We start from the raw sequence: 72,089 nt of genomic DNA on the forward strand, positions 1-72,089 counted from the left end.
CTGCCAATCCACTGTGAACAGCCAGAGCTATGGGACCCTCCTGCATCCCAGGAAGCAGGTGAAACCTGGCAGCTCCAAGGGAGGCAGCCTCTGATAAAACCCTCTCCCACTTCAACAGCTGCTGCCAGTCATCTCATCACAGGCCTGTCAGGAATGGAGAGTATCAGCTCAGTTTGCCCCTTAGAGGTATAAATAAAGCGTTCGCAGAGTTCTCTGTACAAAAGTATTTTCACACTATGATTTTTCAGATGATGTTAAAAGTTTCTTTCAAATTAAATGGAGTGCAGGATTTAAAAAGAATGCTTGGTCAAGTTTATAAAAGAAATGAACAGAGAAGTGGTGTTTCTTTCATGAATTGACAGAAAGTTGATGGTGTTCCTCTAGTTCTTTGCTTTTATTTTCCTTCAAAATGGGTTGAGATGCAAAAATAACAAAAAATTATGTAAGATGAAAACCAGAGGAAATTCTTTTCACAAAGATCTAGTAATTTCCTATCATCTTCCCACTTGAGAACCTGAACCTTGTTTTGTATATAACTTTATGTCCCCAAATAACTTTTTCTCTTTATAAAAGTCAATCACTTCTCTAACATAAAATATGCTTAGGTACAGCAGATTGTTGCATAAAGTTACACTGAGTAAGCCAATATTTTAAAATGGTTATCTAGAATTTTCTGCTGAAATTTACAGAAAAAACAGTGTTGGTAATCTGCAAACCCTAAGATACATATTCTGAAATCCCATATTTTAGAACAATTCAGTTCTGGGACTTTAAATTTTCATCCCTCATTAAGCTTCCTGTGTATTGAAAGATGAGCTGTTCTCCACTGATCCTGGGAACAATTATGCACATGCTAAAGCTAATATGCTGTAAGTAATCATTGCAATGACCCTTAGTGCATATAAAATCAAGTAGGCACATATATCCCAGTAAGTTCTAGGCCACAATTTATTTTACCACACAATTTATATTTTAGTCACTTTGTTTAGATTGGTAATGAAGAATGGTAAGAGAGGCCTTTGTGAAACTTGGAGAAATCAGAGACAACAAATTGTGTGAGTCACCAGCACAGCCTGCCTCTTTCTACAATGTCTAGGCAAATACTGATTATTAATATTTCTTACATTTCTAAATAAATTCTCATCATGGCTAAAATGCTGCAGTGAGAAGTGTCTGGCAATTTCTTCATGAAAAGAATTCTCCAGGCTAACTCCTTAGTGCTTCATCAGGAACTCACCAAACTCAGTCAGTCTCTGCAAACACAGGAATCTCCTTGCATGAAACTCATTGCACACAGCCTGAGCAGGACCTTTGGAAGAAAAATGGTTCTGTCTTTCCTTGTAACTTCACCAGAAAAAGACCTGAAGGCTTGGCTTCAGGATCCTGAGATATATGGCAGCCAAGAGACCAGCTTGCAGCTTTCTGGGTTTGTGAGAATATTTGGAAGCTTGGATCCTGCCAGAAGGGAGATTCATCACAGGGAATTCTATGATGCTCTGCAGCACAAACACTTTTAGTGGAAGATCTTATGTGGCAGGAATGCAAATTAAAATACCTATTCTCTACAGCAGCTCTCAGGTAACAAAAAATAGTGTTATAAAGAAAAAATATGCGACAAAGAACAAGAGCAAGAAAAGTTTCCCAGAAACTTTTGTAAAGAAGAAATAAACAATGCCATTCCCCACTCACTGAATGATATAATGGTGATTGGAGAGACTGAGAGACAACAAGGAACAAAAAGGAAGAGAAAAGAAGCAATGCAAAGGAGTTACAAACTTAGTTTTCCAGTTTTGAAAAGCATTGAAGTGTGGCCCTTTTGGCTTATTTGCAAAGCATGTAGCAAACACAAGAGAACAGTGTGGAAGTTCAGCTGTGACTCACTGTGTATGTGGATTGCACAAGGACTTGATCTTCTTGAAACAGCAAGGTAAAAAGCAACATTTCTATGAAAACAGGTAGCTTTGTAGCTTTGCATCTGTATCATTTTACTTAAGTATCCATTCAAGCCTTCCATAAATTTGTGCAAACAGAATAGACACTGTAAATAATACCAGACATCAGAATTGAGTGTCAGTTTTTGAAATGAAGAAAATTCTTAAAATCAGGGTTCATGAAAATCAGGACTCTCAAAGGCTTCTTAAAGACTCAAGTATGTCTTACAGTTCAATCAGCAAAAAAAAAAATTCTTCTCCATTTTCTTCTCATTTACCCTTCAGAACTAAGAAAAACTGCCTCTGTTACACCAAAGTGAATTGTATGTATTTTTGCATGACCAAAGTATGGGGCTACAAATCCCCAGGCTCCATAAGAACCCTCAGTGACAGGGACATTCCACACCAACCCCTCACAGCTCCCTGCTGAGAGCCTCTCTCCAAAGTGACCTGTGCCTTGTTTTTAACAACTTATATTTCTGTGCCTAGCAAGTCTGGCCCCCCATCTTAGGATCCTCACCTTCCAGTCTTCCTCATTTCCCCCAAGGCAAGTCCCTTTTTGCAGGAAGAAAATAGTTAATGACACTTCCCTGTCTTCTCCTCACAGCCTCCTTTGTCATCCAAAGGCTTGGAAGCATCTCCTACATGTGGCAGCAGCTAAGTATGGTCTAATTTAATGTGTGAATTTCAGCTCATTCTTATTCAACAACAGCATCTGAGCATATGTGAGCATTTCAGCTTGTGGGTAGGTTCTACTGAAGTCAGCAGGGTTGCAAACACAATTTTTATGTCTGGCTGGATCATATTTACTTCAGAGTGATCTCCTCAGTGCCTGGCCATGGTGTGAGCAGCAGGAGTCAGTTCAGTTCTGAGCAGCCATTCCCCTGATGCACTGAGGGGGGATTACACAGATATGCATATATGCCTGTGTATATGCATGCACAGCTACAGATAAATGTATATTTGGGATGCACACACATCCCACACACATTGCTTCTGACAAGATCTGATCAGCGCAGCTCTTCTTCTAAATCCCAGCTAGTTTTATATTTTGATATCATCACACTGACTCCAATGGGGAAAAAAATGCCACCAAAGGCTTTCAAAGTCTGGCCAAACTCACCAGGTTTCCTGTCCTGGTGAACATTCACCTGTCCCATGTTTCAAAGACTTTGCCTCAGACATAAGGCCTTGATTTGGACACTGATAGACTTTCTGATAGACACCTGACATGGACACTGATAGACTTTCCCTACTTTACAGTCCAGTTCTTCCCAGGCAAGCTGTTGTGGTCCTTCGAGTATCTCTACCAGCTAGACTTTGTTCTCCTGTCAGGGCCAGGAGCCTGCTGTCTCCAGCCTTGGCTGGCAGCCTGGCTGCCTCCTGCTGCTGCCTGGGAGCCTTCAGGCAGCCCTTGCTCACCAGCTGCCCCTGCTGCCTGCCAAAGCCTGTGACCGTGCTCACAGGGGTCCAAGGAGGAGGGAAGAGATGAGGATCTGACTCCATGTTTCAGAAGGCTTGATTTGTTATTTTATGTATATATTATATTAAAACTATACTAAAAGAATAGAAGAAAGGATTTCATCAGAAGGCTAGCTAAGAATAGAAAAAGAAAGAAAGAATAACAAAGGCTTTGCGGCTCGGACAGAGTCCAAGCCAGCTGACTGTGATTGGCCATTAATTAGAAACAACTCCATGAGACCAATCACAGATGCACCTGTTGCACTCCACAGCAGCAGATAATCAATGTTTACATTTTGTTCCTCAGGCCTCTCAGCTTCTCAGGAGAAAAAATCCTCAGGAAAGGATTTTTCATAAAAGATGTCTGTGACAAAAGCCCATGAGGGAACACGTGCCACCGGGCACCCCGGCTGCCTGCCCCCCCCTGCCCAAGCTCAGCCACCCACCATGTGTCAGAGAGGTGCCATAAGGTCTGGTTTACTAGAGCTGCCTCTGCCAAAGGCTGCCCAAGCCCTGCCCTTCAGCCTGTCCCTGAGGCCTTGGACAGCCCTGTGCCAGCAGCCACTGCTGCTCTTATTCCAGTGGGTGCTGTGCAGTGACAGCCCTGGGCTCTTCCAAGCAGCTCTGGCACCTGCATTTCTCCTCCAGCAGCTGCTGAGCTACTCCTGCTCACCCCTCCCTCCCTCTGGGTCTCACCCTGAATGCTGGGTTTGAGTGAGAGACCCTCAGGCCTTACACACTTTGTCCATTCAGTGTCCCTGGTTCCTCTCTCAGGGATAAGGCAATGGCTGCTGCTGCTCACCTTGGCTGGGATGGATGAAAATCTCCACCTCCCACCACTGCTGCATTCCTCTTCTGCTTTCTTGCTCCCAGAAATGCCGTGTCTCCCAGGTGTTTAGTCCATTCCTTCACATGCTTTGGGCACTTAGAACATAAAGGAAGGGCCAATCTGTCCAAGGAAGGGCAGTCGCTGCTATTGCTCTGTGACATTTGTATATTCAACCCTTGCCATCTTGCCAGATGTTGCAGAAATACTCAAACAGCTTCTAAAACAGTTAGAAAGAAATATTGAAAAGTTTTAAATCTGTTCTACATGCTTACTCATGGCACCAGTGTTATTTATTCTAATAAACTCTACTTGTATTTAATGCCATGCAGAAATAGAGTCTGCATGTTGAAATGCTTAGGTGATCTCCTGTTTCCTAATCAGTACAGCAAAGTGCTACAGTAATAACAGTAACAATTCCTCCTTTCTTAAGAGAAGATGTTTCTAACCCTAAATGCTCTGGAATCCAGATTCCCCAAGTTTACGTATGCCCATGGCCCCTGGGAGATGAGCATTTCTCACTCTTCCCCTTCCCTGTGAAGGCTTCTGCAAACTTGTCCCTTGCACCTCATCCCTGAGACCCTGCACTGGAGATCTAGAAGGAAGGGCCTGCACTCAGCTGTTAGCACTGCTTCTCAAATTTTTAACCTGAAGCAAATGTTTAATGAAATATGAAAGAGATGCAAGAGCGAGCAGAGGTTAATGCAAAATTAATTTGCCAAAAGAGGATCAGAGATGCCAGGCTTAACTATGAGGTTAGCCATGAAAAAGGTAATTTCAAAGTAAAAAAAAAAACTAAGGCAGGAGAAAGAGGTGTGTAGGAGAAGGAGGAAATAAGCAAAGAAAAAAATAAAGGGAGAGACATATTTGTCCTGAGTAGTCTTTTATCTGTTTCTATGATTTCTCAAGCTCTTGAGTTCTAAGCCAAGATCAATTGGGATTAATCAGTTGTATAGAAAACACTGAGAACTCATTGCAGGCTTTTAGAGTTTAAATTTGTTTATTGAGCACAATTTGGTTAGCATCAGGTGCTGAAGTTACAGACACCAACACTAGCATAGAAATTACTTTATTTAGCTCCCAGTTGGAAGTTTCTATAGCAACTGGGTCCTATAACAGAAAGCTGAGTTTCTGCCACACGAATACTGCTGCTGCTAGAGATTGTTAATACTGTATTTTTGGAGCACTCAGCTGTTCCTTAATTCTTTCTAAGCCCCAACCCCCCTTTTTCTGAGGTCTTTCTTCAGCGTAAATCTGCCTGCTTAGTCATACTTCCAATTGTACCTTTTGCTCTTAACCTTTCTTCTTTGGCTGTATCAAAAACTTTTTATTTTAGTCCAGATTCAGCTCCCTTGGAAGGGAAGCAGAGTGCCCTGTCCTGCATTCTCCTGCTGGGCAGAGCTGGAGGGAGGGGATGCTGAAGTTGTCAGGAGTGTCCAGATTAAGATGCCTTTCCTGGACCTACTACTAATGAATTTATACTTAGGGCAAATTCTGTGGATGTGACTTATGTCCCAGATTCAGACAATCACACCTCAACCTGAAACCAGCTCATGCTTTTAGGTAGGGTCAGAGTAAAGCTGTGACACTCGGCTTGCAAAGATTGGAGACCTCATTGCAATTCCTCTATGTGTTGGAAACTCATGGCTGATATTGAATTCCAACTGTCAAAGTCCTCCATGCACTTTCTGACTTATCCCTACATTATTGAACTGTGCTTAAAAGCTGTGGGAATACTCCATAATGAGAACTGTATTATTGCAGAGTGAACAGATGTTTCTTTTACCTGTAAGACATCTTTATTTATACATCTTTCACAACTGTGAATCAATAGCCTTTCTTAGCTACTAGATTTATTTTGAGGGGACACAAACATTTGTAAGAGGTGTTGGATGGAGATGTAAAACATTGTTAGGAATAGAAGTAGGTGTTTGGTTGGCTCAGCAGTTAAGGGTAATTTTGAGATTCCTTTCTTGGTATGTGGGTTGTGGTTTTGGGGTTTGTTTTTGTTTTTTGATATTTTTTTAAATTGCTTTTCGTGTTGTCATTGATGGATAAAACAATGGCAGTTTGAATCATTAGATGTTTATACTCTCTAGTATGGTTTTTAACTTATCTGGTTTAATTCCCTCTACATCAAAGAGAAATATGTTTTCTGCTCAAAACCCTCTGGAGATGTCCCTTATGCTGTCCTGGAGACCTCTGTCCCCTGAGACAAAGTGCCAGCTATCTCAAAGCCTCAGAAAACAAAAGCTCATATCAACAAAATGCAAATTTAAATTTGGTGACTCAGGCACAGCACAGAACATATGTTTTGAATAACAATAGCTTCAAGTATCCCTAGGCAGGTGGCCACTGCACCCAGAATTAATTTGTGTGGCTCTTCACAGGTGGCAAAGCCTCCCTTCACAGCTCAGGCAGCAGCTCCAAGAGGACAGGGAAAGTGAGCACTGCAAGATGACCTGGCTGTGCACTTCAGGAGAGCTGTGAGAGCACTGTGGGCTGTGGGGGCTCTGGGGTTTTACTTTTGCAGAAGGAAGAAATGCAACAAACCTGCAGTTAACTATTATCAGGTCCAGCCCTGGTCTGTTTTGGGGAAGTCTAGGGGGCTGGGATATTGGCTTTTTACCTCTGTTCTCTTTCCAGTGCTGCTCACTCTGGCTGTCTCTTATCATTCCTAATAGGGGCTTTTGATTTTCCATCTGACCTTAATAAAATGGGATCATCCTTGCTAAGGTTTATAGGATTGCTATTTTAAGTGCTGGCAGTTTGAGAATACCTGTCTGAAGAAGTGCTTTCCTTTCCCAGAGCCCTGATTTTTACTACCCAGGCCTGGGATGGTTTCCCTGTCCTAGAATGTTGACTTGAGGCCATGTGAGGGATGCTGCAGCCTGTCAGGGGTGTCCCATCAATCCAGGCACATTTTATCTCTGGCAGCTGCAGTCATTTCATGCCTCTTGCAAATCTCTTCCAAGAAATTTACATCTTGTTCTCTAAATTCCTAACATCTCACTGCTGAGTTGCTGGGAGGGCCTGTTTTGGAAAAGGAAATCAGAATCCCAGAGAAACCTTTGTTTCCACACAATGCTGAAGGCAACAAGAGTCTCTGGGAGACTGGTGGGAAGATTAAAATGCTGGAATCTGTTGCCTTGGAATCATTCTTCTTGTCTCCAGTGAGTCATCCAGCATCACAAGCAATCTCAGCATGGCCTCCTGCTGCTCCTTGTGCCCAGAGAGCCACACAAATCCAGTGGAGGATGTGTTGCCACCATCTTTTGGCAAAACATCTCTCCCTGCAGCACTAAGGGTTTTCATTTTCTTCTGCTTTACCATCCCAGGTTTCTGGCTTCTCTCTTAACAACCTTTGAAGGGATTTTTTTTTTCAAAATGGCAGCTGCAAAGGTCACCTCTTTCTCTGTTTCTTGCTTGCCTGGAAACAGGAATTGTGCTTGAGAATAGAGATGCAAGGCAGCTTTCCAGAGCATGAAAATCCAGTAACTTAACACATTGTCTCCAGCCTGAAAAAAACCCCAAAACTGACCAAGAAAGAATTTAAAAAAATCCAAAAAACAAACTAAAATAATGGAACAGAAGAGACTGAAAAATGATGAGACTAGGTACAGAACTGACTGTTCTGTACACTGGGTTTTTTTCCTTCAACGTATATAGGCGTGTTAACTATATTTAAAGTTTTCCATGTTAGATATAGTTATTGCAATTATATTTTAAAAGACTAGAGAGGGTCTCTTTAGAAGAGAAGGAAAGAAATAGTGATTGAATAGCTTCAGCAGTTTTTTAGACTTACATAATTTTCCTTCATTTACCCACATTGATTTTTTTTTTGTCCATTTCAGGTCGTACTTATGCTATAAAACATGTGATTTACCGTATAATGTACATCACATAGAAAAAAAAGGTAATTTACTAGATGTGTTAATTCCTTCATTTAAGTCAACTGGGAAAACACTTCAGTATTAGATCACAGATCAAAAGTGCATATTTTATGATAGTTTTCAAGAAAAATCATCACTGAAACACTGTGAGGTAAAGAGTTTGCTTTATCTTAGGCTGTATCTTGGGATACTGTGTGGCTCTGTTTAAAGTAGATAACTTCCAACTTTGGTGTCATATTGTGCACACAAAAGCACAATGGTTCTGGTTATTATCAGTCTTCTTATATTAGGCAAAAGCAATAATTTTTAATGTTTCAAATAGCTATTTACCTAAAAAATTATTATAAAGATAAACATTGGAGTTAATTTCTTCTGAAAGATGTCACATTTTATTTATGAGAAGAGGCAGAATCTAGTTTTTATAGCTACAAATTTTATGCAAAAACTTAACTGTGAGCATGTCACTTGATGGGAATGTTATGCTACTCATCCAAAAAAAAAGCCTTCAAAACTACAAGAAGGATAAAAAAATTCATACAAATTCTCTAAAAGGAGAAGTTGAGGCCTAGAGAGATTATATTATGTATTTTTCAATGAACAACAAATTTTCTCCAAATTAATGTGCATCTAAAAAAATTAAAAGTTGCAACTGTCATAGTGTAACCTCACCAAAATGGAACTAAAACTAAACCAATCTTAATTTTAACATTAATATTTACACAGAGATCATCGTTGTAATGTGTATTACATTTTGGGACTCTGGGGTGGACTCAGCATGGCTCATTTTAAAAAAATCCTATTTTCTAGCTCCCTAATATTCTCTACTGTATTTATCTATTAAGAAAACCAAAAACCTCAGCTGATTCTGGATTATGAGCAGAGAATTTTTCAAGAACTAAATATGTGAAATAAAGATTCACAATGGCACTAAGGAAATATAAACCAGAAATAAAACCTGAATGTGGGAACAGCAATTCCGCATTGAGTTGGAAATTAGTGAAGGCAAGGGGGATATTGACAAAATTAGAGTAGAAGACAAAATTTTGTTGAAAGATCTAAAAGTACAAAATAATCAGAGTCTATTGACACTCCTTGTCCGGCTTTAAGCATTACCAAATGTTACTTGAAATTAAACTGACTACATGGGCATGCCACCTTCAGTGCACTTTCTGAGTATTTTCAGTATCGCAGAATAACTGACAGCTAAAATATTGTGGAATTGTCCAATTTAGGCAAATCCTGTGCTGAAGATGTTGACCTTTTGAAAATTGATTCCTTCTGCACACTGGGTTTTACTTCCCCTATCTTGTTTTTCCTTTAGCAATTATTCATCTTTTATGGCTTCCTACAGCTAAAAGCCTCAGCAACAGGAACATTTATTCAGAATCAGAATGGAAGATCTGGTACTTTTCTGTACATTAGAGGAAAAGAAAGTTCAATTTTCCTTCTGAAAAGCACAAGAAAGGCCATTACATAAGATGTAAAGACAGAGAGAAAAAGGGGCTGAATTCCCAAAATATTTGATGGCAGAAGTAATAATAGCAATGAATGAGGCCACATCAATGATTCATGAGACTCATTTTTTTCCTATTGTTACTAAAAAGAGACTCATTATTACTCAGGAAAAAAATGCTTTGTTGGTGATATAAAAAGAAATCAGTATTTGCTATCAATTACTTTCATTAACACCAGACCTTTGTACACAGTTTTAGAAATATATTTTATAACAATATAATTTTGTAATTTCATCCCTACTGTGCTTTGAGCCTTCTGAGGCCCACAAATCTCTTTAATACCTCCACTCTTGCTGATAATAAAAAGTCTTGTGGGTGTAGTAACAGCTAAAAATACAATAGTAAATGATTCATGTATTACCATTTCAGGGGTCAAAATGGGTAACAAAGAGACCACAAGCACATAAAATAAACATCCTACTCTAAAACAAAAGCAAGTTGTAGCTTCAGGATGATCACTTTGAAGACATGTGCCTCCTTTAAGAACATTTTCTTCTTTAGTTTGAAGGCTGTTAGAAATATCTGAACATATGTTCTGAGGCAATGAAATTTCAATGGGATATTATTTCCTTTTAAATCCCCATTCTTAAAACACTGACTTGCAACATGAGACAGCAACAAAAAAGAGTCAAGCTAAGAGTGCATATTTAGCAGAGAGATATAAGGAATAAATAGAGCTAAAATTGCTCTTTTTGATTTTGTAAACAATGTGTCATTAGAAACCAATGAAGACAATAAAGAATGGGATTACTATGCACCCATTTGAGAGATTTCAATCAATATTTAAATAGTTTTCAAGAATTTAATGTAAAACAGGGAGCTTTCTCAAATAAGCAATCAAACCAGCCCATTAAGGCTGTAATCACCATTATGCCTGGGTGCTGCTGTGCCTTAGAATAAACTTATTGAGGAAATACTATTGAAGTGGTACCTCTGGCATTTACCTTTCTGTTGTTTATGTGTTGGTTTTTGGTGTATTGTTTTTGTTTTATTTAATTGCTGTATATTATCTCGCTTGCTCCTCAACTTCTAAATATAACAAATCCCTCCTAAATCTAGTTAACAGTGGCTGAAGGAATAAAAAAAAAAAAGAAAAGAAAAAATACATAATCTTGATAAGTCTATAAATATGTAAAAATGACTATGAGGCAAATGAGGTCAGCCTTGCTGTTGAATACAGAGATTGTGCATCTGTGTGAATCATGTCTAATTACTAGTAGATTGTAGAGATTTGCTGTGAACAATCAGTCTTAATTTACCATAAAAACTTGTTATTGAACCTTCAGAAACAGGAGCTAGCATAGGACCCGTTTTCCATTTATGCCCTGCAGTTGAGACACTAAAAAAATGGGCATCTGAGTAATATGTGCTTTCAAATCATGCTGGGATAATAAACTTAACTGATGAGGTTCAATGTTTCTGTATAAACTGCAGAATGGCATTGCAGACATTTGATGAAAGGAAAGGAAAAGAAACGTGAGAAATCTTTGCTTCTTTCAGAGAAGCCAGAAAGTTTAAGCAACTTTATTTTGATTAATCAGATGAAAGAAAACACTTAGAGGCTGAGAGACTGATGTAGTTTATACCCTCACATGTTCCATGGAACATTTTGCACTGCTCTGTCATGAACAATTTTAGAGCTCAACAACAAGAGATCCAGCACTGGTTTCATAGATTATCTGTGTGGAGGAGAAATGCAAACCACAGTGAAAATAAAAGGATTCTACAGTATTCATATTTATTTTGATGGGGTTTTTTTTCTATGAGGGATGGGTTTTACCTGCCTTTTTTTTTTTAAGGCAGTGGATATACTGGGGGAGAGGGATGAAAAGAAATCAATAGATGGAAATCTTGCTTTGAAAGTAGCAAATAGGAACAAACCTACGTGCTGTTATAATGCTAAGGGAAATGTTAAGCAGGTCTCAAAGCAGGAGAGAAATGCAAATTTGACATCTTACATACCTTCCTACTTTGCACATTAATATTAAAACTGTATAACTGTGATGCAAACTACAACTACTGCTGGGAAGAGGCACTTCCTGTCAGGGATAAGTATGTTGCAAAAACCTCTAATTTTCTGTTCATAACTTCAACCTTCACACCATAAAATCTTCTAGTCACTGTACTATCCTGATGAATTCTTAGCTTGGATGAAAGTGGTTTTCCCTGAAAGTCTTCAGTTCAGAGAGACTGAAATATATTTATATTTGCCTAAATTGCTGGACCACTGAAATTGTGGGTCTGACAGCTGCTTTTTCCACTATATGTGCAGAAAATCTTCCCAATCAATAGATTGACCTACCTTGATGCCTTGACCCCTAAAATTTTGGGATAGCTCAAATATGCATTTGAAGTGAATATCAATTAAACACGGAGAAACAAATTCAAGATTAATGAGAAGTCACAGAAACTTTGACTACAACTGGAGATTGCAGAAGAGTTTCAAATTAAAAAAAATAGAAGGGATGATTATAGAATAGATAAAGCCAAGCACATTTCACAAATTTTAGCTGACAATTGACATGCAGCTTACCATTTTAAACACACTACATATTAGGTTTTGGACTTCCACAGAGCCAAGAAGTCAGGTAGATGTCAGGTTTAGTGCCTTGGAACCAGGTGCTCAGCTCTGTGTAACTGTAATCCAATGCACAACACAAAAAATGTGACAGTCAGCCTCTTAAAAGTTCACTATTGGCACTGAAATGTCACTGCTAGGAAAAGCTTGGAATCATAGAATACCTTGAGTTGGAAGGGACCCACTCAATTCACCTGGTCCTGCACAAGACAGCCCCAAGAATCAAGCCATGTGCCCAAGAGCATTGCTAGAGCATTGTCCTAAGCTTGCTAAGAGTGTGTTCCCCTGGAAAAGAATAAAAAAAATACTTCATGTATTTTGCAAGGTGTGCTAGCCAGAAAATGTGGTTTGTCTTTCCAGTCTCTCTCTGCTAGGACTGCCTGGTCCAGGAAATACAATAATGTTTCCATTTGTTAAAGGAAGATCTCTAATTACATTTCAAGTAATTGGAGGAACTAAAGTAATACTTCTAATGGAATCTTTTACTTTGGATAAACAAAGCCAAACAGCATAAGCTTGCAGGGGCGGGGGGGAGAGGAACAAATTTTTGTTTCTATAACCAGTCCTTCATTAGAAGCAGCTGTTTTTAATGAACTCAAATCTAATCCTTTGTCTTGAAAACAATGAAGCTCATAGTTCTAGATCCTGTGACCCAAATGTCCCAAGCAGTATTGATTCATAAGGCCATTAAGAACCTGAGCCCCTTAATGGAGTAAATGGCATCTTTAATGGGATATCTCCTGTGTGTCTTACCAGAAAACTCTTGTGTAATGGCCTAAGTTATGCTGGACATAAAGGGCTGGATAATTGAGTATTGTATTAGGACATAAATATGTAACACAATTCCAAGAAATGACAGGCATGTCCATCCACATCCCGCTCCCATTCCTCACCCCACAATTACTAGAAATTGCTCATGCTGCTGCAGCTATTGTTGAAAAGAAAAGAAGAAATACATTGACATGGCTGTTACTTTATACCATTCTTGAGCATAATTTGTAATGTTATGCATTAGTGTTCAATACCTACAGAACTGAACTTGGAAAACAGGAAGGTTTTGTGAAGAGATAGAAAGTGGACCAAAAAGAAGCAAAATAAGAAGAAAGTAGAAATTGAAGGGGATTATTCCATTTACAGCTTTAGGTGGCATACTGCACAGGTGTAAAAGGTAAGTGTCAGGCATTAGCTTTTATTGCTCATTTAAAAGAAGGAGGAATTTGGAAATGGAAAGAAATGGCGATTGTGAGTCATGTAGTCAGTGTCAGAGCCAGCTTGCAAACTCATGGTAGACAAAGCATGGTGTAACAAGACCAGTTTAAAGTTTATGACTGAAAAAAAAAAGCATGAATTTGCAGCAGAAAAAAAAAGACCAAAGACTGAATTAACTAATGCCAGGGAGGATTTTTTATACTATTATTTGAAATCATATTGATATATTTTCTGTTCAAGCTGGAATATAAATTTGGTAAGCCTAATTCAACAATACAAAATCAAAAGGATGTTCTACTTTAGCTATTGAACTTAATGCCTAGAAAATTATTTAAAACATCTAAAACCTCAGTTAAGAGATCCCACATCTGAAAGTCAATATCAAACAAAAACTGCTGCTTTAAACAAAAGCTACAAATTCAAGGTGTTTCCTCTGCTAGGAGAACTGCACTAGTTTACCAGGTTAGTTAATAGTTTACCAGTTAGAACTGACAATTCATTCTTTCAGAGAAGCAAGAGAGCTGGGCAAGAGAATCACTGAAATCTAGCCACAGTTTCCTATTCTGAAACAAACTGAGCACACATTGAGACAGAATTTAATGGTCAATTGTTTGTTCACACTCTGATAACCACCATTATCATAATAGGAAACATTAAAAAAGCAATTTATTTTGAATAGCTCTTAAGTCATGACCATAAGTGACAGCAGTAGGATTACCTATGAAATCAGTTAAAGAAAAACTCATGTTGTGTAAGATGATAACCCTTATGAAAATTTCAACTGATGCCAATGGAATTATTTGCAACATAAGCTATACATGACAGAATATAGCCTTTCATAGAAACATGAATAAAATTTAAAAATTTTGCCTTTTTCCCAGAAGAAAAGAAAAATCAAACCCAAGGTAACACAAGGAAAAAATGTTAGGTCGTTTTATTACTAGAGAACTTCAAATTATATTAACATAATTTATTTAACATATCAGAATAATACAACATAATGATAATCATGACTACTAAAAGAGCAAGGCAATAGGAACTTACTAAAAATTACTCAATGTTTATTTGAATTCTCCTCTGAGAAAAACAAATCCTATGGGTTCAAGGAAGAGTGAGGCAAGCCTGCTCTTTCAAGAAGAAAAATAACTAGCAATCTCTACAGAAAAACCACTAAACATGTGGCTGAACATTTAAATGATATCGTTATAGTCATGGATAATTGCCAGAAAAATGATGATTGCATGAAAATCAGCAGATATATTTTCAGGCAAAATTCAGGCCAACTTTGTCTCAAGACACTTTATGCCTCATTTCCTCCCCTGCTCCCCCTTATCTTTCAGAAGTGCCCTTTGTGCAGCAGCAAGTTGAGAGATGAAGAACATGAGTATGTTACACTTCTGAAAGTAATGGGAATCTCCTGGGAAAAAAATCTCTTCTCATGAGACATCTCCAAAGAGCAAGATACTTTGTCTAAACTTCAGTGGTTTAATTAGGTTAATTTAAGTTTTAAGACTTAAGTCAAAGGTTCATTCCCGGCTGTGAAATGTTTTTTACCAACCCCCACTGAAAACATTCAAGTTGCTGCTTCCTTAATAGCAACATTTGTTCCTATCCAAGCACTGCTGTGGCAGACTGTGAGAAATTACAGGATACAAGTGGGAATTAATAGTGCAATTAAAGGTTTTGAGTTTTGAGTAAAAGATTAAATAAACAGATTTAATCCACATTTTTCTTAATTGAAAACAATTAAAAAGCAGAAACAAAAATTAAGGCAAACACAATCTACAATATTAAGAACTGATGGTAGCAAGAATTTTTCTCTCAAAGGGGACCAAGTACAGGAAGAAAATTACTTTAAAAAGTGAATTGAAAAAAGAAATAGATAAATTAGTAAATTGAAGATGTAGGATAGACACAGAAAGAAACTGGGAACAAAAAATAACTCATATTTGCTTTAGATGCAGTAACTTAGATCATGGTTTCATTGCTTTTGGGTCTGGCAAGGAAGCATTGTGCTCACTTTAAGTAAGACAAATTGAGTGAATAAATGGACTGAGGAGCCTGGAATAAAGAGGCAACAATTTGTTGCCTGGTTTATGTTTTGCACCCCTGAGAGTAGCATGATCTTACCTTTGTACCAAAAATCACTTGTGTGGGGAGTATTGGAAAGCAAAATAGTCATGGGCAAAATTCTAGGCAGAAGAATAGGAACTGGTGAAGACCATTACTGAAAACTCAGAAGAAAATATAGTGTTCAATCAATCTGGCAGTCAAGCCCAACTGTGTAAGGCCAATGAAGGAATTGTATTGCAGGGAGACAAAAGCCTCTCTGACTCCTACCAGAGAAGTAAAGGGAATGAGAGTCTATTACCAACCAAACTGATTTCAAAACTGAAGTGTAGTAGAAATGTCATCACAAGTAGTTTCCATCTCCATATCTTCCACTTTTAGAATTGTCTTGCTGTGTCTGTTTTGTCATCCCACTCTTGAGGTTATTTGCTAACTGTAACAGGGAGTCTGAGCAACAGTAATGCCTGATGTGTTCACCCAGCTCATAACACCCTGAAAATGTTAACCAAAACAGCAGTGCAATAATCCCTTCAGGTGTCTGACTTGAGGGAGCCTGATTAAAAACTGACACATACATTGCATAAATTCCTTAGCAGTGCTGAGGTTCGTATTATGCCAGGTATGAGAAATAATGATCACAAATGCGCACAAACTTCAGCCTCAACCATGTAATATCTTCCCAGGTAGAAAGTTAGAGGTGAGACACACAACCAGGAATGCTGGCTCAGATGGGAGGCTGGGAGCAGGTTCAGAGCCCAGAACACAGGATTTGTTAAGTGTGGTATTTTCTGAGACCTTCATTGTTAGAAGGAATGATGAATTTGACTATATGTTTTTAGAAGGCTAATTTATTTTATGATTTATTTTATTATTATTTTATGATATAATATTATATAAAAGAATACTAAACCAAACTATACAAAAAATTACAAAAAGGATGTAGACAGAAGGTTAAAAGATATTAATAAAAAACTTTTGACTCTTTCTCCAGAGTCCAACACAGCTTGGCCATCATTGGCCAATAAGTAAAAACAATTTACATGTTAAGTAAACAATCTCCAACCACATTCTAAAGCAGCAAAACACAGGAGAAACCAATGAGATAATATTGTTTTCCTTTTTCTCTAAAGCTTCTCAGCTTTGCAGCAGAAAAATCCTGGGTAAAAAATTTTTTCAGAAAATATGACAGGAGCAGTTAAGCAATAGAGAAAAAGGACAGACTCTGTTAACAAGGTAGGAGGAGGAGAAACAGCAGTACTGGGAAATGGCATTCACAGGAAAGTCCAGTTGCCTTTCCTTGTGGTCTATGAACATCTGTGTGATTTGAAACCATGCTGATTTAACCACACATCCTAAACAGAAGTAATTCTGCAAAATTAATTAAAATCATGGAATGGTTTGGGTTGGGAGGTACCTTCCAAGCTCACTTATTCCAACCCTCTTGTCAGGGGCAGGGGCACCTTCCATTAGACCAGGTTACTCAAAGTCCCATCCAACTTGGCTTCAAAACTCAAAATGATGGGACATCTACAACTTCTCTGTACAACCTGGGCCAACATCTCACCATCCTTATGCTAAAGAATTTCTTCCTGAAGTCCCATTTATGGCTACTCTCTTTCAGCTTAAAATCATTGCTCTTCATCCTGTCATCATGGACCTTGGTTAAAGTCTCTCTTTTTCCTCTTATAAGCCTCCTTTACATATTCAAAGGCTAAAATGCTCCTTCTTATGTACTTCAGGTGTACAACCATGCTGTCTCACCAGTGATTTCCTTAAAATAATATTCCACAGTCTGTCCAAATTTCACTTACAGGAAATTGAGCTTGTGAGGGTCAATGCTTCACAAGAAAATAGTACAGTGACTTATATTCTTTTTTAGCATTATTGATTTCTGCTAAGAGTTCTAAAGAGGCCTGATATGCATCTTTGATGTTTATGAGTTCTCTTGGTTATCTCTTTTCTCTTTAGATCCCTGTTTCTATTAGCATCCATAATTATACACTGTCATCAGACTTTTTTAGCATTTCCAACTATGTTCTGTAAAAGCTGCATTAAAACACTTATGCTGTTGATTTTTTTTTTGTTTGTTTTTATGGCAGAAAATATCTGTGAAACCTTTTAGCTTTGTTCTGCCTGCAGAATTACTTTCACTTAAAAGGAAAGTTTAAGATATATTTCAAAGTTTTAATTACAATCAGATGTTTTCCATTTGACTTAGAAAAGTCATGAGAACAGGAGATAACAGCTACCTTAATTTTTCAATTAAATGTAGCAATGACATATGCATACATAAATGTATAAGGAATACAGATGCTAGAAATACTAATTTATCTATTTTTTTCCCCAGTAGAAGACTACAATCTGTTGAAATTGAAGACTGAAATCAGGAGGGGAAAAGGACACATGGAACCATCTTTCCTCTGCAAGGAGCAGAGGGAAAAATCCCTTGTCAGTAGCCAGGTTTGGTAAATTACTCTGAGTCATTCTTTTACATTCTGTTACAATGCAGAGTTTCTGCTCCCCTTTCCACCTACTGAACCCCATTCATAACCACAGGTTAATTCTCTTTAAAAGTCTGAAAAATAGCATGACTAAGAAAAGCCTTTCCAGTGGCTGGGTTGCAACTCTCAAGAACTCTTATCTGTTTCAGACCTTTTTGTTTGAAATCTTCATTTTGTCAAGGCCTCTCAGCAGAAATCTGGCAACGGAGTTCCTACCACTGAAGCCTTGAAAAATGGCAAAAAACTTCAAAACCCAAACACATTCAAAACACTGGCATACAAATTATTATTTTTAAAGCATAAGAATTTTCATAGTAACTTCTTATGATCTTTTACAACCAATTATAGTACAAAATGCCATCATAAAATCATTGCTTGTGATCAGGCTAAATTTAGTGGAAAGTTTACTGTTAGAACAGCCTAAAATCTCTGATGCTTTTACAAGTGTCCATGTTTTTGGAAGAAAAAAATCATTTCTTAACAGCACAATAAAATTTCTCCCTGCCACAGAGCCTTTATTTCAATAATAATTCTAGAATTCCCTAGATCAAAACTCCTAACTGTTCTGTAAGATGGAATGTAGTGTTATTACACTCCAGATGCAGCTACTATTGCAATAATTTGGAGATCAAATTATATGGTGTGTATCCTGATGAAAAGTAAGGACCATTCCCTTGCAAAAGATAATGCATCTCCTTAAATATTTATCTTTATATCATACTTAGAGAGGAGAGATACAGAAACAGGAGTGGTGTATCCAAATCTCAATTAGGCAGAGTTTGCTTTATTCTGTGACTGAATATTTCAATAATACAAAGCAAATAAACTAAAAGGCAAACTCTGAAACTGCCTACCCTAGTCCTGCTAGATTTCCCTGCAACCTTGAAAACTTCCACATGAAGCCTCACATCTAGCTAGACTGATAAACAGCAGATGACAAGCTCCTCAATATCCAGCTTGCTAGAGTTTGGGGAGAATAAGCTGCTGAACAAAATTAAGTGAAATTTCCTTGGATCACAATAGAAAATATGTAACAGCCAAACTGCACCTCTCAGACAAGGCCCTGCCACAAACCATTCAACTGAAAAAGGAAGAGATGATTCTTAATTCTTTACCATATTGTGAGGAGGAGAGGAAGGCTGACTAAAACAGCCGAGCTTTTCAAGAACACTGATGAGATTTACGCAGTTTTACACTTCCACATGGGCCAGTAGGCTTTGGAAATCTGTGTTGCTTTAGCAGCTGGTGCAGAAAGCATGAGAGAATAGTTGACAACTGAAAATCATCTGAAATGAAGGATGCAGGAACACTGAGAGGAACTGACCCACAGCTGTTGTGAAGTTGATGTTTAGATACTCCCAGGCCTCAGTCTGTCACCACCCACGCCATGTGTTAGTTGTATATCTACCCTTTGCTTTGCCTTTTTGTCTACTTGTGGACAAAATCCAAACATCTATCCTCACCCTAGGAGCTGCTAAATGGACAAGGCAATGAAACTGTTCCATGTTTGGCTCTTTCCACAACATAAAACCCTCAGAAACAGTCTGATCAAGTTCTGCAATTTCAAGTGCTTCCATATGCCATCACACTACCCTTGAGCACATATGACACATGCTGGGCTTTGTGCTATCAAACAGCACTCTGCTGAGCTGCAGCACAGTCCTCATATTGTTTCAAACAGTTTGAAAAGAAAACAAAAGCAAAAGGCACACAGAGTTTAAAGTTGACTCTGAGGCTGAGAGATAGGGATTTAAGCAACACTGCCCTACCTGGATGCAGTTAGCAGTTTCTGTGTTAGCACAGATTGGCAGTCAGGAATGCAATGTACAGCATTACAAGTCACATCAGACACCAATGTTCTAGAGATATCCTGTCATTTAGGAATCAAAACTGCTCTTTTTTCAGGATACCAATTCAGTGGTGGTTGAATCTTTTCAGTCAGGGCTATCAGAGTGCCTGCGCTACTTTAGGTCCTTCATCAGAAAATTCTGTACTTAACACAGACTTGCAGTAGTTAAGATTAATAAAGGAAAACAGCAGACAAGGTCCAAAACAGAGGAATTTTTGTGCAAAACAGCGGAATTTCATCCTATTCAAAAGAAATTTACCTTGATTTTGATGTTTGTGCTGGTGAGGTTGTTATAGCAGTGACATCACAGTGGTGTAAATCCCTGTGCTGCCTGGGGTGGGTGGGACCCCTCAGTCAAACCCAGGTGAGATGAATCCTGGCTGTTCCACACACCCTTGGCAGCAATTCCAGCCAATCCTTCCCTATTTCACACAGGTGGGATGTGGCAGGGGAATCCTCAAACCATCTCTTAAATCTTGCCTTTTCCAACAGGTCAGAACCAGTGGGGAAAATCCCATCTTCGACAAGTTCTGTAAAAACCAAAATTTGGGTTGATTGCTCAAAGATCTATCATACTGAAAATAAGACAATGATGTAGTTTACATTATTTTTAAATTAGAAGGGAAAACATAATTAATGCTTAATTATTTCCTAATGTCTTCATTGACTTTAGCAATTTTAGTGTCAAACAGAAAGAATTAGGACCACAGTATTTGTTTGCAACAATGCCAGTATTACAGACCCTCCCCTGATTATTATTTTGCTTAATGAAAATTCTGAAATGTGCATATTAAACAGCTTTTTGATTTTGTTTTTTATTTCCTATTGAAAAATGTCTGGCTTGATCAACTGCAGATAACAGACTGGCTGACTTTAAGAGCATGTAGAAATGTAAAGAGAAAATTCTGTGATGATCTTTGGCATTAAAAAAAAGGAAAACTCAAAGGATGAGAAAAAATAGTAATATTTAGCATGAAAAAGATACTTTCTTTCACTCTCTGAAAATAACTATTATTTAAACCAAAAAATACTGTATCGTTGTATATTTTAGAGCACAAATCTACAGAAGGAAAGAAAATCTGAAATAATTACTTTTAATAAGCTGGAACACCCAGAGACAAGAAATTGCACAAAAAAACTATCTCCCTGGGGATACTTTTATTAATATCAGCTTTTGTTGAGAATTCAAGTAAACAGAATTTTCTTTTATAGTTTGTTCAGTTTTAGCTGACGTACCTAGAAAATTTTATTTGTATTCTAAAATGGAGCTACTTGAGCAAAACAACCTATTGATGCTATCATATTTTGTAATGACTCTGTGGTCCCATGACCAGAATGAATTAAGAAAACAACCAAAATGTCATGTCCTTATTGTCTGAAACTTCCATGGGAATTAGCAGCCCTGAATTTTTCAATAAATCCTTTAAGGAGCATGAAATTTGCACACAAACACAAGCACACACAATTCTACTAACTGCATAATTTATCCAAACTTTCTTTAAATTCTTTTGGCAACTTATATGAATAAACTGATTTTCAAAATGAAAGAATGAGGAGGCAATGAGACTGAGAAAATGGAAAAGAAAAACCTATATGCATTTTCTTCCAAACCTTAGAGTTATATAGCATTTTAAATAATCATTCAAACACATGGGAAGGTGTTTCTCTATTCTAACCTACTGAAAAAAGTCTATCTATAACTAGGTAATATAAATTCCTATTGCAATGATACTGGAAGATGATGATTTCCTTCCTGATTTTGTATAAATAATAAAGGACTGCTATGAGGGACAGTTTTCTTGCAACTAGCTCAAGCAAGAATAGCAAATAACACCCTCTAATCTGGAGAGAAATATTTCTGTTCTGAGTAGGTGTTTAAAGTTTTTTTAAAGATCAGTTTGCTTTTATTATAGGATTCAATTTTTGTGCATTTTTTGAATATATTACTTCTTGGAAGATCAGAAAAAAAAACCCAATTTATATTTATAACTCTTTCATCTGCACTAAAATCCACAGACACAAAGTTGTTATGCTTTTTGACTGTGGCAGATTTTAAATCAGTTTATTCTGAATCCTAGCAGACAACGATTTATCAAGCAACACAGTGGGGCTGTCATAACCCCACTGCAACTGTGCTGACAAACTCTGTACTGCAAAATACAACTCAATCATTTAATGCTTTCCAATTAAATTAAGATACTTGCTAACATGGTGAAAAATACAGCAAACCCACCCAGGTAATTTCTTCTGACCACAACTCCAGTTCAGTTCCACCTATAAACTGGCTGGCCCCAAGCAAATCCCTCATGCTTTATCTTTAGTACAAGTGGAAAAAAGTGAATGTTTTCAACTGAACTAGCTTCTTCAAACCAGAGAAACATGAGACCACCCACTTTTTATCACCTTACAAATGGTTCCACTGCTAAGTTAGCAACAAAAATATTACATTGAATCATCCTATGGTAGAAACCCGGTAAATATAAGGCAGTTTTACTTTAATTTGATGATTACAAGCAATCTAGTTTTACTCCTAGCATTTAACATAAAACTACAAGACTTTATCTTTACCAGCTTTTTGGCATGAACTAGATGCCTGAGTTTTTATGGGAATAAAATATAACTTCATTGAGTGGCCAATCTCGTAAATGTGTTTAATTTTAGCTATTTGACCAATAAATAAATGAAATCCAAAATCCATGAGGGAGGAGGGAGAAAAGATACACTTTTTTTAGAGGCTTGACGATGGGCAGCATGGGGCAACATTATGAACACAGGTTTATATGTCAGCACTTATCAGGAGAGTGTTTACACTGATAAGGGCTTGCACCAAAGGGAGAGAGGGGAAAGAAGGAAGGAAAAAGAAGACACCAGTGCAGGAGATCTGTCAGGAAAAGAACCGCTTGTGTGTAATTCGTTCTTCCCATTTTCAAAGAAAACATGAGCTGAGTACATCCAAATCATGAACAGCATTCAAACACATTTCATGGGCCAGAGGAAAGCGATGATCCCACCACTGGCATTCAAACTGCCCCCAAAATTCCTCCAGAAAAGCTCTGGTTTGTGTGTGTAACCAAAGGTGCCTATCAAGCACAAAACTGTCAGCCCGTTTCTAAAGTGCCTCTGTGATAACAAAGGAGAGCAGAGAGTTGATCAGCTTCCAAGACAAACTGTTTGAAGCCTCTAAATTTTGCCTACCTCCCATAAGCAGACATATGGCAACCTGAATATTTAAGTGCATGCATTTCCTGTAAGCTTTTCCTAAAGAAGAAGAAGAAAAAAAAAAGTTTTAGCATTATTAATTTATTTATTTACTGACTGTGGCATTGAAGTACCTGACTCCTACTGAGTGTTTTGGCATTCCACATTATCAAAACTTTCCTTAACATTTAGACGTTGAGCAGCACAGTTATATTCTGTAAGACAGTTTTCTTCCCTCCTGTCCTAATTCCTGCAGAGCCTAAATAGGTATAACCATTCAAATGGAAAATAAATAGATATATAAATAAATATCTAAATATTAATAATAAAGATATATAGATATATAATAAATTATAAATTAATAATATATAAAAATATATTAAAATTTATATAAATAAATATATATATAAAATATATATATTTATAAAAATAACTAGACTATCTTGCAAAATTCTAATATTATTTATAGAGGCTAGTCAATAATTATTATTTGAAATTATATCTGGCCGTTAAAAATCTATCATGGAAGATATAAAGGTATAAGATTTCTGAACATTTAGGTTTAGCTGCTTCATTCATTAAGAAACAATTACAACATTTATATATATATAAAAAAACAAATATATATAACAAATATATATATTTTTCTCTATTAATGACAATGTAGCCAGAAAATTAAAAGATTAAGTAAATGACAAGAAATTTTGAAGTATATATATATATATATACACACACACACACACATATATATATATATATATATATATTGGTCTGGGAGGCTTATGTTCTGCTGCCTGAGACAGGAAAGAAAATGTATTTTTTTTCATGTGCCTGCAGCTTGGGGTTGACTTCCTTGGCTTGTACTTTTGGTACCAAAATGCTGCTTCTGTTTGTCAGCAAGTACACCTGCCTTTCTCACTAAACAGATGTTCTCCATAGAATAGGAGATTAATGACTCCTCTGGCCTCTCTATTGAATGCAAATATTATTGTCAACATTAACAGGAGCTAAATGACACCTTCATTTCTGGTGTCATTATGGAGAAGGATGTAAAGCCCAAAAATTTGCTTTCAGAGCCTGTGGCCACATTCACACATGCACCCCTACTCAAACCTGCCCCTTGATTACCCCATCATTCTTTTTGATCCATAGAAGTAAGAAAGTTTCTGTGTAAGGATCCACACTCTTATTCAGGTTTCTTCAAAGACACACTGGCATTGTCACCAGTCCTCTTTTGCCAATTTTTTTTTAAGTCCCTAAGAAAAAGCTCCAGTGAGGAAGAGAATTTTTCTCTTCCCCATGATAATTTTGATGACATCAATCACTCAAACCATTAAGGACCACCACTTAGACCATGGTATGACAAAGAAGCCCACAATGATCAATCAGAAAAGATAATTTTGGGAGTATCTCACTATCAAACCCAGAACAGATGTGCTTGTCACTACCTGTAGGTAATTTAAAGCTTGGTGCATGAGTTATGTTAATGCCTAGGCCACTCCTCTAACATGCTAGAACAATCCATAGGATTCAATCTAGAATAATAAAGAAATCTTTCTGCTTCTCTGTCCCTTGACTATTTCTCTGTGTGCAAGGAATATCTTCTTCTAGTCCTCTTCCTTTCCCTAGGAAGGGTTTAATGACAAGAAATCCTGAGCAAGAACACATCCAAAGACTGGTCTTTGCTGAAAGTGCATAAACTTGCAGATAAAGGCCCTACGTTTGTATAATCAGAAACATTTTAATTTATACAATTTCAAGTTCCTTCTCTGTGTCATCAGCAGATGGTTTACTTATTGTTGTTATAACGTCTAGCAATCTGAGTTAAAGTAATTAACATCATATAAATTAATACATATTAAATGAATTGTCAGCATTCTCAACCCCTATTTTTTTCTGGTGAAAAATTGAACAGCTGACTTGTAATTCATTATACCAACTATAAAATATCAAATGTATGTGGTTACATCGCATTGTATTATTTAAAATATCATAGCTGAGGTAATTTAGTCATGATTTTAATTTATTAATAGAATAATAGCTCTGATGCAGGGGTTGTTTTGTGTGCAATAGTGTGTGATAATAATCCTTGTTATTTTCTTATCTAAACCAGCAACATTTTATAATCATGACCAAACCATCCTAGTTTTTTATTCCTCCATTTACTTCTCATTATAACTGAGACGATGAGCACTTACACTCATAAGCATGTTCCTAAATAACAGAACAAATTTTTAACAGACACGTATTGCAGAGATTTCTGTTCTAGACCTACTACACAATGGTTTTTATTTATTTCCCCTGGATACAATAGAGGAAGATGACAGGTTAGGACATTTAGTTCCTACACCCTTAGCAATAGCATTGCCCAAAGAAGTTCAGATTATGGGCATTTAGGGTACATTGTACTCAGACCTGGTGTGTGAAGGAGGAAAACAGTTTCATTAATTGGAGTTTTTCTTCTGACTAAATCTATTTGAGAACTGATATCAGAACAGTAATTATACAGAGAAAAAAAACAGCTTGTGTCCTTGACTTATTTTCTATATGGGGTATCTGACATCAACAGTATATATTTAATGGAAAATGAAGGCCTAGTAATTAGATTTTGATTTCAGTTTTAATCTGCCATTTAATCAGACAGCTCCTCTAAATTGTACAGTGGATTTTGAAGCTTTACATCAATTTTATCTTGTATTCACAGCTGAAAAGGAACTTTATTCACTATGCTAGATAAAAAGAATGGATGAATGGATTCTGGATAAATACGTATAGGCAGGCATTATAGACATAGATATGGAATATTTTTGGACACAGGTAACAAATACTGTTATCCCTAAGTCATTTTGTCAATACCAAAGCTTTTGCTTGTCATTGTGTGCCTGTGCTGCAGAGTGGCAGCTGCTTAGGCATCATTTAGGCTCTTCAATGACTAATAAAGAACATATTATAGAGATGCAAAGGGTTGAAGTTGGTTTTAGTTAGGGCAATCAGCATTTCTACCATGTTTCATTAATCAGGCTTCTTAAGTCTGATAAATTTCTCCCGGTCCAAGGGCCCAAATGGCTACATCACGACATCAGTAATCTCCTGTGATAGAAATCTAGACATAGACATATTTTGCTTTTTACAGCTGCAGTAGTCTTCCTCATTCACACTGCTGTGGTTTCCTATGAGCAGTAACATATAATTTTTTTTCCACAACAGATTGACCTTGTCTTATCATCCCATTTATTAAGCATTGAAATATCCCTCCAGTGCAGCAGTGTACACACCCACACCCATAGAGGAAACCCTGAAATGTATACACAACACTGCATCATCTACAGCTGCTGCTCTGAGAAGTGATGAGTAGCTGCAGCTGAAAAGCCCTTGCAGGAGGTCTGGGAGCACAGCCATCCCAGCAGCTCCTGGTGCCATTGGATCTGTGCACACTGGATTCAGCTTCTGAAACTGCGCGTGAGGTTGGTCCGGAGCCGCCAGGGCAGCAGCGTGGTTAGGGGGGATTGCAGGCATTAATTATAAACAGCTTCTGTTGTGCACAGTTGCACTGCTGAGAATTTGGGATTATGCAAGCCAGACAGGTCTAGCAGAAGCAGGGTTTTACACTGTGCATATTTAGCACATTTCGTCAGCGTTTCAGTTAACATTATCTTAAGGACTGTTCAAATTCAGCAGTAGAGAAAATAACAGGATACCTAGAAAGTTTTGGCAAGCAAACCCTCTCTCTCTCACCTTTAACCTCAGTAACTGCTGTCAAAACCTAAATCCTTGAAGCCTCTCTATTGCACTAAGCTTTATGTGAATTCATAGAAGGCTTCATATATTCAGAGAATTTAGACAGAGAATAACTATGTCAACTTGTCCTTCCTCTGCTCTCTGCTAGTGACATACAGTCCAAGGTTCAATGACAAAGTCTGAACAAATAGGAATGGGTCTGTTGAGAAAAAAAAAAGTTGCTGTTAAAGGACCTGAAATACATTTATGACATGCATAGGGGAGTTTTAGTTCAAAATAACTGTAGTTTGAAGGCTCATGCACATTAATGCCTGGAGCAAATAGACATATTCCTGGATCACGGCTTCTGGCTTACTTTAACCCAAAAGGAATCTCATTTGCATGCCATCAGGCTGCTCTATGATGAAACCAGAGCACAGAAGGAAGGGCAGTAAGGAGATGAACTTCAAATCCTATGCTAATGCAGGCATACCTGGTGAAACATTTAGCTGGAATGTAGGACACCCAAAATGTAATAAAGTCACTGTTTGCTTTCGTCTTGACAGCCACTGTTCCTGGTTTCATCCTCTCCATCTGTGGTTCATCCCACACACTTCCTGCTGCTCAGTGTTTTGGAGTTTGAGATATTCATAACCACATTCCCACAGATAGCATCAGACACCTGAGATTTACACTAAAAAGCGGGGGGAGAGGGAATGGACAGTTTGTGTTCTCAGTGCTTCATCCCTGGCCACTTCTGGCAATACACAGGACTGCTGGTCCAGTCTCAAAAGCTTCAAGGGGAGACTTTGGGTAAAGGAAACAATTATTTTTGCACATGATTGCAAGGCATAATTCAGTGTACAGTCAACATGTGATCTCAGCAAAAGTTCTTTTTCTATTCTTTGATTATAGTAATTACCATTACAAACATCTCTGTCTATCTCTGTCCAGGACCACTGATTCTATTGTTTTAAAACTGTTACCTTTTGATTCTCACATGGATTTTAGACACAGTATATTTAAAACTATGTTACCTCAGAAACTCAAAATATTTACTAACAATTACCTCAGGAACTCAAAAATATTTAATCACTAAAATTTCATTTACTGCAAATTCCTTTGTATTTCCACACTTTTCTTACTTAGCTTGGTTTCAATTTGGTGTCTTTAAAAGCTAATTATTTGATTTTTAGTCAGGAGAGTGACTAATTACAAAAATAAACAGAGGAGAAAAATATATTGGCGACTGTGTGCTGTAAGCTTGGAATAGCAGTTTCCAAACAAAATAAAGCTGCATCCTCTGAATTATTTTCCAGATTGTTTACTGGCACTCTCAGTAAACTGTATTTGTTTAGGTCAATATTTGGTATTCACTGGGGTATTCATGGAAACAAAAATCTTAGAGAGTGTCTCCTATCTGTAAGAGAAATCTGTTTATTTTGCTGTACAACAAGAGCTTGCTTAAATTTTTAAACAGAACTTCTGATAGTCAAAAGGAAAAAAAAACTAGGGAAGGGTATTAGCCAAAATATCTGTCAGCTAAACAGAACTTGTAAATCCAGTCAAACAATTAAAGGGCATTGCACTGTCAAATCATCAGCTTGCAGATCCCTGCCCTGTGGTTTGCTGTCTTTTAGAGAAGGATGCAAACTGTTTAGCTTTCCCAAACCCTCCCCCCTTCCATCTGCCTACTGACCCATGCAGCTGCCTTAGCATTCGCATTCGCTCCACTGGAAATTTCATGCCTGCCTTGATAGAAGAAAGTAAAACGTTGCAGTGACAGCAGCTTCAATGGGACTGAGCAAAGAATGATGGAGAAGACTAAATGTGTTATATCTATGGGTAGCTGAGAATTGGATAAGAAAACTTCGTGAATCACTGTGCACCAGAACTGTCAGAACAGAACATTTTAGGAGAAAAATGAAAAATACATGAAAGCCCCAAACCCAAAACTGCAGTTTGGATCACCATTAGGAAGGGAAGGAAATATATGTAAAGAATATGCACAGAAATTTAAGTGCTCAAATGCAGAATGCAACCATAAGTGCCTAATCTGCTAAAAATCATATTAAATTCTACTGAGACCCATTTATAATAAAAGTCTTGCCTGTTCTTGACCATCATTTTGTTCACCCTGGCATTTAGTAAAAATGCACTTTAGAAGGTAATTGAGCATGCTTTCTTCCTCTGGGACCTATAGGCTTATTTACAAAGGAATATTTAAAGCAGTAACAATGTGATGGATCTCTACAGAATTATTTCCTTAAATATTCATGGAGGTAATCTTCTGAAGGGGCACACATTGGTTGATAAGCTTCCACAGGATTCACTGAGGCAGGATACCCTGTAGACAGGGTAAGCAAAAGGAATTGCAAGCCATTATATTTCACTAGAGTGCAAAATAAGTTTAGCTTCAATAAAAAAAGAACCTTCTCAGGAAAGTCAGCGCAGCAAAAAATTCCAGGTAACATTTTGAACAATTAATAAAACTTTTGGATGACACAGAAGACATTGCCTGCGATAGTCTGTGTTAAATCCTCTGTATTTTCTTGCACATAATATTTCTGTTTTTTCACTCCGTAGGCAAGCCAGGCAAACTGCCAGACACAACATCTAGGGAGGTAAGGTTGAGACCACAAGATTTTAATAGAGTTTACAGGCAGTGTTGCAATTAGCTATATCCAAATTTTAAGAAGCTATCCAACAACAAATCCTAGATTCATTTCAGCCTGAAGTAATACACTTTATTCCCCATTTTCAGCATAGAAAGTTAGCTCTGTTTACTCCCACAAGCTCTATCACTGGGCAAGAGAGATCAAGGGCTTCTCATTATTTTTTGTGAAACTCAAACTTTGAGACGACTACTTTACTCAGTGATACTAATCTCTTTAATCACAGTGAGTTGAGTTCAATAGTACAATATTTACTGCTGATGTTTTAGAACAATTTGAAGCCTTTGCTTTTGAAGACAATGATAATCATGGGGAAACTGGAGCCACTTTTATGAATAAATTTCACTGTGCTGTACTGTACAACGGCATAGTTAAGAACCTGTGAACAATGAAATTATAAAGACTATTGGAAATTTTTGTAACAAAAGCACTTGGTAATTGTTATCTGAGGAGAAAATTAGCAGAGAAAGTCTCTGCATAGCATGTGACACACCACATATAGCCAGCTTCTCTTTCAGAAACAAACACACATCTCTCTGCATAACTATACAGTTTCAAACTTATGATTCTAATAAATGAAATCAAAGTAGAGCAAAAAAGTCCCTGAAAACAAAGCAATGTCAAGCCTATTCCTTGTCCACAGTATTCTGCCTGGAGAATTGCTCTTCTCCTCTTTTTCCCTGCACATGTGTGTCTTCTCCTGGGTGATTCAAAATTATGGTGATACCAATTCTGGCAGTTAAATGTTCCCATCTGTGAAGCCACCTCCTTCTCTTTTAGCCAGCCCATGAAATACACAGCATTTGTGCTCATTTCTTCAATTGCACTTCTACCTGGAACCTGCAATTACTGCTTTTATACAACCAAACAGCATTCCTCAACCACTGAGGGTTTGTCACTGATAACCCAGTAAGAGAGCTTGCTATTAAAGCTGGTGAGTACACACACATCTCACTTTGGCAGTAGATGAAGATCACATGGTTTCAGAGTTTCTACTTTCCTACTTAGGTAATACCTCTTTTGGTTACATATTTTCTCCTTCCTCTTGTTATTCTATTCCCCAAGTTCTAGACACTCACCAGCATATTTACCCATATCTTTCTCAACCCAGCAGTGATGCGTCACCTAACCTACATTATTGTAAATGGAATCTGCATGCATAAATTCCAGATACCTCAATACACCCTTCAGCATGATTATGATAGTGTTTTAGATGGGAAAATTATCTGTAGAAATTTCCAGAGCAGTACTGACTTTTTTGTATACAGTAAATTATTGATGAATCGCTGAAGAAAACAATCTTAAGGTTTATTACAGTACTTATTTGAATGCAACTACACAATGACTCACAGGAATTATCTAGCTGCTCTTCATAGCCAATTGCACACATTATCTAAAAGCAACTGCCATACAAACAGAATTCTGTTTCCAAATTGATGCAGAAGATATGGCCCACTGCTCAAGGTGCTGTATCTCAATTATCCTGAAGGACAATTTTAGCAAATGAACTTCATTAAGCTCAGGTTTTATCAGTCACAACCTTGGCTGGCCATTGCCATTTTCTGGATGTGAAGTTTGTTCTCAAACACAGCATGGAAAAACCCAAGACAATAGAAAAATATTCCTGACGTTAGAAAATACAATTTGCTTTTATCACTGAATGTCTCAATGAGAACACTGCACAAAGAATTTGCTGAATCATGAGTAATGAGAAATTAACCTCAAGCAGTACAAGAGATGGCTGTTTGCATAAATAAACAGTTAAAGCTGACTTTGCTTCCTTTTTACTTAACAGGAGTTTGTGGCTCCTTGGCACCCACTTCCGCTGGGTCCCTGAGCTGAGTTTCAATTACACCACAGTTCCTCTGACAAGAAATGTAACTTCCCAGTTCTCAATAACTTACTGATATAACTAATTTCTCTATTTCTTTTCCCCTCTCCCATTTAAAAATAAACAAACCACTATTTCTGCTCCCATTTACTGTTGTCAGGAAAGATTTTAAAAGTTCAGAAAATATGGATGTTTGGGCAAAACAAGTGCCTCTAAATTCTGATCCTTTCTAACACTGATTTGAACTCTTTCAGTTTCACTGAAAATGAGTCAGAGGTGGCCAAAGATTAAGATTTAATTTTCTCCAGCCTAAAACCTAGAGAGACTCCTCACTTTCTTCTTCAGTGCTAGACAGGATTAAGAAAACATAGTATTTTGCAATGTTAAGAACAAAAAGTGAGATCAGATTGTATTGATATTTCAGTCAAAACCATGGCAATGTGAGAAACAACAAAAACTCCTAATGCTCGTGTTTTATCCAAACTGACTCAGCCGTGCTTGGTCTTCAAACCAAAGCCTCAATCTTTGACCTCAGTTTCACAGTGAAAAATAATCTAAAGGAGCTTCTTTCATTTCACTTGTTCCCAGATACTCATATTTTATACATTTGTGCCCACTGTTTTCTTGAAAAACAAGTGATCTGGAATTCAGTTAGCTACTCAAAGCTCCCTCTTTTCTTTTATCTGATGAAATACCTCAGACCACCAGGGTAATAGTACTATGCAGTGAGAAGTAAGGAGGCAAAGACCCGTGAACATCACCTGAGAAAACAGATTTCCCCTCTCTCCCACCTTTAAACCTGCCAGTTCTCCATCTCTAAGTCACAGAAGACAGAATGGGAAGGGCTGTGATGAATAATTACTGCTAGTAACTTCCTCCTGTTGCTTTATTCCCTTCTTGTTCCACATTGCAGAATACTAGTGGATGTGAGGAGTAGCTCTCTAGGCAGAGATAGGTTTGGGCAGCTAAAATACCTTTGTGAGCTTAAACTGCTTGCATTACCTGTGGCTAGCTGGTAGCCTGCTGTGAAAGGATGAACCAAACACCATGTGTAGGCATAAAAGATTTCTCGTATATCAAATTTTTACCCTTTAATCTAGAAGGTTACTGTCACACATGATGCACAGACCAATCCTTTTTTTTACCAATCAAATAAACATGTGACCCTAGTTAATGATTTCATGGTTTCTAGTACCCAGATGTTATGGTTATTTTGAACTCTATTGCAAAGACTAGGGAATAAAAATTTAAAAATTCTGTTCTGCTGTGATGTTTCCAGTTTGAATTTCTGAAGGCCAGTGTTTTGCCCTCAGTTTCATTTGATTCACTGCTTCTTTTGCTGAATTGCCTAAAAAAAAATGGTGAAGCACAGCCCTAACATGAGGAAGGACTCTGGGAGAGAAATTTTTTACTACTCCACATTAGTCCACAGTAATCAGAATTTGCTACCTATTAGAACAACAAACTCTAGGGACAAAAGGAATCCCTTTACTCTTTTCTTCTGCTAAGGGATAAACTCTTTAACCTGTTATTCCTATGAATAATTTTGAATGCTCAGTTATGGGAGCAATGACCAGAGAAACTGGAAGTGTTGAAAATTGTTTATAAAGTAAGAAAAGTATTTTCAAAGTCAAAAAAGTTGAACATTAGGGATCATGAAACACTGGCATTCAAGAAAATGAGCAGTGTTCTCTAGTGTAGCTTTTAGAAAGCAGTTGTTTATAACAGCATATACTACTTGCTATTTTCTGTGAGGATAATTAACATGAAGGCTTCTTACAAATGCCACTCAAATGCAGAGCTGTTGCTTTATGAGCTCAAAATATTTTGCTGCACAGAGCAACAAAAGGCAGCAGTTGGACTTCACTGAAGTTGTCACGCAGAGCACAGCTCTATCAGGCACACGAGGAAAGCTCTGAGGGGGTTAAAAGTCAATTGCAAGACCTGGGACCAGTGCCAATAAAATTGTACCTGGCCAGGCTTAAATTGAATTTTAGCTGCCAACTGTACATTTTCAGATCTCCAGAGGAAGCTGGTTCCTCCGTGTGGGTGAAGTAGACAGAGGCAGCTGTTGAAATGGAAACCATTGCATCAGACAACTTGGGAACTGATTGAATTTAAAATTGGACTTTCTTATGCCTTGATTTTTGCCTCAGAATGCATTGAGGAGATGCAGGTGGCTGATAAACAGAAATGTATCACTCAGCCAAGAGGTTAAAAAACCCTTCCAAACAAACAAGAATTTTGTCTTTTGGGAGAGGAAAAAAAAACCCTCAACAAAATCAGCAATAAGGTACAGAACCAGGCTCTTATTAGGAATAAATCAGATTAGTTATTCTGCTCTACATGAACAGTAGACTGATGCCCAGATTTTTTAGTTAAGCCACTGTAAAATTAATGTAATAATGCATTAATTTGAATATAATTACATAAAAGTCTTACCCCAATATTATTGCAAGCCTAGGATTAGAGCTGGACATGAAATCATACATCATATAACACACATATGTGTTATATGTGTGTGTGTGAGTATTACCTAGTGGAAGGAATAAATTGTAATTTTTTTTAACCTGCACATAAACACAATAAAAAACACCTTAATATTTACAACTCCAAAATTGCATAGTAAGAATTCCTGGAATTAAATTGCTCCTGTATTATGAAGAAAGTGCTGGGTCACATCCGAATCTTTTCCCCTACAGGATTTCAGATAATTCTCATGTGGGATTCTCAGATGATGTGATTTCTTTCAGCATCAGTGGGAACTGCATTCCATTTACACCAGTGAAGGATCCAGTTTAGCACATTCATTCAACAGAGTCCAAGCTATAAATGTCCTGCTGAGTACACCTTCCTTGTCACCACTGATGGCCTTGGTGCCTGCTTCTGCTTCCTACATAAGAAAGCCTATTTTTTATGTGACAATTTTTCTTTTTAAAACAATATAAAGAGACAGAACAAATAAGGCAACGATTTAATTCCTTCCAAAATAGGTAAAACCTGTGGTGTAACAAAGTTTACTGTGAGACTTCCTTGTATATTAGTCATTCTTGGTGATGTGTAAAGAGTTGCTCAGTCTTTATCTTAGCTGGAAGCAGGATGTTAAAGTGAGCTTAGCCTGATATGGTGTCATCAACCATAGTAAAAATAGAAATGTACATATAGGAAATTGCTTGTATTTCATGAAGTCCAAGCCCACAGATACCATTTTTAAGTTTACTGTTAAATCATGGTTTCTAAAAACTGTTTTCATAGTGAGAACTTGGTTGAATTTGCCATCGCCAGCAGTGAAGTTCTGTAAACCAAACTGATGACCCAAGGTCTTTAATGATTTTTTTTTTGTGTAACATAAAAAACCACTCTTTTATACAAATCTTCCTTTTTTTTTTTTCTGTCCTTGAAATGTTTTTTTTTTTCCACAAATTTTGAAACACAAATAGATGGAAGATACAGGTTAAAATCTAGCCTTTCTTTACAAAACCAAAAATACAGTATTTGTACAGGTCTAGCTATACTCAATTATATAGATACGTACAATTCCTAGCAGGATGGTACAAAAAAATTATTCTTTCCCCACTGTAGGAAGGTGAAGATAGAAAAATTAAACAAAGGTTCTTGGTCACCATAACAATAATTTAGAAAGTATCATAGACTGTCTTTCTCCTAAATTATCAAAGAAAAAGGACTTACAGAAAGATGTTTGTCTTGGTAGTCTTTGTCTGTGTTATCACTGCTTTAAAAAAGGAGGAAGCATTACTGGGTCAGTTCAATTCCTATTGTACCTGTCTATCACAGCCCAGGTATGCAACTTCAGCCTAAGAGAGATCAAAAAATAATAGCACCAGTGAAAAAAATTAAATTAGAATAATAACTGACCTGTTATAACTTTAAGACCTGTCTGACTTTCAGATAAAACAAAAAAAAAATCTTCGATAAAGTGAGCACTCACTTTTATATGAAGCTTATTTTTAGGCTCAGTAGAACAGTGATATACTGTTCTCTGAGGAATAAGAAACAAGCATCATGGTTAACTTAATAGGGAATTTGACTTTGAATTTATTTCCTATTCAAGCTTCAAGAATTTTTCACAAAGACTGAAATATTTTGGACTATTTTTAAAGAACAAACAGAACTCTGCCTGTCCATACTCTGTCTACAAACTAAAAAGCCCTCTCTGACAGCTGAATTAAATCCTCTTTGAGGTGAAAAAATGGAACCCCAAGTACAGTACCTCCCTGGCATCATATCATTGAGCAGTTCTAAGCCCTTTGTTCTTTCTAAGCCTACTTTGAAAAGGAAAAGAGCAAAGATGTGCATGTGATATAATGGGGAATTTTCTTTGGTTGAATATTTCTTTCTTCCTTTCTCTGTGATTTATGTGAGTGCATAGGAAAATTTGCAATGGTCAGAGACCAGAAAGTTCCCCTATTGTAATTCTCTCATTTCACTTTTTTTTTTTTTCCTTCCTGACACATTCATCCTTTTTCCATCTCCAGATGCTTTCAAGCTTCTATTTAAACTACTGGTGGTTTTGTTTTTGGTTTTTTTCCCCCAGTGCCTTCATGATACTTTAAATGTTTTGTTCTCTGTAGATGCAAAATAACAAGTTAAGAATGCAAGGTGACCTGTAGCATAAGCAAAACAAAACTAAGAGAAACTCATTGCTCTGAAACTCAATACATAATTTCCAAATCTCAACAACATAAGTAGGTAACATTTCAAAGGGGAATACGTAACGTGTGTCCTCATGACAAACTAATATACAGTTACACCATTATCTAATTTGGTACATGTTTAATTTGCAGTTTACAACCATACATAAGCTTATCCTTCATTATAACAAAGTGGGCATTTAATCAGCAAATCTACAAAGGGCGTACATATAGCAGATTAACCTCACCTCTTTCAAGGCAAATTTAATTAAATTTCTGGCCCCACAGAAATCGACAGAAATCTTCATAGTTTGCAAAAGAGGTCTACCTGTGGGAATTTATAAGGGATAATCATATTGCTGTATCCCTTCAAGTTCTGGCTTCATTACCTTGCAAAATAGTTTGGAGTTATTTTGCATTTTAAAGTGGAGGTTTTCCACCTGGTAAAGTCACTGTAATTAATTTTAATATGCCATGCTACATGGTAAGGCAAAGTGTTTTGGGGGCTTGGTTTAAGTTATGTTTTTATCAGAGACCCATCATTTAGGATGTGATGCTGTAAATGCAAATGATTGCATCAGTGTTTTACAGCTATAAGTTACTACAGAACAATTTTCACTTTACAGTGATGTGTTTTCATTGGCATTTTAATAAAGCTGATTAACTAAAGATAGAATTCTAAAAAAGATTTGCCAGCTATATTTTCTGCTCTTCACTCAATTTATCACAGTGCATCATTTCTTAAAGTGCAAGCAATACGCACAACTTAGTTAATTTGCATTGGATTTGACATGAAAAATGCTAAAATGGTAATTGATGTACCATACTGGTAATCATAAAGCAAATAAAAATACATTGAATTCGATTTTTACCTATAAAGATAAGGTTTAAGTCTAAATTTATCTGGTATGTTAACAAATATCCACTTATACATTTATCCAAAATAAGAGACATGGGAATAAACTGGCACAGTGAGTTTTACAGAGGAATCTGCTATAGATTAAAATCAGGTCATTGGAATTCTGGACCAAACCTTTGATTCAAAGTATTTTTTTAAAACAAACTAACAAACAAACTCACCTCCCGACCCCACCCCCCCCCAAAGAAAAACCCAAAAAAACAAACCAAACAATTGCGAAGCATCTCCCCTCCCTCCAATCTGGTTTTATTATTTGGTAGCAATGGGCAGAAGCAGTAATTTTAATAAAACCCATCACTCTTGGATTGCACTCAAAAATGTTTGATGTTTTCTTCGTGCTGTAGATGTCATCTCATGCTAATTGAAATTCTAGCTTAGTAGACAACAGACATTGCAAAACATACAAGAACAAAATGTCCCTTTGGGTCACGAGCAATTTATGGTAAAGCGGCACAAAAAGGTGAGTTTCGGAGAGAGAATTAGTTTGTAGCCCACCAATAACTGTTTCAAACCAGATGCTTGTGCTGCAATATATCACACTCACACTATCTATAGGAGCTACTACTATCTCTGAATTCCAAAATTTACTGCAGTTCTGTGGTAGATGGTTTTGTATAAATTATTCCCTGTTACTTGAGCCTTTTCAGCACCATGGATAGTAGCAGGTCCTGCCTTTCCCGAGTGCCTTCCGAGCAATTACTGTTCATTCTAGTCCAAACCATGATATCACTTTAAATATATACATATATAGGATAGCTAGTAACTAATAGATGCCCTGAAGAGAATCCAAGGAAAAGCAGCAAGAGTGATGATATTTTAGAAGGCATATCTAGGAGGAAATTTTAAACAAACAATTTAAGGTTGAAAATGAAAGATAAAGTCATTAGTTTTTGAAAAGGAAACAAACATGCACAAAAAGGGGCAGGGTACTTTTCACCATTTCTATCAGGTGTAGAGAAAGAAGAATCAGTTTAATTTGCCATGAGTGTGATTTAAATGAAATATTAGCTGTAACAGCCTAACTGCAATCAAAGATATATTGCTTAGCAAAGATATCCAAATGATAACTAATCTGAGGTTTTAAGAGTGTGTTGGCAGCAATATATATGCACCAAGTATGTTATATTTTAACTAATGGTAGTGGTCTCCTTTAGCATCCTTTTAATTCTAAATTTTTCATGTTAAAGTCTACTTTTTGGTAGCCAAGGCTCAAGTGTTTAAAAATGCTCTGAGTTCTCACATATTGATCACATAGCCCACTGTAATCAAAATTACACATAATTATTTGGGTCACCTATCCAAAATGGAATCATTCAGATTCATCTGTTGGTGTCTTGATCTTATAAGGGAAACCAAATCAGATAACTAAAAAAACCCCACGAAATAGACCAAAAGCCAGGGTGTGTCCAGATTTACATTTTTAAATGCAGATATTTACTGAGACTCACCCATATGAATGGAGATTCCATTTGTTAACCCAAATCCTTTATGTTTTCCTTTATGTAATAAATAAAGGATAGTAAATGTAAATGAAAAAAAAAGTAGTTAAAGTTAAAACATATGATTTCACTGCAGGACTGATCACTTGCCAGCAATTTTTACTGTTTACAATAAATCATACAGAGCAAAACATACTTCTATGTATAATGTATGTTTCTATATTCAACTATTGAGAGTCAAAACCAGTAATGAGCATCTCCATTAGAATCTCAGTAACACCAAGTTACTTAGAATGAGTGATTTACATACTAATGGACTAGGTTTTTTTAGCAGTTTAAATGGCAAGAGGTAGTACTTTCCCTAAACATTCCTCAAGAAGTTAATGACCCAAAAAAGAACCATGTAAAGCAGGTAATCACTTGTTAATTGACCTGCTACTAGTCCTGTATGAAACACTGAGCAATGTCTCTGCCGTGGAACCTTGAGAATACATTCGCTGGTTGTGCTGTACCTTGGGAAACGCTGCAAAGATGAGCACCCGAATATTTATTGCAGAAACAGAAAGTGTTGACAGCTCATTAATGAGATAAATATACATTTTCTGTGAACCCAGAGATACCTACACACTTTTCAAGATCTGTGAATATGGCAAAGACCCCACCAGATAATCTACCACAGTGCCCACTGTGCAAAGCCTTGTTCTTGCCAAGAGAAGAGTGCATAGTGAGAACTAAAATTTCCTTCAACTGAAAAAAAAACCTGTGATGAGAACAGGCATGAATGTGCTCAGAGGATGCAAATCACAACTTGCAGAAGGTTGGTGAAGTAGATTTATTTTTCTGTCTTCTCAGAGATTTCTCTGTTTTGTTGCGGTTGATAAGGTCATTATAATCCATTCTGCACACTGGCACATGTAATCTGTCCTTTTAATTTCTCAAGGCTCAAACCACTCTCATGTCTGTAAAATGGTAGAAGAGCATAAAGCATGTATTTGGAAGCAGAATGCAAATGTTCATACTGTTCATTTGCACATGCATCTCTGAACATGCTTTTAAAACACACTTCTTCATGACTCAAACAGGATCTGAGCATGGGATGGTAAAGAGGGAAGAATAGAAGGAAAGAAATACTGAGTGGTTTGAGAGATTATCCAATGGTTTGGGTTTCTTCCTGTGCTTGGCAAACAAGAATCTCAGAGGCTTTTATGAATTTTACTCTCTGCATTAGACCTTTCCTGGGTGATTGTGCAGGAGAAGTTTTGTTCTGAACAAACAAAAGGCATGTGGTACAAGAATGCTCTGGAATTTGAAAGAGATGGAAAGAATTGAAAAGGCAAAGACCCCATAGGACTCAACCAACTAAGCCATTCTACATTCTTTAAACATACCACATGAGAGCACATTAATCAAGCAGTGAAGAGGAGAGGATGACACCCTGAATAAATTTCTAACCACAATTGATGACTGTAGAGGAATTTGGGTTTATGGTCTACATTAGCAATAGTAAATAATTTCAACATTCAGGGACATATGATAGAATTTAGTGGTCTACCATTAACTTCATTTTCAATTAAATAAATTCTATCCACATTTACAGTCTGAGCTGGAATACAAAGTAAGGCTGCCAGATGCTGAATCTGACTTAAAGCAAATACAATGGAGAAGCAGCATTCAGAGGGAAAATATTACAGGGAAATTAGAATTTTCATATCAGTCTTGGGATATACCTGATCAGAGGTACCTGGCAAATGACACAGAAATGACTGTGATCTCCCCAATAAAACAGGAGGAGAAATAAACTATCTTGAGTTACACTGCTGTGAATGGTGTGTGAAAAGAATCATGTTGTCATTACATGGCTGATAACCAAATTACCTGATCATGGCACACACCTATCACAGCAGAAATCTGCATCATAAGGACGACATAGGAAAAAAAAACCCAAAACCACCAAAACAACAGAAAGGTAAAAGATTGAGTAATACTTTTTTTTTCTTTTACCCCTGAGGGGCCAAAAGGAAAAGAGAGAAATATTCAAAATGCTTTTTCAGATATAACATTAGAACACATTCATAGGACCATTGAAGCCCCTAGCCATTTTCGAAGTCTACGGTAGGGAAGGAATCCATTTGATCTGAGAATATCCTTTATAGTTTGCCCTTGCTTTTGGAAGCAGAAGTCACCAGACTGTTGGGTAGGCTTCAGTTCAAAACATGCAGCATATCTGTAGTCCCAATTGCACAGGGAATGGGGACAGCAAAGATATCAGAACAAGAGCCTAGAATTTTTTTTTTTTCAGTGAGACATAAATGCATATTTAACTCCATTTCTATTAAAGAAAAGGTTCAGAGATTGAGGCTAAATTTTCAGCTCTCCATTAACGGAAATTTCTTCTTCTCCTTGACAATTACCTCTGTGCTAAAATTTCACTTTTACTCCTTCCTTCAAAGACACTGGTGAATGAACTATATGCTGCCATCCACAGCTACCTCTGCCATCAGCTGCAGGCTGTTTTTCAATTTTGTTTTTCTCCCAGTTAATATTTCTTTGGACTTTTTCCATTATATTGAGTAATGTGTGGGCCAGAAGGATGCATGGAGCATGATGAGGCTACTACTCTGTACTTCACAGAGCTTTACTAATACTTTTATTTCATTATATGATCTTTTTTTCTCCTTTTCATGGACTTCTACATAAAGCTCCCAAAATTGCCTTGTGTGGCAAAAGCTTAGCTGATTACTTTGAAAATGAGAGCAAAATCTATAGAGATACTGACAATACATACATTTTGCTGGCATGTGTAGATACCCATATATTTCACTCTGCAGTTTAGAGAAAATGAGCTTCAAAATGTTTTGTTAATAATATCTTGGGTAAATGATGCAATTAGCTATTATTTAGAAGGCACTGTACATGTACTATAGAATATTGAGCTAATGTTTTTTCTTATTAGGCATTTCCAGACCTTAAATAAATAGAGTTTCCAGTTCTTCTTTTAATTTCCTTTTCACTGTTAAGTGGGAAACAGCCAACTGAATATGTCTCTCTACTTGTCTGAGAGAAAACATTTTCATCTACTCTGTCTTGACAGAAGAAAATATAAACACTTGAGTCTTTTTAAAACTCTGCCAATGGAAAATGTTAAGACAGAAAGCAAGCTGAAGATAGACCAGAACCATCTCTTTTTCACTCTATTCTTCATTATTACTCCTTGAAAAGAGATCTTAATCTAAAGATTGAGTTATGTAGGATTATACAGAGGTAGTAAGGAAATTATTTGCTTCTAAGTGAGTTGAAGAAATCTGGATGAAAGTAATATTGCATTAATGTAAGGACATGGAATCAAAAATGAAGTAATACATTAATTGCATTTTTTTTCTTTTAACATCAATGAAGCTTCCAAAGACATGGGAAGATTGCATATGTTGAAAACCCTCATGTTTTTATGCAACCATCAATATTTTTAAACTAATCATCAACATTTATGAGAAGGAAAAAACCAAATAATTCCACATGAAGAAATTTCTTTGCAGAAACTTTCTCAAACTGGTGTTACAATGTAATAGCTGACTAGAATCTTGTATTTGGTTTGCATGACCAGGTTTTGGTAGTAGCTGTGAATCTTCCTCCCTGTCTAGCTGAGACAATGCCAGGTGGCTCGAAGATGGAACTGCTGCTGGCCAAGGCTGAGCCAATCAGAAATGGTGGAAATGCCTCTGTGATAACACATTTAAGAGGGGAAAAAAAAAAGAAAAGGTCTGTCTCAACTGTAATTGTGGCCAGAGAAGAGTGGGGTGAGAACATGTGAAAGGAACAGCCCTGCAGACACCAAGGTTGGTGCAGAAGGAGGGGCAGGAGTTGCTCCAGGCACTGGAGCTGAGATTGCCCTGGTGACACCAAGGTGAGGCAGCTGTGCCCCTGCAGGCACATGGGGATGCAGAGATCCATCCGCAGCACATGGGGATGCAGAGATCCATCCACAGCCCATGGAGGAGCCCATTCCAGAGCAAGGGGATGTCTGAGATGAGGCTGTGACCCTGTGGGAGTCCTGTGCTGGAGCAGGGTCCTGGCAGGGACCTGCAGACCCATGGAGAGAGGAGCCCACAGAGGAGCAGGTAGGACCTGTGACCCTGCAGGGAACCCAGGCTGGAACAGGCTCTGCCTGGAGGACTGAGCCCTTGGAAGGGTGACCCACATTGCAGAAGTTTGTAGAGAACTGTTGCCTGTGGGAAGGATTCACAACTTGGAGAAGTTCATGGAGAACGGTCTCCTCTGGGAGGGACCCCACGCTGGAGCAAGGGAAGGACTCCTCTCCCTGAGCAGCAATAGAAACAATGGGTGGGAACAGATCATAATCCCTGTTTCCCTGTGCTGTTGGAGGTGAGGAGGTAGAGCTGGGAAAAAAGGGATGGTGGGGGAAGGGTTTTTAAGGTCTTTTTTACTTCTCATTGGCCTACTCTGATTTTGCTAAGAATAAACTCAGTTAATCTCTCTAATTCTAGTCTCTTTTGTCCATGACAGTATTTGCTGAGTGCTCCCTCTCTGTCCATATCTCTACTCATGAACACTTTGGTATATTTTCTCTTCCTTCTCCACTTGCAGGGGGTAATGTGAGAAACTTTGGTGGGTGCCTGACATCCAGCCAGGGTCAACCCACTCTGTGTCCCTACCTGAACAGTCAAGGACTCCAGAGTACCATCCTACATCTGAAATCACAAGAATTTGAAGGTACAGACATAACATCTCTTATTCCTGGAAGCAATTCAAGCTCTACTATGCACACAAAAAGAAATCAAGCCATGAGTAATGTCAACAATAAATGTCTGAAGAGTATATGACGAACTCACAAGCTGATGCTTGTTGAAGTCTCATGTTCATATTGTCAGAAATAGCCACCACACCTGCAGAAATTATTAATTGAAAGAAAAAAATCATATCAAAAATATCAACATTTCTTTAATGCATAGTTCATCTTGTTCTGATGATCACCAGCCACAGTCAACGCTAAAAAAATCCATAAAATGTCCAGCTCCTTTCATTTTTGGGTGAAAGCTTCTCTATCACAATATTAATAATTTTACTTCTTTCTTAAGATGTGTAGTTGCTCCTTTAGAGAGATGTAAAGGAAGTGGAAGAATAGATTTTCAGGAAGTTGTTTCAAGGTCTGGGTTTGTTTCTGTGTTGTGGGGAGGATAAGGAGAAGGGTCTTACTGGTAATAGAGAGAATTTTCAATTGAGGCAGTATCAAAGAATATCTTCATAAACCTCATTCTGAATTAGTTATATAAAATGTGGCTGTCATATATGTCAAGAAGGTAAGCCTTCCTATTATCCCTCTAATCACCAAAGAATATATTCAATGTGAGAAAGTATTACTGCATTATTTATACTAATGTGTGTTGAACAACTTGTGTGGAACTACCATTCCATTTTTGTAACATCATGCTTTGGAGATCATACTTGACCAAGAAAACCTAGGATGTTCAAAGTGAATTAGAAATGTAAATTACACTTTGTTATGACAGAAAAAGAGCTCCATGGTATGTATTTTTGACCTGCCTTTATACATGTTTCAAGTTTAAATGATCATAAAGTATATATTGATCCCTATTATTTATACTTTCCTGCCTGGCATTTAAAATTAATTTTCTGACAGAAATCCTAGGGCAAGCAGAGAGTGGAGCAGTTGTTTGTTTGCCATAACACACGAGAGATCATGCCTGGCTTCTCTAGAAGCAACAGGTTTAGATTACCTCCAAATAGAGTGTAATGGACTTGATAGTCTGTTTCAATCTGGCTTTTTTCTATGATCCTTTGTTCAGAGTGGACCAGATGTCTGCTGTTTTGTTAAGAATTAAGGTTGTAATTGTTTAAAAAAATGTACCCAGCGTGCCCAGGCCACATGTGTGGCACAGGTGCGTTTTAACTGCTCTGCTCTGAGTTCCTCTAATTAATGACTAGCACTCTGGATGCTCAGCCAGGTTTCTTGTTTTTGTTTTAGGGATTGATTTTTGTGTTCATTTGTTTGGGTTGATTTTGGTTGGTTGGTTTTTTTGGTTTGTTTTTTTTTTGAGGCTACATGCCCCCTGTATTAAAAAGGGCGGGGGGAATGATTAAGAGCTGCAATTACTAAAGCATCAGAGAAATGCTTCTATTTGTTTGTGCTGATTTAGGGTACAGTTAATTTACTTCACAGCAGCTGTGTTTTGGGTTTGTACTGACATGGCTGTAGACAATATAGAGATGTTTTTGTTGGTGCTGAGCAGGCCTTACTCAGAGTCAAGGCCTTTTCTGCCTCTCACACACCTCACCAGGGAGTGAGCTGGAAGGGCACAAGAAGCTGGGAGAAGACACAGCCAGGACACATGGCCAGAATTGACCCCAGGAATATTTCAGACCATTTGACATCATGCTCAGGATATAAAGTGGGGGAAAAAGGAGGAAGGGGGCACATGTGGAGTGATTTTTCTTCCCAAGTCACTGTTAAGTGTGATGGAGCCCTGCTTTCCTGGAGATGGCTGAATACCTGCCCAACCATGGAAAGCAGTAAATCCCTTCTTTGTTTTGCTCTGCTTGCGTGTGCAGCTTTTGCTTTCCCTATTAAAGTGTCTTTATCATAATACATGAATTTTCTATCTTTCACCCTTCTGATTCCCCACTGGTGGGGGAATGTTGTGCTAAGTTGCCAGCTGGGTTTAAACCATCACAGAGTTATACACATGTCCATGAGAGAATTCTGCTGATAACTGGGTACAGCTTCTGTGGTTCCAAGGTGAGTCTTTCCCAAGGGGAAAAAAAAAAAAAAAAGAAGAAAACTTTATACTGTAGAATAAGCTTGTGTAGGTATTTATAACCATTATTCAGTAAACATCTGAAAAGAGGAGATTGGCTGCTCTGTAAGATTGAAAAAGGTGAAAATTTCTGCAGAAGGGCAGGCACTCAGAAAAGGAAGAAGAACACCAAGTTTATATCAATCACCTCTCAATCACACACTCACAGCTCTCAAACAGCAGGGAAAACTTTTAACTCTCCCATGTTTGGTCCTAGCTTGCTTTTTTAACCGGTACTCTTGGCCACTTCCACCTTCAGTACAAAAGCTATAATTTGAGTGGATGTACAAAAACATATTCAGAAATTCCTCTTAATGCCCTGAGCTTAATTTTCATCTGATGGGCTGACCTGAAGCAGCAGGTTTGTATCATTTTATTGTCTTTTTGTCTGATGGGTTGAACAGGAAAAAAAAAAGTACACAAAACACAGAAAAAAAATCTAAACTAATATATTGTCTTCTAGTACACTGCAAACTCTCTTCTTCTAGTCTTTAGTTTTTAACAACTTATTTTCAAAAGAAAAAGAGAAAGGCTTTAATGTACAACCTATTTTTGTGGTTCTCAACTTCTGAATATATTGCTTTGCTACTCCAGTGTATTCTTAATTTACGTCTAATAAACTAAAAGAGTGAAAATGTTTACTGCAATTTTTACTAATTGTTTAAATGCATATTTGATATATTATGACAACAGAAATACCACTGTAGCTCAGTAGGGTGGATTTTTGCTCAGTGGTGGCTAAATCTTCCCTAATTGGCAGATCTGTTTTGGGAAATAAATATACTACTGTAGTAACAGAGGGGAACACAAGAAAAACAATAACAGTACAGAAGAAATCATCTCAAAACTAAAACTTCTTCACTCTGTAATTTTTAACTCATCAGTGATTTTGCCTTTAAAAAGTACTTTTATATACTGAATGGCTGTTGCTGTTTAATTTATGCTACTCAAAGTCTGTATTTATCACAATGAAATTAGGTTCATGCTTGATATTTTAAATACCAGGCAGGAAAGTATAAATAGGGATCAATATATACTTTATGATCATTAAAACTTCAAACATACATAAAGGCAGGTCAAAAATATATCATGGAACTCTTTTTCTGTCATAAAGTATAATTTACATTTCTAATTCACTTTGTACTTTACCAATAAAACCCATGATGTTCAATCTCCAAAACATGATGTTACAAAAATGGAATGGTAGTTCCACACAAGTTGTTCCACACACAGCATTATAAATAATGCAGTAATACTTTCTCACATTGAATATATTCTTTGGTGATTAGAGGAATAATAGGCATATCTTACCTTCTTGATAAATATGACAGCCACATTTTGAATCATTAATTCAGAATGAGGTTTTTGAAGACACTCTTTGATACTGCCTCAATTGAAAATTCTCTCTATTACCAGTAAGACTCTTCTCCTCCTGCCCCCCCAGAACATAGATACAAACCCAGACCTTGAAACAACTTCCTGCAAATCTATTCTTCCACTTCCTTTATATCTCTCTAAAGGAGTAATTACATATCTCAAGAAAAAAAAATAAAATTATTAAGATTGTGATAGAGAAACTTTCACCCAAAAATGCAAGGAGTGGAGATTTTATGGGATTTTTTTAGAGTTGACAACACTGTACTTAATTTCATGTGAACAACCTCAAGATACTCTATAGAGAAGGCAATTTAGGGAGATAGAAAGCAAAGTTGTATCTGTAGTTGCCATCACCTGACATTCAAAACCCAGTGAAATTTGCAGGTCTGAAGAGATTCCTGTGGTTTCTCTCCTGTGAGAGCCTTATGCCCATATCTCTCAAAAATGCAATATAATTTCTGGGAAAGCAGTTCCTACCTGCTACCACCTTCTGCTGAACTCCTCTCTGAAAAGCAGCAACTCAGAATCCGTGCAGGCTCCGGAATTCAGATTTGGCATCAATTTTCTTCTGCATGGGAAAAGTCTGGGCTCCTGCTGAAATCTCCATCCTGTTATCACAAAGGAATGCAGACATCACTTCTCTCTCCCTGAGTTTGAAACTGCCAGGGGCTAGGAAAGGGAAGTTCATATATTTCACAAAAGGGAAGTTTTGTAATTTCACCTGATGTCTTTGGATCAGGGGTTTTTATTTGCACAGATGCTTGTGCCAGCATAAAATATTTCAGAATATTTTGAAACCTGTTCAGACATTAATGACTACAGTTCACAGAGACTGCTAGTCCTACTTTGTAATTTTGTTTTTTCTATTCTAGAGAACTCTAAAAAAATGCTGTTTTAGCATATTCTTAATTCTGTGCTCTTTATTCAAATCCTTATTACTAAACAAAAATCGTGCTCATTCTGGTTTTCCTTTCATCTGGATTTTCTGGATGCTGAGGTCTCATGTCTGGATCTTTCCCAATTTAGAATTATCTGAAAAGATGTTAAATAAATAAAAAATAATTAGGTTCAAGTGAGTGAAATCTACCTATATAATTTATACAAAGCTGTCACTTGATTTTTGCATGAAATTGAACAATTGCGATATTCTAATTTTTTTAATGATTGTTGGTGAAGAACAACCAACAATCAAGGCGTGTAGGTACACAAGGCAGCTACAGAAATTGTGGTATATGCTAGGTATTGGTTTCGTTTTGGTGTTTTTCTTGCCTGGGTTTTTTTAATTAAAAAGATACAAATCCATTCAAATTTAAGTGGGGTTATCCATCTTTGTCACAGACTTAGATATGGGATAATTCTAAATTGGAAGTGGCATTCTAGATCCTGGGGATATCTCTATTTTTTTTTCTCTTAAATCAGGCCAAGGAAGAGATTCCATCAATAATTAGTAAAGATTTTTAAGGTAACAGAACAATATACTGTGAATGGCCTGGTTCAAAGTACAGAGGTCTTTTTAAAGAATTTGATCTACAAATCATTTTCATTGATAATTAGAAATTTTCCTGCATAAGTAATAGCAGGGAAAATCAGGGAGAAGAGTTTGTTATGGAGAAGTAAATGGACTTTGTTATCTGCTGAATTGATCCCTGAGATCTTTTGGATACTGAAGAGACCATAGAACTTGACTTATGGAAGTCAAGATTGATGGAAAGGACAGCAAGTCCTTATTTAACTTATTCACAGAACAGCAGTCTGTGAACAAATATGAAAACAAGCAACAGAGAAAAAGCAGATTATTCCTGGAATCAGTCCAGAAAAAGATAAATCATGAAACATTACAAGTATACCTCAAAAAACCAATATTTCTCAGTCTGCAGGTGCTGCAACTCAGACTTCACTCATTCATTGTACTGGATGTTTGCCCAATCCAAGTACATGTAGCTGTTGTTGATCCTGGAATTGCAGTAGAAAACTAATTTACTTCCAAAATTTTTTCTCTCTACAGATTTGTAAAAATTTATGTCTGATATACACCAGGGAATTTTCCTTTGCGTGGTAAAGTGTGCAGACAGTCTGAAGTGGTCCATGAAGAAAATGAAGAGTTATACTCCAGATCAGACAGTATTAAGTGTCATGTAATTTCTGGAGAATAAATGGCAGAGAAAATGTGCAGAAAGGCTGAGAAGGCTGACAATAGGGAAAGCAATGGTGGAAACAGTAAGACAAGTGATGCATAACCAACATCCAAGGGAATCAATGCTTTTTAAAAACCTGTATTACCTCTCTCCTCTCTTTCACAGAGCTTTGTTTCCTAAATTTGGAGCAGCATTGCTTGACACATAGCAGTAATGTAAATTACTGATACTTCTTTCTACCTGGCTGCTTGATACAGATTTTACAGAGGATGAAGCTAAAAATCTCACCAGGGAGAAATTGCTTCATTTTTTCTGAAAAGTAACATATTCAGAACTCAGGAGCTGAATGTGAAAAAGAAATACAGCACTTGCCTGCAGGTCCCCTTTCCTGTGGTTACTATTAGCAAGGATCCACTGAGAATAAGCTGTTGAATTAGAAGGATGAATGTTCACTTAATAAGAAAATGATGGAATTTCATTAGTAGGGCAATATCTTCATGTTGCTGCAGATACGAGAGTATGCTCGTCAGGGTTTCTTTATCAGTCATCTTCCAAAGGATGTAAATCTAAAGTGTGTGATTAAACTAAAGGAAAAAGTTGCTTTGTGACAAACTTTATTCTAAAACTTCTAGTCAGGAGCTGATGGATTTGATTCAATGCAGAAATAGAAGATGCATATAAATATTAAAGAATAAATAAGAAGCCACAGCTCAACAGGGTTTTTTTTTTTTTTTCCCTCTTCCTTCCATCTTTGGATTTTTAAATATCTAAATAATATCAGTACTAATCCAATAACCATAAAAAAATATTCAGATCACCAAGTGACTATGTTAAGCATTAGTTTTCATGCACTAGTTAGCCCTGGGGAGACTCAACTCTGAAAAATTATGACAGAATTTGGTATAATTTGTATGCACACATCTAAATCCTTAATAAGCGGTCATGATCAGGGACTTAGGTGTTTAAATTACAGCAAATTGCAATCAAATTTTTAATCTGTGTTTAATTACATCTTAAATATTACATCTGCAAACCCATAGTCCCAATTTAAATTGAAAATGAATGTTTTCAGCAGTGTGGAACACAGAATAAGAGTCACTGTTCAGTATTCTAAGTATCTAGTCTAGCCAGATCCTATAGAGAGTAATCAAAGGATCACACCACAAACCTGAGAGCCTCAGGTTCCAACACAGCCTCTACTGGCTACCTCTACTCTACATGATTAGGACTAACCACACTTCCAGGGTTTGGAATGGACTGTTCTCAGAATAACTCAATTTTTATTTTCACTGGACTCCAGTAAAGAGCTCCTAAGAATTCCCATATGAAGGACAGGGAAGTTCTGATGATCACTGACTGGACAGAGCAGTAACACACACACCACACATCTGGACATCATCAATGCTGTTTTGAACAAGGTATCAGTAGCACCAGATATCAGTAGTGAGCCCAAATCTATACACAGATATATGGTGTCTATATATAAGTATTCTATACATACCACAAATATATATATATATGTATTTTGTGTATATTGTTTCACTACATTTCATACATACATATATATATATATATTATGCACACATGGGTACATTGCCTCCTCTTAAATACTTGATACACTACATAGACACAGAAAAAACACTGAATATCAATTCAGCAGGATTCTGTAACATCCACAGGAAGAAGGAAATGCAGAAGGCTGTGTGGGCTACAAGGAGCCATTATTTTCTTCAACAGCTTCTGTCATTGCTGTCTTTTTTTTTTTCCCTTCAACTTTTGAGGAAGTTTGACATCACTTCGAGGAGGCTTTGAGGACAGAGAATTAGGAAGAAAGTTCTTGCAAGTGTAACCTGGCAAACAGGTTTGCAGTTGAAGAAAGGAATAGAATATTCAGTAGATGCTTCAAGTCAAGAGCAACGGAGTAAGGCTACAGAACTGGGAAGGAAAATGTTCCTTGAAGTTTTGTGTTGAATTAGCCCTGACACTGGAGGGGTAGGTCACCAACAGGAAAATTATTTGAGCATAGGACAGCAAAACCAGCATTAATTATGACAATGCTCCAGGACTACATGTAGTCCAGGACTGGTAAGCTGATTTTTGGTTCAGAAATTAGCTTTAGGACATGAATAATAAGGCAGTAGGACTTTTAGATTAAGAAAATGCCTTTGCTTGGTTTAGACAGATCATCTGTCTATTTAATGCTTTATTAAAAACTTTATCCTCTTCAAGTCCTTACTGCCAATTAGTGTCAATTAACATAAATTTAATCAGCCTTCCTCTGCTCCCAGTATAATGCTGTAAAAGCAGTGTAGTTCTAGCAATTCCAATGTGATTTATACCAGCGTAAATGGGAAAAGAATGAGCCTTAATAGGTGCATTTAAGTGCATGTTCTTCAACCACAGTTTGTAATGTGCCCCAGCCCAGGTAACTAAATTCCTGTGGGGCACATTTATGATCATAAGCTAGACTTTAAGTTAATCCAAACAATTAGCTTCTCTGGCAGAGCCTTGTGGCAAGTCTGAAGAGGTAATATTGTACAGCAGCTTTAATTATGAGTAAACTAGATCACAGAATTGCATTAGTAATTCTGAACATAACTTAGCTTGGTTAAAGTATCCAATCATGTTTCATAAAACACAAGGAAAGAGAAATCAGCATGGATGTTAGAATAGTGTTTCTGGCATGGCAAGTACTGCCTGACTGGAGATTTGGAAGATGAGGTGCTTACAAAATAGAGAATCATGAAATCTAGAAATTTTATACAAGCGGATTGAAACGGAAAGAAATAAAAAGTCATTAGAAAAACTTGTTAAACATCAATTACCTGCTTTCAATACAAATATATTTGCCTCACAGATTTAAAGGGTGTGTCTAAAGAGTAATATATATATTTTTTAAACACTTATTTTAGTAAATCTCAGTTCATAAAAAAGTCTTCTTTGTCTTTTTCATGTAGTCCTCAGAATATCACAAGGCCTGCATGAAATGCACTCCAAAATTAAGCATCAATTCACAAAAATCTAGCCCTAAATATGCCTCATTAAATGACAGCAATCTCTGAAAAAAGTACCTTAAAATACCAGAGAATGAGCAATAATTATAATAATACATATAACAATATATATATATAACAACATGGATATTGTTTAGGTACTGTGAACATACAGCCAAACAAAGAACACAGAACAAGTGTCATGCTTCTAACTTATTAATTAGAATCACTTGCCTTTTCAGCCTTGGCACTTCATTATCTAATTCTGAAAGTATTAACTTCTCAATAAACTGAATAAGATGAAACCAGAGAAATTCTAAAATTAAAAATCTATCTCCTTTATTTTTCTGTTACCAATTTGAAGGATCAGAGCCTCACAAACAAGAGACTTTTGTTACCTTGGTAAATGGTAACAACAACAGCCAGGAGCACAGCAAATGTCAACAGAGGGAAGAGACAAATATTTTCTTATAGAAATTAAGTTATTTTTAGCATATAAAGAAATGTGAAGATTCAGTAATTCCTATATTAATCCTAAGCTATGATTGGGATAAGTTTAAAGTCGCCCTCATTTTTTCCTCATAGGAAAGCTGTTGGAATTGTAGTTTTACTGTAAATTCAAAAACCCCAGGTTCTCTTCCTTAATAAAAAACACACAATAAATTGAAGAAAATTTGGAAAGATTCTGGAGGATTTTTCCTTGACAGGCCTACAATTTGGCAGAAAACAAAAATACTTCACATGGTGTTTCACTGAAGGCACAGTTTAGACACTTAAAACTCATATTCTTCTTGAGGGACTAAGCTTTCCTGAGAGGATTATCTATAACAATTAAAGTAGGAAAGTTCCAAGGGTAATTGCAACTTATACTGGCAATGCCACCAGTCCTAGCTATAGTCACCAAATTTTACAAAAAGCTCCACTCCTATTCAAGAGCATAAACAAAAGATCCAGGTACCAAGGATTACCTAGAATTCATCCACATTTTATGGCTGCCACACTCAAATATTTGACAGAGAGCATCTCAGAGTGATGGAATTCTTTTGTTGGCTGTATAAACCTAAGAAGAAAATAAATTTAAATTAAATTTACACAGCTGTAACAGAGTAAAGAGAAACAAGATTACAGCCTTTCAAAGAAAGAATGAAATTAAATACAGTCTGAGACAAGCATCTAAAGAGTGCATCAGGAAAAAAGGTTGTTTAGCAACACTAATGGGAAAATATTAGATAGCTAAAAAGAGACCAGACTTATGAAAGAACTGGCCAAATTACAAAAGCAGTGCAGACATTCCAATGATCTCTCAGGGCCTGGCCTCACATCCTTAGATGTTGCTAAGTGATTTTCTTTTTTGTGCCATTGTGATTTGAAAAGGACAAAATATTTCAAGTACTCTCATGATTTACCAGTAGTTTAGCCTTAATCAAGCTGTCCTGCATACAAAATACTTCCCTCTGGTTCAGCCACAGAAAGAAAAAAATAAAAAAAAAGGAAAAAGCTGATACAGTGAAAAACAGAAAGATCACTGCTGTAATTTACCCCTTGTCTAAAAGACAAGTAGTCTTTAGTAGCATTCAACTTATTTTCAATGATATTTTAGTAAGATGCTTGCTTTCTTTTGGACTCTAATACCTTAGAGGATCATAAAAATAACTACTTCAAGCTCTACTGCTTTATTACTTTCCCCCAATTTTTTTTTACTAAACTCATTACTAAATGCCAAATTACACTAAATTTTAAGATAATTAAAATAAAAGGGTGCTTTCAAGATATTTTATCATCAATTCATTGTTTTGGTAAAAATGATCACCTCGATGTAGTGAAGAAGTACAAGTATTTCCTCTTTTAACCTACCATCTAAAATATCTATTAAAAATTTGAATATAAAATCAAGTATTATGGGTCTTTTTGTTTTCTTCTAAGTCTGAACATCAAGTTTTGGGAATTTTTTTTTTAAGTAATTCATATTACTCACCCCCCAAAAAGCCTAGTAACCTGTTTTCTAATAGGTTTACGGAATAGTGAGCAAGCAGGGAAAACCTGGCAGTCTTGGTATGAGTCTCAAACAGCCATGAGCTCAACAGCAAAATTTCCAAGTGGAAACCCTTATTTATTACCTTCATTCTGTGTGGCCTTGGCAGCTGCACAGCACAGGAAGGTTTCATAAAGTAGAGCAATCAGAATATTTCTGGAAAGCAGTTGATAGCATTATTAACAAGCTTGCTAGGTCTGTTTTCTACACCCACTGCCAAACCAATTTGTAGTACAGACATGACTGGAACCAATTTCTTACAGTTAGCAACTAATCCTGAATGAATCAGAACAACACAGCCCATTAAATTCCTAATTATACATATGTACATACATTTAAATAGGCCTAGATGTAGCCCATATTTTCACTGTATTGAAGTAGGGGGAAGACATTGAGTGATGTTAAGACTGTGCATGAGCCCTGCTCAGGTTTGCAGGATTAGTTTAGAAAGCTTGAAATGTTTCTTCTTTTATGGCCTCTGATTCTCACATCCGTTTTTATTAAATATGCAGCTCTGTCAAGCCCCTGACATGCAGCTCAGGTAGACACATTATAAAAATCACAGGGTGAAATCAGGATTCCTTGGCTAACTGACTGCAACAAATATGGGAACTGACTATTTTAGACATGTCCCTATTGCCTTACCTTACAGAAGATTGCTACCCTGGATAAACACCAGCCCTGCATGCCAGGGAGCATCGGGGTTTACAACCAAAACAGAAAAAATAATATTTCTTATGGAAAAATACTCTGAGTTGTAGTATTCTATGGCAGTCTTAGAAATTTTTCCTTCAGACTACAGTTGTATTTTAAAAAAAAAAACAAAATAAACCCAAAACTTCACTCTTTCCTCACACAAGCATCCAGCTTTATGTTAACTTATTTTTGTATTTACATATATCCCATTCTCCTTGTTTCTGTGATAAAACTTTAATAGCCAATGAAATATAAATCAGATTTATGCATAATTTATTATTTTAAATACATATTTTATCTTCAAGCTTTTTAAAGAGGAAACTATTTCATCTATTTTTTCCTTTAAGGTCTCAGTAGTTTGAAACATTGATGAATAAAGCATGCTCCAAGCTGCATTTACATTTTTATAGTGTGTGCTGTAACAGTATAGATTTTGTTTTCTACATGCACACTTTTAGGTCAACACCATTGTCTTAGGAACAATCCTTACAGAAATCTCTGGGATTTCATAAACATACCTTTTTATTATTTCCCAGCACCTTGGACACCTCCCCAGTGTGCTCACCCCTTTTTGGGCAGAAAGTTGTAATGCTTTGTAGATGTACAAACACATCCATGCTGGTACCTCTCAGATATTTCTTTACTTATTTCCATCTCAGAGCCAGGAAGGATTTAGCTCTTTTTGAAAGTGACAAGTCTTAATTCTACTACAGAGCAATTCAGAGCTCTTCTGGTGATGGATTAGTTTATCAAGTAGGTTTAATTAACTCCTACAGTCAAAAGGCCACATTATGGTTTCAGTTGTTACAAAATGAAAGGCATTTCTTTATTTTAGAACTATGTGGACCTACACCGATGCATTTTGGATTAGAATTTGATTGTTTCTATCTTACATCTGCCACACATTTCTCAGAGCAAAATGCAGGTGGTCTATTGAAATAAATCTGCCCTGGGAAATATACCATATAACTTTTTGGGTTTTTTAATTTTCAATACAGACAAAGCCCTACAGGCACTGGTTTGATTCAAATCCCTTTTAACTTTTCTAAAAGCATGGTGCCATCCAGCTTACCCTGGAACTCAGCCATGGCTTTGTGTGAGGACTGAAGATTTCCCTGTATGAAACTTCATCTTATAAACAATCTTAGCTTTTCATGTACTTTTCCCCCAAATTTCAAAGTATTTGCACAATATAAAAAGTATACTAAAGATATAAATTTATGGAGAATTTAGCTTGTAATACAGAGACAGACAAAGATGAGGCAATAATTTACTATTAATAACAAGTAATATCCAACCTTTGTACTGATATTTTTGCCAGAACTCTACAGGGAGGCAAGTATTTATCCTCCTGTAAGAAATTTCATATACACAATAAAATACAAGAAGTTTTGAGAAAAGAAAATGCATAAAGAATTAATAGATTATATTGCAAGAATAGAAAAAAAATTTGAGGACAGTGTCAAATTATTTTGTAGTTCTCCCACAGAATTAGGTCTCTCTCTAGTGCCATAACGTCTTATACTGCCTATGCAAAAAGGAATATAAAAAGATATTTTTAAACTTTCTTTTTCCTACAGAAAAGCTTAGGCATGTTCGTTTAACCATTGTTAAAATAATCCATGTTTTCTCATATTTGTTAACTGAAGCATCAAATTACTAGTACAATTCATTTTTGATGAGTCATTGCACACAGTGTGAAGTGGCAAACATGAAAATACTCTCAGAACTAAAATTACAATTTGCATTCTCAGGGCAAGTGTTCTGCAGCTAATTTGTATCATGGATACTGAAGAAAAAATCCCTCACCAAACTCCCTGCAGCTCAGGCAAACTATTCACATCTTTGAAACATCTTCAGTCAGCCAAAAGTATCTGGCATGCATTTACAGTCTGTTTGCACAAGGAGGATTCAAAACAAGCTCTGACTGAAATCCCATGGCTAAATAACTGAGTTCATTTGTTGCAAGCTCCCTGGAAAAGGTGCAGTGATTAAAAGCAAAGCTGTGCTGACATGTTGTGGCATACAGAACTTTCAAGATTCACAATGGGTGACAGATTTTGGTACCAGGGTCTATTTTCTCTCCAAGCTCTGGTTCAGGAATCAACAATTTCTTCACATTCTTGTACTGCAACTTTGGAATTTACCAACTGGGTTTTTTTCTGGGCTGTGGTGGCTTTCTGTTTTAACCTTCCATTCCCTTTTATGACAAGAGAATTGTCTAGTGATCTGGATCTCAGGAAAATCATCTGTATCCTCCAACTCATTCTTCTTTACTGACTTCTCCCTGAAGTCTGAAATGAGATCTGTCATTTCTCCTATTCTCTCCCTGCTTTTCTTTCCTTCAGACTATTCTTCACAGTGAGTGAAAAGAAAACAGCAAAGTTCAGAAAGAATGCAACTTTTATAAAGAAAAGTAGGTTGGAGTAGGATTTGCTCATTATTGAATTATCCAGAGGACTCAAATTATTCCTAAACACTAAAGGTCATCACAGCTGTAGGGCAACAAATCCAGCTTTGCACAGCCAGCCAAAACAGACTATTGAGCTTTCCTTTTCAGCCTTGTCACCTGAAAGAGAAAATGATTCCCTTTATTTTGCTGGACAGACAGGAGGCAAACAGCACATGCCATTGCTGCCTGAACTGCAAAAGCAAAACTGACAAATCCTGGAGGAAGAAACTGCTATTATAAAGCCAGGCACGACTGCTAATGCTACCTTGACTTGCTCAGCTTAGAGCTGCTGCTGCTGCTCAACAGCCCCTGAGGCCCAAGTGGCATTACTCTGGATTCTAAGACAAGGCAAAAAAAAGAGATTTATAATTTTATCATAAAAAAGTAAAAATAAGAAGATGCCTATACAAGACTCATCATCATTGCAGGTTTTGTGCTGTGATAAAGAAGCAGAGAAAGGCAATGACTTTAAAACTCAGGATGCTTCTTGCAAGTAGTAACAGCACTATTCATGACAGCTAAATGAAGGAAGAAAAAATTGATGGAAATTTCAGGGCTGAAAAATCAAAAATTAAATATAACAGTGGTCCCTGGCATCTTCCCCTTTCTAATTTGTCATAAAAATAATAACTATTATTAAAAGAAATATTCTTACTCTCTCCACGGGAATAAAACAAAATCTGGAAACTGAAACTGTTTTCCAATTCCCTTTAAAGCACTGCAAAAATGCCACTAATTCTAAAGGGTACTTTGTAGACTTAATCTGTGTGTGTATATACACACAGCCATTCACACATATACAAGTGCATCAATTCAGATACCCACAAAGCAAAATAATCCATTATAGCAGTCCCCTTTTCAGAATAGAAAGACTGCTTTAAGATCTTTGGACAACTTAAGAAATAAAAAAAAAATAGCATGTTATAGCTTGTGTTTTTAACATTTATCCTTTTTTTGTCACAGAGTGATTTTGTTTTGAGGAAGAGCAAACACTTCTCCCAAGTTTAAGAGTACGTTTCTACAAGCATCCTAAATTTCTAATGCTCTGCCTGGGCTGGTTTTAGATTAAAAATCCAAGCTGGCCTTGTAACTGTAACTTGCAATATATCACTGTGAAAGAGAAGCATAAAAAGCACAGCCATGCAAGTTGAGATTGGCATGTTTAGACTTCCTCTTGATCTCAAGGGTTCGAGGAACAGACCTGAAGCATTAATATTCTGTCTGTGAATGTGCAAAGCTCAGTTTTTGCTGAATTCACAAAATTAACCCAGTAACTTTACAGAAGAGTTTGATCGAGCTTGAAGTCCTTGTAGCTGTGTGAGTTTTCACCAGTAGAGGAGGTGCTGCTCAGTTCACAGGAGCTCAAACTGAACTGCTTTTTCATGATTTGCAAATTTAAAAAAAAAAAAAAAAAGACAGAAGCTGAAGTTTCAAAAATGCAATGTTCAAACTCTACAACTCCTCAAGTATCACACTTGACTTGGAGCAGAAATGTTGAAAACGGTAGAAAATCAATCTGTTTCTGCAAAAACACATACTAAAGTAAAAACTGCCTTCTCTCACTCAATCTCACCAAGCCAGGTGCTGTAAATTTGGAGCAAAAAATCCAAATTAAAAGGAAATTCATAAGCACAGAGTAATTTTACTGTTTCTTTTCCTTTCTGATAATTTTCATTATGTTACCTATAGATAGCAAAGTGTTAAACAAGTGCCTCTTATGCCTGTATCTTTATGTACAGTTTATCTGGAATGCATTGATACATTCCCTTTCTGTAATATGCCATAACAAAATTAGAGAACTATTTTATAACTAGAATGCTGCTTTCAGACTGTTTTTGTCTTAAAACCTTTACTCAATGAAAATACTTTCTGAGTAAAATTCAACTGTGGCTATTATTTATTGGTTAAATTGAAAAATTATGAACAGTACTAAAAAAACCCCATCTGCCTTTAAAAAAATGCAGAAGCACAAGGGCCTCATTCTCACCCAGTTATTTCTGGCTTGCAAAATCTGGTGACAAAAAATGAATCTGTCACACGAAAATTGGTTGCTGTAAGTGAACTGTGAGAAGTTTATTTTGTGTTCTTAGTTTTTCCAATCTCTAAACTCTTCTGTGTGCTGGAACTTTATTTGGTAACAGAGATATTTTGACCTTTTGGTGGTTTCTTGTTTGTTTGGGGATTTTTTTTGTTTCTTTCTGTTTTGGTAGTTTTGTTTGTGTCCTTATGGACTTTTTTTTTATTTGTACTTCAGGAAGGAGAACCACAAGGCTTTCACACAGGTTTTTTGTATTCTTGTTTTTAGAACAAACTGGCTGCTCTCCCCTGACAGTCTGTCTCAGTACTGCTATCATCAAATAAAAATTTGATGACTTATAGAAATTGAAAGTATTAATAAGACAGAAGTTGGAATCTTGAAAGGCTACGCAAATGTAGGCATGAATAAACAAGTTCACTGGATATCTTTCTGCCTTCATTCTTTTCCTCAACGGAGAGTAAATTTTTTAACAGGAATTAAAGGTGATGCATTCTCACTGAGAGGTGAGGATGCAAAAAAAATTTGTGGCAGGAAAATAGAATTCTATGTATAATTTTTATGCCATTATTTTGTGATTAGTGTAGGTGGTTATAGCTGTTATTCTCATTATCAAATTATTCATCTAGAAGTTCAGAGAGAAAATGACACTACTTATCTACTGCTTACCAGAGCTTTCTGTTCATGACATTTCTCATAAATTATACTACCAGGAGTTTTTTTAATTGATATTCACTGTGGCTGTAGTAATACCTTACCATATTAAAAAAAAAAAAAGGCAAGCTCAGACTCACAAAGGCAAATAAGAAAGCTCCTGATGATTGTAATTAAACAAGTTCATTTCTTCCAGGACTTGCTTAGGCTGCCTTGGCAGTCCAGCAATACCTGACTGCCATTTTCATTAACTGTAAAAAAAGTCTAATAATGTCTGTGAAGTAAAAGTAGCCATTTGCAGTAGGAAAAGTATTGCCTGACTATACCCTAAGGAAGGAACATCCAGCCCCACAATCTTCAGGAGTAGATTAGCCCCTACAAAAGTCATTACACTTATAAATAAATCCTAAAAAATAAAAAAACACACATATAAAATAAAAATAAGATCATCATATATCAGCATAAAAATCCTTTCTATGCCAATGGGGATTTGCAGAACAGAATATTCCGCAAATCCATGATGGGGACCAAGATACATTTAGTCTACAACTTCAAAAGAACCAAAAGAATTAATTCTTTAAGTTATTATAAATTTTGAAATACAGAAAGTATTAAGTATTGCCAGAACGAAGGCACAATTTCTCACAGCTGGATACTGTTGGGTAAACTCTCCTTTTGGAACATCCAGGAGCCACTGTGGCAGCCAAATCCCTACCACCTGAGATGGCACTCACAGTCAGTCCAGATTTCCTCACCAGCTCAACACCAGTTGTCCCACAGAAGAGTCTCAGAAATCCAGATCCTTAAAATAATTTACTATTGGTGCAATAAATAAATACATAAATAAATAAATAAATGACAGCCTGAGTTGGTGTCTCCGAGGAGGACCAAGAACAAAGGAACCCTTGGGTTTTTATAACTTCAGAGTCTAAGTGTGGGAACATCTGGAGCCATCAGCTCCTGCTGTTTCTCAGTATCCCTCACCTGGCTGTGCCACAAATCCCTGTGCCCTTTGTTGTGCAAAGGGTCAGCAGCAGTTCACAGCCTCCTGTCTCAACCTGCAGCTCCAGGTCGTGCACCCCGAGCTCAGGATGTGCTCCTCAACTCTGAATTCCTTCCTTGAATATATCCACCAGTTCCCAAACCAATAAGAATGCCTCTAAATAAAAGGCAAGCAGGAGCCTGGAAGGGAGCTAAATAATCAGAATACTTGCCAGGACCTGGCCTTAACAGCAAACATCTCCTTGTTCCCGTTCCCAGTAGGATCTGAGACTTTGGAGGTGCTTTGAAGGTGCCAGGCTGTGCCTGACCCCCATTAATACCCCCAGTCCAGCCTGGCTCTCCTTGATCATGGCTGAGGGAATGGTTTGGTCAGGAAGGGAGGGCACTACACTGTTGCCCTGATTTTTTAAGATTTTCTAAGCCTTCTGATGTTGACATTCTTGTAGTGAACTTTCTCACACACTTTCTGTAAATAACTCATTGGTTTGCGTTCTTTTATGGAAGAGGAAGAATTTGATGGACTATTGGTTTGTCCAGTGTCATCGGAGAGGTGGCACTGTCACCCTCCAATCCACTGTCACTTTTGGAAAACTATAAATGTTAGAGTCAGAAAATAAACTTTTTCTTCTTCACCTTGAGAGCAGCGGTGCATGCACTTGTGTTCTTTCGTGTCCTACAGTGACACTGCAGCTCCCCATGGCCCATGGCCCTCCAGACCCCACCAGGCCAACCCCAGACACAATGTACCCTCTGAGGTGGTTCTGGAGGAGAGCCTGGTGTCAGAGCTGAACAAAAACCAAGACAAGAACCATGCTGAACAGGATTTGCCATTCTCTGTGCTGACAGTCAGGCATGGTCAGGACCACAGGTCACAACACCATGTGGCTCAAGCACATCCAGGCTGGAAGGAGGCCTGGCAGAGTGAAGATGGATGCAATAGCAGTCAGTAGCATTAAACATGGCACAGAGGGCTACCTGAAGAAGTATGGATGTAATTGACTGTCTTATCTAAAGGACAGATGAAAGTAATTCAGCAAAACAACAAGTTTTGCTTCAGTATTATGCCCTAGGTTGCCAGCAGATGACAGCAGGTCCTGGTGGCTGCCTCAATAGCTTCTAATCATGAAATACACTAAGTGAAGTAGGGCAGCAGCAATGAAAAAAAAAAACAACAAAAACCAAACCACTCAACACACTGAGGCACTTACCTTCACAAGGAATGAATTGAGAATAAAGAACAGAAAGAGTTAGATTCCAGTTTTTATTTTCAGTCAAGTGCTTTTTTGTTTACCTTGAATAAACCCTTTCTTGCTAGATTTGAGTGCTCAGGAGAGTGAAGTCAATCTTGGAAAGTGAAGTCTTTTATGTACACACCCTGGGATAAAAAACTGCTGCTGGGTGCATGAACTGAAGCTGCACCTGCCCACTGAGGAGAAGATGAGGATCTCTGAAATCAAAAGACTCCTCCATCATTCTCTCTTTGCCCTCTATTACTTTTGCATGCTTTTTAGAACTTTAAAATGATGAGAGTAAATTTAGTATAATTTTTCCAGCATATGAGTACTAGCATAGCAGTTATTTTTAAATTTATTGTAATGTCTGTGCCAGCTTTGTTTTGGTGCTGACATACAGTGATACATATTCTGTGCCATTAGTGGTGAGGCTCCCTGCCACATCTAATTCTGGGCCTGGAGGGGTCCATATGAAATGGATAAAGAGTGGACTGATACCAGCAAAATTCACTTTAGCTATGACATAAAATGCAAAATCAGTGCTGTATGTAATGTTCACAGAATTGTTTCTGTTGTGGTAAAAGCATGATGGTATATAACAAATTATATTGATTTGTGGTTCAAGACAGTTCAAACCTCTGTTTCTTTTCTGTAATACTTTTGAACTCTGCTATGTGAAAGGATTAAGCAGGAATTAATTAAAAATAATTTCAAACAACAAATTTGAGGTTTTCAAAATATAGTAGATGGTCTTTTTAGGAAACAGGCTTGCTACAACAACCACATTTGCAAGCTGTGAATAATATTTACCATCAGTGTTTCAGAATGAGTGGTGATGTGTTTATCTATAGGCAACTAATCAGCAGTTTGCAAAATACAAAAGGCCTCCTCAAGTTCCATATTTTTCTCCCTTTTCTCACTAACCTACCTTTTGTTTTTTTTTTTTTTTTTTGCTATGGCAATTCATTTCTACTCTAAAGGACCACAAAATACTGCTTTAGGTGAACAACTCAATTCACCTAGGCCCTGACTTAGAGCAGGCCATCCGTGACAACCCTAATAAATTGTGCATGAAATTGATTTAATCTATATTTGAGACATAATTTGTCCTGCAGAATGTTGTGTCTGCAGTTCACTCATGGTTTTATTTCATTTGCTGTTTTGTGGCTTGAATTGCTGTATATTTACGAAAATGATTTCCGTTTTCCTGTCAGAAAAAAACCCAAACCAAAACAAAAACCCACACAATTTCTTCTGAGATTGTTTTTCTGATCACTTTTACTGAAGGCAGCACAAAGAGCTGAACTGAGAGGTCTTTTATAATTCTTTCCATACCAACCACTCCAGCACCTGAAGCCTTCCACTTACAGTTTTGCCCCATCCATAGAACATACCCAGAAGGGCACTCATTTGGTCTCAAATGAAATTCACTATTGGCAACAAGAATTTCCCTCTTAGCTGTGGTTGGTGCTAGTTCTGGATTCCTTTGCCACTGAATACTTGATATAGAATTAAAATTAAAAAAAAAAAAAAAACCACAAAAAAACCAAAAGCTGAAACCAAAAAAACCCCAAAAAACCAAACAAAAAAAATTAAGCAACAACACAACATGATAGAGAAGAACATCTAAGGATTTTATACTCTGATGATCCTGAAATATAAAATATTTAGAATGCTGACACGCACACATATATAATTTTTTTTTCTGTAAGTAACTTTTGCTACCATGGAGAGAAGGGAATCCATATATTTGACTAAAGAAGCTGCAAACCAATATATAACAGAAATCAGAAAATAGATTAAATCAGAAGTTCTATAAAACTCAAGATAAGTGTTAAAAAATCCTTAATTTGACTTGACACCACAAAGACAACATGCTAATAAAGAAAAAGTAACTTCAACCATAGGAAATGATGAATAAAATTGCAAAGTTTTTGCCACAAAGGAAACCAGACTAGCTGGTAACAACTCCAGATCATTCTTTCAAGTCCTTTTTTTTTTAAGAGTAGAATGAAATTTCAATGGGATATATTTTCTTTTTGAAGCAAAATTCCTAAAACACTGACTCTGAGCCTTGTATAAATGTGAGCTTCCACACAACATATCTATTTAAAAATGCTCATGAGAGATCCTCTTCTAAGGCCTCAGAGATCCTCACAGCTCTTATTTGCAGGCAATTCAAATCATATATTTAAGGAATATGGGAAACCCAACACAACTGCTAACCTGTCCACTGAGCATACCAAGGCACATAGGTTAAATCAATTCCCAGTTCAGTTGCATTCTATGTCCTTTACATCAGTTATCATGGAAACATCAATTGATAAATAAAAGATGATCAGTTGGATGCTTTTGTAATCACAAGCCTTGCTCAAATCTGCTTTGAGATTTAACCAAAGGGGACACAATAATGCAAAATATGTATTTCAAATGAAGACTCATATTTTATTCCTATACTTTTAAATTTAAAAAAGCCTTTTGCAAATGTACTATTTTATTGAGGATTATTTGCTTAAACAAATCTAATAACTTCAGCATTTTCTCCCATTTGCTAAATGAAGCCATAGTGTTGTAGGAAAATATGAAGAGAGTGTAAGACTTTATTGTTACTGGTTTGGATTTCCCCTTTTTTTCTTTAATGCCTTTTTAATGTGTGCATTAAGCACACACATACATATATATGTATACACATAAGCATTAAAAATAAGACTTGAACCTCTGTGTTAACCAGTAAACCTTGTTTTCCCATGCTGTCTGTTTCAGGTTCAGGAGGTAGGATACAAATATGATGCATCCCAACTTTTAAATTTGGTTTTAAATAAACATACCATCCTGACTCAGAAGTCCCATTCCAATTTGATTCCAATTCAGTTGCAGGTTCCCAGTTACAGGTATTTATTCTCTATGTCCCACCAGCAGGTATGCCCAGCCACTTCCAAGGAAGCTGGACTTTGGAAGACAAATGTCATAATAATGGACAGCAGCACCAAACATTGGTGTGTCACCAAAACCTTTCCAGCTGCCAAAGCAAAGCACAGCACCATGAGTGCTGCTATGGGGAAAATTAACTCCATCCCAGCCAGAACCAAGATTGAAATGCACTTTCCCCTCTGAAATATATGGCTGGGTTCAGTGCTTTCAATTTGAAGCAAAGAGCATCACAAAGCTTTCATAAAGCTGCTAGCAGTGCTGAATTGAAAATGGTGCTTACTTACTTGTGTTGGCACCTGTCTGCAGCTGAGACTTGGAACATGATAAATCCCTAAATTTTGCATGATCAGGAAAGAAAAAAAAAAAGAGGAAATAAAAAAAAGAGGAAATTTAAAAAAGAGGAAATAAAAAAAGAGGAAATAAAAAAGAGGAAATAAAAAAGAGGAAATAAAAAAGAGGAAATAAAAAAGAGGAAATAAAAAAGAGGAAATAAAAAAGAGGAAATAAAAAAGAGGAAATAAAAAAAGAGGAAATAAAAAAAGAGGAAATAAAAAAAGAGGAAATAAAAAAGAGGAAAAAAAAAGGAAAAAAAAAGAGGAAAAAAAAGAGGAAAAAAAGAGGAAAAAAAGAGGAAAAAAAGAGGAAAAAAAGAGGAAAAAAAGAGGAAAAAAAGAGGAAAAAAAGAGGAAAAAAAGAGGAAAAAAAGAGGAAAAAAAGAGGAAAAAAAGAGGAAAAAAAGAGGAAAAAAAGAGGAAAAAAAGAGGAAAAAAAGAGGAAAAAAAGAGGAAAAAAAGAGGAAAAAAAGAGGAAAAAAAGAGGAAAAAAAGAGGAAAAAAAGAGGAAAAAAAGAGGAAAAAAAGAGGAAAAAAAGAGGAAAAAAAGAGGAAAAAAAGAGGAAAAAAAGAGGAAAAAAAGAGGAAAAAAAGAGGAAAAAAAGAGGAAAAAAAGAGGAAAAAAGAGGAAAAAAAGAGGAAAAAAAGAGGAAAAAAAGGAAAAAAAGAGGAAAAAAAAGAGGAAAAAAAGAAAAAAGAAAAAAAAAGGAAAAAAGGAAAAAAGTCTTAGGGGAAAGTGAGAATATAAAGTGACAGGCAGAGCAAGGGAGTTCTGAAGACACACATTAAATATTATCTGATTTATATTTGCAAATGATTCTCATGAGTTCATCCATGTGGCAAATGCTGATGTGCTGCCTTTAAAGTTCCTCATGAATGCATTTTTTTAATCTAAAGTAAAATCTCACACCAGCAAAGCTCTTATTTAGAGCATGAGAAAGTTTCTCTTTGTTCTAAAATAAAACTCTTAGCCTCCCCCAAGAAACATTACCTCAAAAAATATTCATTTGTAAGAGATGGTTCAGGAGCTGCTACAGAGATTTCTGGCTGATTCAGGGTTGTGACAGTGCTCAGATGTTGCAATGGTTCTGCATTGTATTCCAACAGCTGAATGTGTTACTAACCCTGCATGAAAGGTAGAGTTGTTATTCAAGCTTCAATATCATCTTCTTCTGCTGACATAAATAAATAAAATCTTACAGTGTATGTCTATTTTTTCCAGCTTTCCTTCAGACTACTTTTATTCCACACACAATGAGGCAGACTTCAAGCAATGAAGGTGAGAGTGTTGCTTCAGGTCACGAGAGGCACATGTACCTCTCAGACCCACCAGCACTACAGTGTGTGGCAGCACACACTCTTCTGGCTCCTTGTGTTTGATGCTCTTTTTTTTGTTGATAAAATATCTACCTTCTGGTAAGCTTACAATTCTGCAAGGGTGTTGTTCGCAGGTTTTTTTTTATTTGAATTTTTTTTCTGTCTTGACATTTATTTTTCAGCCCTTTCATGCCTCAGTATGTTGCCCCTTTTTTTTCCCCTGAGTTTCCATGCCTGTATACTTTGAGAGAAATAGGTTTTATTTTTTGCTTCCATTCTTTTTTATTTTACTGTGAGTGCTTCTCACTTCCCACACACTTTCAATTTTTATTGATTGTGCTCTTTTTGTTACCCACATTTCCACCATCCCAAAGCATTTTTTCCCCCCTTACTACCACTCATCAGCAAAACCAAACAGTAGCTTTCAGACCAAATTAGTGAATACACTAAATAATACAGCTGAGAGAAACTTATGCTACATTACATCAGTTCCCTTAAAAACAGGAATTCATAAAAAAAAGTTTAAGGGAAATTCTGGGTTAGGGGAAAGATTCAGGATAACATAACAGGGTCCTTGATAGTTTCCTTATCAGTAGCTATGACAGACGTATTTTAAAACATTTTTAAAGCCTGCTAAGTAATCAAGACTGAATTGTTTTGCAAACTAGGATAATTCCACTTCTGGGAGTGCTGAAACAACCAATATTTCTATCTTCCTCCTCCATAAAACAATCTGTTGCAGACTTTCCCCAGTTCATCAACATCTTCCTAGGAGGGTATCTCTAAAAAGACATATTGAAAGCTTTTCCCTGAATTTTCTGTTGAGCAGGTGGGCTGTGGGATGGTTTTTGTTTTGTAGATATATTTTGGATTGTTTGCAAAAGCTGTTTGTTACCATGCCATCTGATGGACAATTTCTCCATGTGCCATCATGACTACAGCATCTGCTCTCACCACAATGTTTCTTCTAATGTGAATCGGCCTAGGAGAAATTCATCACTGCAATGTATTATTCATGTTGATAAAAAAGGGTTGCAAAGTATCTCAAAATGTAAAATGGTGATATTGTCTGAAAAAAGACCCTTTTACATCTCAATACCCACGTTTATCACTCTGTTTCCTGATATATCTTTTTCCCTAAAGAAATCAGCATGTGTCAGCCCTCTGTACCTCAGATTAAAGCAATGAATAGAAATGATGTCTGCTCCCTGTGTCACCATGTTCTGACAAAGATTTTTCAGGATTTGTTCTCCTTCATTTTGTGGAGCAGGTTAGCTTAAGTGTGGTAAACTTGCTTTTAAATGCTTGTGTTTATGTCACAAAAGTGTAAGTTTATTACCAGTGATTGCTAAAAATTGTACTGCAGGTGACCATTCGGGATATTGGAGCCAGACAACAGCAATGTGAAAATTCAGCATTTCTTCACTTCTTACTCCAAGCGATTTTTATTTTTTTTAGGGGGAGGTTACAGAGTTTCATTAGCTAATATTTGAATATCTGACAGCCTTCTAACATTTTGCCTGGGGCAGAGAGGAATAATTTACAGAATCACTTAGGTTGGAAGGGACCTTTTGAAATCATCAAGTACAAAAATCCTTTGCTCAAGCAGGGTCAGATGGATCAGGGTGTCCAGGATAACATGCAGCTGAGTTTTGAATACCCTCAAGGGTGGAGACTCCACCACCTCTCTAGGCCATGTGTGACCAACCTCCCAGTTGCAGTTTTTCTGTGCTGGACAGAATTTCATATCATTTAAATTGGGTCCTTTGCCTCTTGTTCTGTCACTGGGAGTCAGTGGGAAGAGAATCTCTCCCTCCTATTAGTTCACTCCTGTCAGATATTTACCACATGGCTAAGAGGCTTCTGAGTGTTCTCCAAACTAAAGAATCTCAGCTCTCTGTTTCTCCTTAGAGTTCCAATAGCCTTGTCATTTCTAAAACCCTTATATGTGGAATTTCTTAACAGCCCAAACAATTTTTTCCCCTACTAAAAAAAAAAAAAAAAAAAAAAATCCTCAGATACAGACCAATGAGTTTAAAGCATTCAAATCCAAATCTGATAGCTGCATATATAACCTTAAAAAGATATTCAGAGTTAATAACATTCTTTCTCCATTACTAGATAAAGGGCAAAGGACTAAAAGAAGTTCATATCACTGCACACTGAACAACTGTGGCAGTTTTGACAGTGCCTTTACAATCAGCTTTGAATGAATTTTAGATCCTAAATTCTGCACTGACCTCCTGTAAGCAACACTGTGCTCAGACAGAGCTGATGCAGTCTCCTGAAACTGCTTTTAAAGCCAGACCCACCATCCTTAGGAGACTGACTGACACTTGTAAATGCCACCTCAGGCACATCTGGAGAGAGCTTGGCAGAGCACGAGGTGTCCTGTGCACCCAACAGGGCACCTAAATCCTCTTGCACAGGGAAACCACTCCTGGGGGTCTGCACAGGCACTGGGGGCTGCCAGAACCACAACTCACAGCAAGTTCAGAAGAGCATAAATCACTAAATTAGACAAGATTCATTAAGGATCTCCTCACATTCCACACGAGGGAAAAGAAACTCTTTGTGCTCTCCCATGTAAAGAAACAAAACACAGTCTTGACAGCTATCAAGATTTTGTCATGAGTCTGATTTTCTTAAAAGCCTCAAGTCTCTGAAACAGGTATTTTATGAATGCTTTCCTTCCCTCTATCTATGTATGTATATACAAATCTCTAAAATTATAGGGATATAGATACACATATATGCACACACATATGTGTATATATATGCAGTACATATATTTTATATAGTGTATACTAATAGTTATATATATAGTTTTTATATAATTATATATATAAAATTTATACATATAATTATATAGAATGTATATATAATTATATCTATATAAAATTTATACATATAATTATATAAAATTTATATATAATTATATCTATTTAAAATTTATACATATAATTATATAGAATTTTTATATAATTATATCTATGTAAAATTTGTATATAATTATATAGAATTTATATATAATTTTATATATATATATAAAATTTTTATATATAATTATATATTTTTGTTTTTTCTCTAATCCCCATAGGAAGGAAGAAAATCTGAAAATTCACGGCTCAAGGTCAGCCTCACAGCTCAAAACCAGAGGCAAAAAATTTATAAATAAAGAAATAATTTTTTAAAAAGTAGAGGTAATTTGCTATTTTTAACACTTCACCCTTTTTCTGTCACCACAGGATCCAATAGGTTTTGCAATTTGGAACTTGAAGTAGGGAATATGTTAATTAACAATGCTCTCAGCATATTGTGACAGGCTGCAGTTCACATGCCCTTGTTTAAGCAGATTTACAGACTGTATTATCTTGCTTTAACTAACCAACTCTCACAAAATGGACACATTTCTCACAATGAAAATAATGTTATGACAAGCAAACAACAAGAAAATGGCAGAGGTGTCATTTCTCCTACTCCTAGTAGCTGACAAGATTTTTCTCAGTCATTCTGTAAGGCAACAATGAAGTAATCAACAAAGTCTTAAGTCATGTGATTTTTAACTCTGTACTTCCCTAAACTTAATAATAAACGTTCAGAGGCCTCTTCTTAAGAGTAAAAGGCAAAAATCTTCCATGGTGGAAATATGCAGAAAACAATATGGCAACAAACTATGAAGCATTCCCTTTTTTCAGAATATACTGGTGAAAAATATTGCAAAATATTGCTGAATTTTTAAATAAGTTTGCTATACAATTGGCTGAAAGCTCACATGTTCCTAACACATTTCAGTTTATGGTATTTACTAGATGCTGGTTCAGTAATGAAGTACATTAAAAGCCACTGCTTCATGAGCCACTAAAGAGAATAAAATATATTCTCAATGGTGACTTCTTTAACAAAAATAATGTTCTATGGAAAATAAACTTTGTAAATGAAACCACTGATGGAATGGCTGGTTTTACTAGAATAAAAAGGTTCCCAGAGTAAGGTTACAGAGAGAGCACCACCCATAGAATTCATTCACCACATAATTTATAGAGAAATTGCTGCAGCAAACAAATAGTAGCCAGAAGTGCACGAAATTCTACAGTATGTCACCAGTGTGGTGAATTTTACAAAGAGATTTAAATAGTAAAATCTTTACAATATTTGTATTGAGGTGGGGAGTGACCATGAAAATCTTTTGTACCACACAATGGTTTCCTGGTCATCTCAGGTCAGAGTGCTTAAAAGAGTTGTCAAGATTAAAGGCAAGTTATTCATTTTTTCTTCTAAAAAGGACAAGTGTTCTGCATTTGCTGAGCTTTTCTGTGTTGACTAGTGGTTGTCAGCAGGTTGCTACATAGCAGATATTTAAAAAAAAATAAACAGACTTAATGTATACCTTCAAAGTAAAGGGGATGTCTTAACAATGAGTGAAAAATTAAAGTGGTTTTCCAAAGAACTTCATGCTATGGAGAGAGCATTTTGACAAGTGAGGTTTGGAAATAATTTCATTGTTAAGGGATTTTATTGCTGAAAATAATGTGTCATTTATGAAAACTCTCATGTCTGTACACATGAAAAGTTGGAAACAGAATTTTCTACCAGTTTAAAGTTTCTCAAAGAGAACAGTGTCAATGGGTTTAGAAGCCATGTGTTAAAAATATAAAAATGCACTACCTTTCAGTTAAATTGCAAGGAAAACTGCATCACATTGGGGTGGATAAACACTTACTAGCTGAAATTCTATAAAAAACTTGATTAATTTGTGAATAAGATTGAAAAATGAGTGTCATTATTTAGCAAGCATGGAAAAATGATGCATCCATGTAATTTTGAGCTATCTTTTCTCAGCTATGACAGTCATTACCAAGTATCAAAATTTAGAAACAGAGCTTTGAATTGCTCCAGCAAGATGTTACACCAGAACTCAAAAAATAATTAAGCATATTAAACCATATTGTTTACAACACTGATTATTAAATATTTTTTCAATTAGTTTTTTTTGCACTGTTAATAGAATCATTAATATATCCTTAATCTTTACCTCATGTCTTTTAAACTCCTATTTTTGAGTTGTGCTTACAATATACATAATTATTGCAATTAGATACATGCATAATATACAAATAACTAAGAACATATATATATATATGCAACTCAGTGTGTGTGTTTAAAAATATTTATCTGATAGAGGTATATGATCAAAAATGTTGTAAGACCACAGCTACAGTACTGTAGTAGTACACATCACCCCCATATTATTTTACTGTTAAATTAGACTTCACTGTATATAGTGGCTGTTTTTTCAATTATTTTCTTACTGGCACATTATTGGAGATTGAGCATTGCCAAAATCTTTACTCATAAGAACCAGAAGGAGAATTAGTGTTTTTCATATTTAAATTAATTGTGTGACAGCTTTGCATCTTTCTGATCTTGATTTTTCACCCACCTTCCCTGCCAAAAATCCCAAACCAAACCTCAAAAACATCCTCCTTTTCCCAACAAATCCCTTGAAAACTCCTGAGGAATGACTCAGGGATTTTCAGGTTATGTATTTTCAGGTCTTGCCTGACAGAGAGGTAAAGTTATACCTTGTCTTTATTTACAGTCCAAGTCATCATCCAGTTTTTTTTTTTTTTTTGTGTGAAACCTTCAATAGAAGGTAGCTCAACTGGCTGCTTGTATTTATACTGTGTCTCCCAACTGAAAAGGTACTTTTATTTTCTGTTGGGTTTTTTTGTTTGTTTTAAATTTGCTGACATCTGAAGAGATGATCCTTCTAAAACAATGCACTAAAGTGAGAATATAGAGAAT

General features: G+C 36.6%; 1 long non-coding RNA gene across 1 annotated transcript; it reads right to left on the minus strand.

The window, feature by feature from the left end:
• Positions 1 to 20,099: 20,099 nt before the first annotated feature.
• LOC143693489 (uncharacterized) lies at positions 20,100 to 52,659 on the minus strand. The gene is made up of 3 exons (XR_013181193.1): positions 52,567 to 52,659; positions 46,948 to 47,078; positions 20,100 to 20,362 (listed from the first exon to the last, which is right to left on the minus strand). It is a non-coding gene; the product is annotated as an uncharacterized LOC143693489 (long non-coding RNA).
• Between the last annotated feature and the right edge of the window lie 19,430 nt (positions 52,660 to 72,089).

This window comes from Agelaius phoeniceus, chromosome 2 (genome assembly GCF_051311805.1).
Source record: "Agelaius phoeniceus isolate bAgePho1 chromosome 2, bAgePho1.hap1, whole genome shotgun sequence".
NCBI classification, from domain to species: Eukaryota; Metazoa; Chordata; class Aves; order Passeriformes; family Icteridae; genus Agelaius; species Agelaius phoeniceus.